Source organism: Zingiber officinale, chromosome 11A, assembly GCF_018446385.1.
Source record: "Zingiber officinale cultivar Zhangliang chromosome 11A, Zo_v1.1, whole genome shotgun sequence".
NCBI classification, from domain to species: domain Eukaryota; kingdom Viridiplantae; phylum Streptophyta; class Magnoliopsida; order Zingiberales; family Zingiberaceae; genus Zingiber; species Zingiber officinale.
In genome coordinates this window covers 5,876,903-5,948,991 of record NC_056006.1, presented here as the reverse complement: position 1 = coordinate 5,948,991, position 72,089 = coordinate 5,876,903, and the positions used below count along the sequence as shown (strand labels likewise).

The window sequence follows — 72,089 nt, the reverse complement described above, 5'->3', positions numbered from 1 at the left end:
ATAAATAATATTGTGCATATTCTCATTCATTCTCCTACAAAAATGGTTCAAAATAAAACTCACTAGTAAAATTTTGATGATAGACTTCACCACTGGTTAGTTCAACTATTATTAAGAACAAAATAATATATAGTGATCAACTTCAATTATAAAATTGATGTAATAAATATCATTTAAGACTTCATATGTTAAAAAAAAAAAGCGGGCTTCACTTTTAATTTTAAGTAGAAATTTACTTCATAATATTTCTTCGATGAAGTAATAAATCTTTAAATAAAATTTATAATTTAAATTGCTGAAGTAATAAATTTGAATTAGTTAAGACATAAATTGAACCGGTTAATATTTTTTTATTCGATAGCTACTTTGCTAAAATCCTAAGAAGACCCCTTTTTCTCCAACTCATTTCACCGATTGACTCTTCTTCTTCTCCTTTAGTGACCTCTTTTTCCCATCCTAATCAAGTACGAGTAAGATACCCTTTTTGGCAAGCTCCTTTCATGTGTTTTTTTCTTCTTCTTGTTTATTTCTCTCCTCCTCCTCCTCCTCCTCCTTTTCGTCGCCAGCGGCTGCTAGTATGACCATGCTAGAGTGCAACCACTCTCCCAAGTTGCCATCCACAAGGTCTATATCTCCCTCAAAGACCAAGCCTTCGTCGGGGCCTCTTCGCCGCTCCTTGGCCTTAAGGTGCTTGCTTTTTACCCTTTTCGTCGGGGTGTTAAATGATAATTAATTGATAATTATGTACTTTGTTTGGGATCAAAAATCATTTCATAGAATTAAAAAAAAATCAATTGCATTATCATCTGCAGAGGTTGAATATATTGCAACGAATGAATTTGTTCATGTAGCAGTTTGGTTAAGAAGAATTTTGGTTAATTTATAGCAAAAGGTACATATCCTACTATTATTTACTGTGATAATCAATCTATAATTTCAATTACCAAAATCCCAATCGTTCATAGAAGAACGAAATATAGAGTTGCAGCATACAAGATAAATTTTAAAAGAAGAAAATTTATTTGGACTTTATCAAGACCACAAATCAATCAGCAGATGTTTTTATCAAGATTATATCTATTTAAAAAAAAGGTAGATCCGTTATCTTAGCAGCCCCCCTAGTGGCACCCCCACGGATATAGAGGGAGGTTCATGCAGGTACACAAGCTATAGGTGCATGGTGGGATAAATCCTAGGTCGTTAGTTCCTAAGAATCGACTCATAGCCATTACGCCAGAGATACCATGCGCCTACCGTCTGCGCTACGCCTTGGGGACAAGATTATATCTATTTAAAAGCTTTAATGGTTCGAGGATATTTCGAATATTACAAATTAAGAGGGGTGTTAATTGATAATTAATTGATTAATATAAAGTATTAATTGTGTTTATGTTTCTTAGGAGTCAATTAGTTGTATTTTATATTTTCCATACAATCAATGTATTTATGAAGTATTTCTTTATAAATTAATGTAATGCATCTATGAAAATAACGACAAAAGATCAAAAGTTAGAGAAGCAAATTTAAATCTTCTCAGAATTTCCATTCCCTTGTCTTCTATCTCCAACACGAAGTGCTCGGGAGTGCAACTCATATGGCATTTGGCATTTAGGACTCGATAGCTGACAGACGAGTAGGCTTGGATTATCTCGGATCGGCTCAGATCAGCTAGCAACTCTAGTCCTAGCTTGGTGCTCTACAATCTATTGCTTGTCTTAATTAGTCTATCTTAGGTGACTTAGCATGGTGACTTAGCTGGCTCAAGATAGAGCTACATAGGTGAACTGAATAGATATCGATGGTAATAATTTAACTTGAGTACTGTAAAATTACATGATTTTGAATCGTTAATCTTGTAATGAATCGATGAATTGAATGAAATTCATATCATTTCCTTTTCCTTCAATTTCTCAGGGATTATAGGAAATGTTTTTGGATGTTTTGAACAAACAAATCTTGTTTAAGTGCTAATTGTGGAACAACATACAAAAGTCAATTACATGACCATTTCATTGGAGTTCAGGACAGCCCTTGGGGATGTAGGCACCGGGCTCGGTAGGGCATTTAGCGAGCTGGCAGCAGTCATCGGTGACGCCTCCCCACCAATTGACGGAGTTGATATTATAGTTCCCGAGGGTGAAGAAGGCGATGACGGCCATGAAGCTTGTGCCGGCATCGAGGGCGGCAGACAGCACATAGGCGTAGCGGCCCCACCACTGCTTGTGGTGCTTGAACACCCAATAGTTAAAGACAAAGCCGACAATGAACCAACAGTTGAAGTTAATGGTCTTGACTAAGGGAATGTAGCCAGCGGCCGCGAAGATGACGGGGAAGTTGATGAGCCGAATCCATTTCATCTCCAGGAAGAGGCGGTGGAAGAGGTAGACGGCGGCGGGGGCGAAGAGGCCAAGGAGGAAGAAGTAGTTAAGGCCGGAGTAGATGGAGTCGGGGCCGAACATCCGACGAGGCGCAACCACGCCCCATATAACAGAGGAGCTGAAGAACACAGTGTCGCTAGGGCACGTCCATGGGGAGTCCTTCGGCAGCAAGTTGGTCTCACAAATGTGGGGGATGTCGGAGAGCAACCACCACGCTGTGCCGAAGTAGCTCACGTTGGCGATCACCGAACCCGCTAACTGATCAAACACAAACAAATTAATATTCTTTCTTTCTTTCTTTATTATTATTATTATTATTATTAATCTAATTGTTTTGAGTAATTGATGGTCTTCCCTCTCTTAGTGATTCAAAATCTATATATGTAAACATACCTGATTAAGAACTCTTGCCCCTACACTATAAGAACATCTTCAACCCACAATATCTTACTCTACTCATACACTATGTGAATATTCTTGACCGAGAATATTTATTATTTAAATATCTGCTTACCAAGCACATCTCCACTCCATAGATACACTATGGAAACATGCTCGTTCTCATGGGTAGGCGCAGTTGGTACTTGTATGAGTGCTTGTTCTAATAGATTTTGAGATCAATTTTCAGAGACTGTAAAATGTTTTTTTAGATTTCTGATCTCCCTCATAAAAAGGGTTGCTGCACAAAAGAAAAATACCCCCCCCCCCCCCAATTACTTGTCAGTATCTTATCGTGGAGCCGACAATACTAGACCATTTGAGATGAGCGATATCAAATTTAATTTTCTCCACTATGGAACATGCCCAATTGGAAACATCCTTGCTTTACTTACAACCTCTCCTTAGGGATGGAACCTACATCCACCTTCACACAACCATGTGGGACTACACTTGCACATTTCAGCACGGTCAGTCGATAGTTCCATAATTATCGGCAATTGCCATTAGACACGACCAGATGGTAACTAGCAATTAATACTTAATGGTCACCTTTCCTTGTTGTCGGCCACAAGGGCCAAACCCTAACGACAAATGTATAAGTGGGGATCTAAAACCTAAAATCTAAAAACTCTAAACTCTCGTTTTTCTTATTCTTCCACTGCAGACAGCGTCTTCCATTCCTTAATAATGTTACAATAGATATAAGAACCGGAGCTGAAAAGGCACCGAAGCAGTCGACTCTATCGATCAGAACCCATGGAGAGAGCAGTGAGACATGGAGTAACATGAATCAACAAATTAATTACCTGTGCGATGAACATGGATCTAGGAGGAATCTTCATGTAGTAACCGAGCTTGAAATCGGACAGAAAGTTGATGGCTTGACCCATACTCGTGCAACCGTAGGTTTTGAACACCACACTCGCCAATGGATTCCCCGGCATTATGTAGCCAATCACTATCTCTGTTATTATGGTGATCCCAGGCATCTGCTCATGCACGAAATTAATTAACTAATTAATAAACGAATCATATGATTTTCAAAAAATAGACTACTGTGGTATTGATTATTGATTTTCAAAATACAATACTATGTTATTTTAAGATTTATGTAGCACGAGATTGAGTTTTAAAATACCCCACCACAATACTACTGTTTTTTGTTTTTTTTAATGAAGTATTAGTGGGCTGTAGAGATAAAATCAAAAAGCAAATGGAATTCTATCTGTAATTTAGAATGCACCCCTCTGCCTGGTTAATTGCAGTTATAATTTTGATTAAAATTATAATTATAATTATAATTATATACCGTATTGGTGGTGGCGGCGATGATCCCGATGGGCAGGGTGAAGAAGAAGGCCATGGCCATGGCCAGGAGGAGGCCCCAGTAAGGCAGCTGCAGGGCGCGGCCAAAGCCCTCGACGGTGTAGATGGAGAGCGCGGTGACGAGGAGGAGGAGGAGGTGGAACCACCACTGCGGCACGGCGGCGTAGTTGGCCTTCATCATCCGGCCGTGCACGTCGAGGAACTTCTCGTTGGCCTTGGACGTCGCCTGCCGCCACAGCTTGAGCATGTACTGGCCGTCGAAGAGGAGGACGTGGCAGAGGGTGGCGGTGAGGGTGGCGAAGCCGATGCCGTAGTTGATGGCGAAGGAGGTGCTGATGCGGATGTCGCTGTAGTTCTCGTACTCCTCGACGTTGAGGGTGAAGGTCTTGTTGTCGAGGACGCGGCTGAGGTCGTAGGGCTTGCCGGAGCGCTCGAAGAGTTGGGAGGAGAGGAAGGTGAAGCGGCGGGCGTCGTAGAGGTTGGACCAGTAGCAGAGGGGCAGGAGGATGTAGACGAGGATGACGTAGCCTGCGAGGACGTTGCAGAACACATAGGTGGGGGCCGCTATGGGGCTGCCGATCATGGAGGTGGTGGCCCAGTCGAAGCCGATGGCGCCGACGCCGAGGCCGCGCATGCCGGAGCCGATCTGGTGGATGGGGATGGAGTCCTTCCAAATGAGGCAGAGGATCGAGATGGAGCTGATGGCCGGGAAGAAGTAGTTGGGGACGATGTAGTAGGAGAAGCTGCAGATCATGCAAATGAGGAAGAACTGGAGCCGCGTCACGCCGCCCTTTACCCGCCGTTCTTCCTCGTTCAGTGCTCTGTAATATTGCACAAAGCTCGTTCAATGCAACTTACAGATTGCACAAAATATTATTCAGCAATATTAGTCACCGTTTACCATGTAATCATGTAATAATCGATTGATATTTTTCAAATTATTTAATCGATTTGTGAAATTTAAAATCAAAATTGAATTGAATAAATAAAAAAAATGACATTTTTTTAATCAAATGAAATTTTGAATTAACCCAAATGAACTTTCAGAATCCAAGAATACACATACCTGAACAAAGATGCTATTACTAAAGTGCCAGGCCACCACATGTAAGGGGAATCCACCAAGTATTTTCTGAACAATCCAGCCCATCCAAATCCTAACAACTGAAGCAAAAAAATTTTAATAAAAAAAATCAAAATTTATAATTCATTTTTTTATTTAATTTACAAATTTGGAGATGAGTTTTTGTTATGATTACTTGAGTGGTTTGTGTGAGAAGGATGGCGGCCATGACGTTGATGCCGCGGTGGTAGAAGGCCTTGAGGATGGTGATGATGTGGACGGCGTAAATGCCGCCGGTGCCGGAGTTGGCAATGATGATACTGAGGACGTGCTCCTTCATGTTGAAGGGGCCGGGGTTGAGGGAGAAGGACCAATCGAGGAGGGGAATCCTGATGATAGTCGGAGGGAGGACGCGGGCCATCCAGCGGCCCACGGGCAGCGCCAGGATCTGGACAAAGATGGAGTTGACGGAGATCTGGTTGGTCCGATAGTTGAAGAACTGGTTGACGAAGGAGAGGAGGACGCAGCTGACGGCACCAAGGATCCACGTTCGGATCGTCAAGCACGGCTGCGATGGGTCGTCGGTCGTCAGCATCGTCATCCGCACTTGCTCGATCGGGCAATCGTCGTCTTCTTTCTCTATTAGAGATTAGAGCTGCTAAGTAAGAACACGAGGTGACAAGAGGAAGAGAAAGAGATTTCAAGAACACAAACCATTGAATTGGGAAGGAGAAGGTTCAGGGGCAACTGAAGCCATTGACAATGATAATATTGTGATCGATTAATTGTATACCAATAAAATTTTATCCCACTAGGTCCCACTAGGTCAGATCAATAGATTGAAGGTTAATTATAATTTTAGAGGGATTGTGATTGAAGTTGAAGGAATGAGAGAGAGATTTTGCGAGGAGTTGAATTTATAAGGCAGTGTGTCAGTTAGGATTCTCATAATTAAGCTTAATTTCCTATATAAAGCAATAGAACTTTTGTTACTAATTATGGGTCCAGTCAACCTTGTTATTATTATATAGTAGTTGTTGTTGTTGTATTGTGGTAGATTTCGATCCAACTGTCTTTACTACTCTTCTTGTTATTGTTGCTTTATTTAGTTACGTTATTCAATCTGCTACCTGTCGCATGCTGTACAACTTCAAATTGTTAAAAGTTAACATATCGACGACACACACGCATCGCACATTGCAATTAAGTGCATTTGCAACTTACGATTGAGTGTTGTAAATGCTTTATTAGGTTCGTTGGAAATATTATTATCAACAACATGAACCATTTTTCTCTCTTTCCTTTTATTTCCTTTTGTTTCTTCTTTTCCTTACCCTTTTTACTTGGAAGGGTAAAAATAAAAATTGAAAAAAAAATGATTATCATAGAAAATTTTCTCTATTTATTTTTTTATTGACAAATGAATATGTTTATATATACAATATACATACCCTAGAAATTACTCGCATCTAGGACTAGGACTGATGTATATGTAGTTGCACCAATCCATTTAATTTTTCTAACTGATTCACCTTAAAGGTGATTAATTCGATCCTATAAAAAATTTTATTGATCATCAAAGTAAATCCGAAATTGCAAATATTTTTGTCATTCCACTAGAGGAAAATATCTTATAATATGTCGTAGTTGAGATTTGAATCATGGATACTTGAGAGCGACTAGAATATCGTTGATGCACCATCATAGTTTAGGATAATTTACTTGCTGTCATCGATGGCTTCCATCATGGCTGCAAGCGACGTCACTATCAAAACACAGGCAAATTGCGATCAAATTAGCGACAGAATATAAATTTGGTTGCTTCTTTAAGATGAGATAAATATCTCATCTCTAATTCAGTTTCTAAAATAGTGACCGAATTAAATTTTCACTATTAATTAACAATGAAATTAATATTTCATTGCTAAAATAGCAACTGAATTAATGTTTCATCATTAAAATAGCGACGAATCAAAGTCGTTAAACTATAAATGAAATTAAATGTTTGTCACTATTTTAACGATGGAATTAAATGTTCGTCTATTTTAGTGTAGACTTAAATGTCATAATTATTAGAGACGAAATTAAACACATTCCCCAAAATCCGTCCCCATTTCACTTTCCCAATCTCATGTGATTCTCATCTGTCAATCTCCTATTCTGTAATTTCCTCTTTCGACATCTTCTTCCTCTGACCATCTCCTTCCGTCGATCCTCACGTTATGCTTCTCTGCCCTCTCACCTCGTGTCACAGGGTCTTGCCTTTGTTGCATTCCTCTTCCTCTGACAGTCTCCTTTCATTGACCTCGGTCATGGTCGCAAGCAGCCTTGCTCATAGCTATGAGCGAGATTACGAGTTTGCTCATTAGGCAGGAGGGTACAAGGCACGGGAGCAGGAGGGCGAAGAAGGCAAAAGAAAAAAAAAACAAATAAAGCAAAGATACATAGCAGTACTATATGCTCGATCGTCGCTCACAATCATACAAACAATGATGCTTAGGATATCACTATTCTAACTTATATATACATAACTCACAATTTTACTTTTTATAGGCCTCAGCATTTTATATGTCTATCATTAAGTATTTCCATGAGATTTTATATATCTATCATGTATCTGGACTCGAATTTTACTCGAGCACTCAAGAGCGCAATCCACTATGGCATTCGAGGTTGTTAAATGGTAATGTGTAATTGATTAACATGAAGTATTAATTGTGTTTATGTTTCTTAGGAGTCAAACTTTAGTAGTTTAAGTTTGAGTATTAAGGAGGAAAGATCAAAAGTTAGAGAAGCAGCTTTGAATCTTCTCAACATGTCCTTTCCTTTTCCTTATGTCTCCAACAAATTTGGTATTAGAGCATTTTTTTTTTTTAATTGCTCTACCAAATTTAAACATTGTTTTCTCATACATAGCAAGTCAAATTCCAATTTTCAATGATTTTTCTAGATATTATTTAAAATTAGTGAGAATCAGTTTTCCCGCCTCCATCTTCACTCACAGCCGCAACCATTCTCCTCTCCTTTCCTTCCTCTTTATCTTCTTTTTCTACCCATTTTACTTGGAAGGGTAAAAATAAAATTTGAAAAAAAAAAAATAATTATCATGGAAATTTTTTCTATTTATTTTTTTATTAGTAAATGAACATGTTTATATATGCAATATGTAGGATCCTTAGTGATCGACCAGAGAGAGGTGAATAGCCCTGCTAAAAAATGAACACTCTTTCTCTATCTTTATAAGCTTTTATTACGAAACACTTGTATAAAAAGAATTAAAAAGCTAAAAAAAAAAGAGACACAGAAAGAGTTACTTGGTTTGTAATCAACGGATTGCTAATCCAAGGAAATTAAAACTCACTAAAGTCTCCTTCGGACAGAGAAGCATCTTACAGCAGTCAAAGCTCACAACTACAAAGATAAACTTAACTAGAATTGATTACAAGTGTTGATTTTAGTTTCTGGGATCATGGTTGTATTTATAGCCCTGATCGGGGGCGCCTAGAATGGTTCCAGGCGCCTGGATGTAGATAAAATTTTATCCTCGTCGAACAAGATAGCAACAACGCACATTTCGATAACATTTCTGGTGCAGGCGCCCAGAAGGGTTCTGAGCGCCCAGACCGAGTCGAGACAGCCCCCACTGGGCCTTCGCCCAGAGAGCGCCCGGACTCAAAAGTCAACCTCTTGTTGACTTTTTGGTCGGATCTTCCGCTCCGGTTCCGCTCGCTTGGGTCTGGGTTTTCCACTCCTGCTCTGCTCGCTTGAGTGATTTTGGCAATCCCAAACCCATTTTCCAGCCTTCTCGAGCAACATTCCACTCCGACTTCTCATCCCTCGAAAATGTCGTGTGTCTCCTTCTCGTCCGCTAGCGTACTCTTTCGCAACACCTTGTCCCTCGGACGTATCGAGTCCGTCGACTCTCTCTTGTGCCATCCTTATCACTAGCTACATCTTTTGCTCGACTTCCTGTGCTCCTAAGTTTCTGCACACTTAGACACAGGGATATCAAAACACAACAAGACCTAAATTGACTCGGTTGATCACATCAAAACTACCATGGGGTACTTACAATATCCCCTTTTTTATGCGAGTAATTCCAAGTTAAGTTAGGTTAAATCAAGAAATAAATGACAATAAGGTAATAAAATATCCCTCAGGTCAAGGCTGACCTGGTTGACCAAGCTTGAGTCTTGGTTTGGGTTTCGATGTTTGACAATGCAGTTGTTCATTTGGGGAGATTGTTTGGTGCAATTCCCCTCTGATCAAGGTCTGATCAGGTTAGTTGAAGAAAAGTCAAGTAGCTCAAGGTTGACCGGATACTTGACTGGGATGTTAGGCAATAAGGAAATCCTGGTGAGTGAAACTAAGTGAAAGACCTGGTGAGTGAAGCCAGACAGAAGGAAAGACCTAGTGAGTGAAGCTAGGTGAAAGTCCTGGTGAGTGAAGTCAGGCAGAGGAAAGTCCTAGTGAGTGAAGCTAGGCAGTTGGAAGTCCTGGTGAGTGAAGCCAGGCAGAGGAAAGTCCTAGTGAGTGAAGCTAGGCAGTTGGAAGTTCTAGTGAGTGAAGTCAGGCAGATGAGAAAATCCTGGTGAGTGAAGCCAAGTGAAAGTCCTAGTGAGTGAAGCTAGGCAGTTGGAAGTCCTGGTGAGTGAAGCCAGGAACGGGGAAAATCCAGATGGATCAAGGTTGATCGGACATTTGGTGTTGGGAAGTCCAAGTAGGTCAAAGGATTGACTGGATGCTTGGCACTGGGAAATCCAGATGGGTCAAGGTTGAACAGAAATCTGGTGAAAGTCCAAGTAGGTCAAAGGGATTGACCGGATACTTGGCACGATGAGGAAAAGTCCAAGTAGGTCAAGGGAGTGACCAGATACTTGGCAGGATGGAGAAAAGTCCAAGTGGGTCAATGTCACGCCCTAGAGGAGTCCCTGTCCGAGAAAATTTCGACAGCATTTCCCCTGTACGGTGGACAATCTGAAACTTTTCTACATCCTCATATACCTCAGCCACAGGCGGCTGGAATAATAAAAACAATAAAATACAACCACACATACATCCACACAGTTTATATATAAGTAAACAAATCAGTAATATCATGACTCGAAAACAACCCTACTCCACTACACTCGTAAAGCTCAAATCCGACAATAAAACCAACTTACCTCTTCTGTCATCTAAGCAGGCGTGTAGTAAAAGCAAATCCAAAACCAAATCCATCGACATCCCAAAATCCATACAATATCCAAGTATCATCAAACAAGAACAGAGTCTAAAACAAATTTAGCATAGTCTATGTAAGAAAAACCAAAAGTCCAATAATATCCTCGAGGTCTGCAGGGACCAGCAACTGGAACTCTCTCCTGACAGCATCAACCTGAAAATATCAACAATGGAGGCGGGGTGAGTCCAACACTCAGCAGGTACAACTGATATACAAAATAGGGAAAATAACACCTAGCACTAATCATGCGTACAGTCTCCTGATATAAGAAAGATAAAAATGCATCTGAAGTAAACAGGAGAGAAACTGTACTAACCAGGACCTGAGTATAAGGACAAACAGTTCGAGTGGTATAGGAATCTTGTATGCATGTCAAACATAGGTATCCAAACAATATGCAGCATATAAATGCAGCAAACACAAACACAAGCAATAAATGCATCATGCATATGATGCCAATGATGCATCCTGGTCACCCCTGATGCCAGTCAACCATCTCACACAAAAGTGAGGCCGAGTGGATAGGGCTGTGACAACCGTGCACTCTGTCGTCACTACTCCTGATGAGTGACCGAGTGGACGAGATGCTGTCGGAGTACACCTATCCTCCTACCCCAAATCATAAATGGGGGAGCACAATGCTCTCATCTCCCGGTATACGATGACGAGGAGGAATCCCTGTCGGATAACACGTTGTGTCACACTACCCATGAGCGGATCAACGGTGCCTAACAGAGTCCCTGCTGCAACACACTCTGCCTGAATCGACCATTAACCCATGAGTGGTGGTGTGTACAGATTCATGTAACTGGCGATGTGCTCAATAATAATAGAGCGAACTATCGCACAGCATGCAATCATGCAAATGGTGCATGGCACTAACCACAAAATATCCTGAGCTAAACCATGTATATATAGAAAGTGCACCATAAGTCAATGAATCAAAACAAATCCAAGGTATACAGAAGGTATAAAACCTAGGTCCTGAACATGGTGAAACATGATTATATCACTACCCCTATGAGCATGTGTAATCAGGTACATAACAACACGAAATGCAAAACAAACAATCAATCAAGCAGGTAACAGGTAATCGGGTAGTGATTAACCGAAACAAATGAGGAACATAATTAATGCAACTTGTTAATTTCATTACTATGCATATCAAAGACAATAAGTCAAAAGTACCCGCCTCCAATCGAAAAGCCCAATCTGGTCCGAATACGACGTCGAGATACTCGTCTCGCGTCAAAGTCCTGTGTCACCAATACAATTATATTTTATTTAGCTAACTTTATAAGAACAGCTAAATAAAATCCCTAAGACTAATTTAGGGTAAAACCCTAGTCATATACCCTCAACCTACCTTAATTAAATCCAACGGTTAATTAGGGTTAGTTATCTAATCCCTAATCAACCCATTAGATTAATTCAAACCTAAATCAATTATACGCGCAACAATGCATTTACCTAAATCCAAACTCACCCAAATTCGTACACTTCGTCGTTAATTTGTCGATGGAACACCTGCTACTGGAACCATGGTCGTAGCTAGAGTGAGCCACTGACTTACACATCAAACACCCAAAATTTATAGTCAATACATCCACCTCTGTGAATTAAACCCTAACCTTACCTCCATAGTTATAAACCAACAGCTTACCCTAAAGCCAAAGCTCGGTAGAATCCAGGGCAGCAACTCACGCCAATGAGAGGCTCGGCTAGGGCAGAAGAAAGGGTCGGTTCGGCATTGGGGCAAAGTGTGTAGCGGCAGTGGCAAAGGAGTGGCGTCGGGCTCGCTAGGGCACAGCGACGGCACTGGGGCTCGGGTGCCGACACAGATGTTAGGATCGACGGATGGCTAGAGAGGGGGGGTGTGAATAGCCGACCCCAAATTCGCGTTTCTTTCTACAAATCAAGTTAGCGCAGCGGAAAAATAACAAAAGAAACGTAAATGGAGAAATCAAACCTCAAGCACAGCGATGTAACGAGGTTCGGAGATGAAACTCCTACTCCTCGGCGTGTCCGTAAGGTGGACGAAGCCTATCAATCCGTCGGTGGATGAAACCCCGGATAACCGGCTAATATGAACTCCTTCTGGGTGGAGAAACCTCACCACAAAGTCTTTGCAACAGTAAAACAGAGGAGTACAACAATAGAGGAAACAAACAAGAACAATAGAAATTGTAAAAACACTTTGCTTGCCTTCTCTTCAACTGGAGTTCGATGAAGCAGCAACTTTACGATGTCAACAGCAGCTGATCACCCAGTCGAGGGAAGCTCACACGAAGCTTCAGGAATAGGGAGCTCAGCAAAGCTCAGATCGCAAGAGTGAGGAAGAGGCAAGCATGTTTCTGTAGAGGCCCTCGACCTTGATATATAACCTGCGAAGAAGAAGACACATAAACTAGCCGTTGTGTCGCAACGGCTAGGGCCCGGACCGATCAGGCACCACCCTGATCGGTCCAGACCTTCTCTGATCGGTCTTGGGACCGATCAGGACCTATGCTGATCGGTCCCCAGACCGATCAGCATGCTTCACAGAGAGTTGCCCAACTCTCTAATCGGTCTGTGGACCGATCAGGACTCAGGTGGATCGGTCCACAGACCGATCCCCCTCTTTCTTCTCCCAATCTTCTTCGCTTCTGTATGATTACTGATCGGTCACCAGACCGATCAGGTAATTCACAGAAACACACTGTTTGGTTACTGATCGGTCAGTCAACCAGCGTATCACTGAATCGGTCACCAGACCGATCCAAGTTTAGAGCTCCCAGCCCTAAACCCTACCTAGTCCGGAGAACGAGCTACCGAGCCCTCTCCGACTTCGTCCGGTCTAAAGAACGAGCTACCGAGCCCTCTCTGACCTAGTCCGGAGAACGAGCTACCGAGCCCTCTCCGACTCCATCCGGTCTAGAGAACGAGCTACCGAGCCCTCTCTGACCTAGTCCGGAGAACGAGCTACCGAGCCCTCTCCGACTTCCATGTCCGGTCCAGAGAACGAGCTACCGAGCCCTCTCTGACCTAGTCCGGAGAACGAGCTACCGAGCCCTCTCCAACTTCCTCATCCGGTCCAGAGAACGAGCTACTGAGCCCTCTCTAACCTAGTCCGGAGAACGAGCTGCCGAGCCCTCTCCGACTTCGTCTGGTCCAGAGAACGAGCTACCGAGCCCTCTCCGACCTAGTCCGGAGAACGAGCTACCAAGCCCTCTCTGACTTCCCATGCCAAGTTTCCATACTTGGACTTTTCCCGTGCCAAGTCTCCATACTTGGACTTTTCCGTGCCAAGTCTCCATACTTGGACTTTTCCCGTGCCAAGCTCCCTGCTTGGACTTTTCCGTGCCAAGTCTCCATACTTGGACTTTTCTCGTGCCAAGTCTCCATACTTGGACTTTTCCCGTGCCAAGCTCCCTGCTTGGACTTTTCCATGCCAAGTCTCTATACTTGGACTTTTCTCGTGCCAAGTCTTCATACTTGGACTTTTCCTGTGCCAAGCTCCCTGCTTGAACTTTTCACCAGATGTCTGGTCAACCTTGACCTATCTGGATTTCCCTTGCCTGGCTTCACTCACCAGAACTTTTCAAAATCAGGTCGATTCACCTTGGGTCAACTAGGTCAACCTTGACCAAAGATAGCACCCACGATCTCCCAAGTTTGTATTCTGTCAAACATCAGAATACAACTTTTCTACTCTCGTCAAACATCAGAATAGAGCTTTTCTATTCTCATCAAATATCAAAATACAACTTGAGTCAGGTCAACCAGGTCAACCTTGACCTAAGGTTGCACCAACAATCTCCCCCTTTTTGATGTTTGAAAAAACCATAAACAAGTTAGGTTAACCTGATAACCTAACTTAGGTTTCCCAATATTCTTCCTTGAACATTCTCCCCAAACTCTAATGTTCTTCCTTGAACATTCTTTGGATATTCTCCCATTCTCCCCCTTTTTGACACACATCAAAAAGAGTGAATCAAGGTCAACAGTTTATTCCTAATGAAAGTCTCATACCTTTCATTGAAACCCTTAATTTCTACCTTGATACTAAAGTCAACAATCAACTTAGTGATAATCTCATATCACTCAAGTCTTTAGAGTAAAAACTCCCCCTAAAAGTTAACTCCCCCTTGACTAATAGGTAAATCTCCCCCTAAATGTCAACTCCCCCTTGACCATTGCACCAACAATGTCTTGGAGAGTTTCAAACCTTTAGAAATCCAAAACACAAACTGTGTTTTAACTTTCAGCTGAAATTTCAGACAACACAGTTGAAAATTAGCATTTTGGCACGCCCGATCGGTCACCAGACCGATCAGGAGCTCCCTGGATCGGTCCAGTGACCGATCCAGCATCCCCTGGACCAATCAGGGAACCTCCTGATCGGTCACACATCTGATTTCTGAATTTCTTCCTCCCGAAATTCAGAAACCCCTACAAAATTACAGAAAATTCCAAAAATTATAAAATTTTGAGGATACATTCCTCATAACATATACTATCATGGAAAAATAGTATTCTATGAAAATAACTTCCATTTTCAAATCTTGATACAAAGTTCAAAAAGTTTTGAAATAGCTCAAAGTTTCAAAAACTTTGTATCAACTTGCTCAATGATGAATGCTATCACTAGAAAAGCTTCATCAAGGTTTTTCAAATCAATTTTGAAATGTTGTTAAACCATTTAATTTAGGACCACAATCTTATGGCTAAGTGTACATGACTTGTATACAAGCTTTCCCTATGATCCTCCATTTTGAATTAGGCTCATCTAGGTACAAGAACTATGCACCTTGATCCTAACTCATGATCCTAATATCTCACACACATCTAAGGTGTATCAAACACATCCAAGTCAATTTTGATGTGAGATATGGTTTAGGTCATCTTAATCTAAGTTCTCATGCATTTTCTAAACAACAATTTGATCTCCATATCAAATTGAGTTTTTATCCTTAAATCAATTTAATTGATCATTAATGCAAGAGATGATGACATGGCATACAATAATATCATAAGTGAAAACATGTGCCAATGTCATGATATCATGTCATAAAGTATGAAGCTTAATTAAAGCATGGTATATAGCTAATCTAAGTATTATCATGACATTTCAAATGATAATAAATTAAATATGATGTCATGACATGCCATATGGCAAACAATACATGGCAAATAATATATAAAAGTATAGAAAATACCTAATTCTAGCCTTAGTTGCTATTTTTGATAATTTTGATCATTTTGCCATAAATTCCATATTCCTAAGTGTAATAGACCTAAAATCATATACTAAAGATTTTTAGATCACTATGTGCCAATTAAATTGACCCTAGAGAATTCCTCAAATATGATTGGCACATCCTAATCACCTTAGGAATAACTTTTAATTTCATTTTCAAGGCTTGATTACACCTTGAAAATTCCTAAAGTGCCACCTTTTGTCATGAATAGATTAACTACCTATTTAATTAAGGTTGGCACACTCTAATCCATCTAGCGTGATGGAATCATGCTCTTAGGAACCCAATACCTATTTGAGCTCATTGGGTTCACTAAATATTCACTAGGGATGACTTCCCTAGCAACCCTCCTAATGACCCTCTTAGGCTTTAAAGCCTTGGCCATTTGAGACTCATCAAGATCAACTCTAGGGGTGACTCCCCTTGTGACCTTGGTGATGGTCTTCCTAACCCTAGGTCTTGTTCCATAATCGAATGGAACATTATGATAAGTGGGCTTGACCACTTGAGACTTAGGTTTGTGACTCAAACCTCTTATGTCCTTGGGCTTTTGCTTTTGACCCTTAGACCCTAGAGTTGACTTCTCCAAATTCTTAAGGGTCTTTTCTAAGGTGTCAAGTCTTGACCTCAAGACTTGATTTTCCTTTTCTAATACCTCAAGTTTTAATTTGTCATTTTTCTTTGAGGTATACCTAGGCATATGTCTAGTTGTTTTGGGATTCCTACCTAGGTTTTCCTTAACCTTAGATGAGTTAATTCTAGGGTTGGTTTTCCTAGTATTGTCCTTATCTAGGCTAACATGTTTGGCACCTAAGCACGTGTATCGGTTACTATCGTTATCATGTTTATTATTATTGACAATAGCAATAAGGCTACTAGCATGCATCCTACTAGAATTGCAAGAATGTACCTTAGAGGATACCTTAGGGTTTACCTTATCTCCCCCTATAGATGTGCTTGGTCTCTTGTCCTTGTGAGGTTGCCTCCCCCTCGTACATTGACTTCTATAATGTCCCCTTCGCTTGCATTGGAAGCACACCACGTGCTCCTTGCCCTTGCGTTTCGGGACTCCGGCTTCCTTGACCTTTAGTGCCGGTGGAGTCTTCCTAATCCTCTTTGGACATTTACTCTTGTAATGCCCATATTCCCTACACTCAAAGCACATTATATGTAATTTACTTGAAATTAAATCGCTTGAGTTACCTAGGGTTGAGGATGGATGTAATCTCTCTTCTTCATCCCTTCCGGAGGTAGAAGCTTCTTCTTGCACCAATCTTGAAGAAGAACTCTCCTCCTCTTCTTCCATAGATGTTGAGTAGCCCTCAACTTCTAATTCCTTACCTCCATGATGTGAGTTACTTGGCTCACTTGACTCCTCTTCATGACTTGAATTGGAGCTCTCCTCATGGAACTTAGCCAAGTTGTTCCACAACTCATTGGCATTGTTGTATCTACCTATCTTACACAAGATGTCACTAGGTAATGAAAATTCAAGGATTTTCGTTACCTCGTCGTTGATTGTGGATTGGTGAATTTGTTCTTTCGTCCACTTCTTTTCCTTGAGAAGTTCTCCCTTTCTATCCACCAGAGGAATAAAACCTACTTGTACACAATTCCAATTTGCTAGGTTAGTCATAAGAAAATACTTCATTCTTACCTTCCAATACGCGAAGTCACAGCACTCGTAGAAGGGTGGAATCGTGATGTCTTCTCCGAGTCGATCCATTCTCTAGCTTGTGCTCCCCTGGGTGTTAATCCGACGAAGAGCAACCTCGCTCTGATACCATTTGTTAGGATCGACGGATGGCTAGAGAGGGGGGGTGTGAATAGCCGACCCCAAATTCGCGTTTCTTTCTACAAATCAAGTTAGCGCAGCGAAAAAATAACAACAGAAACGTAAATGGAGAAATCAAACCTCAAGCACAGCGATGTAACGAGGTTCGGAGATGAAACTCCTACTCCTCAGCGTGTCCGTAAGGTGGACGAAGCCTATCAATCCGTCGGTGGATGAAACCCCGGATAACCGGCTAATATGAACTCCTTCTGGGTGGAGAAACCTCACCACAAAGTCTTTGCAACAGCAAAACAGAGGAGTACAACAATAGAGGAAACAAACAAGAACAATAGAAATTGTAAAAACACTTTGCTTGCCTTCTCTTCAACTGGAGTTCGATGAAGCAGCAACTTTACGATGTCAACAGCAGCTGATCACCCAGTCGAGGGAAGCTCACACGAAGCTTCAGGAATAGGGAGCTCAGCAAAGCTCAGATCGCAAGAGTGAGGAAGAGGCAAGCATGTTTCTGTAGAGGCCCTCGACCTTGATATATAACCTGCGAAGAAGAAGACACATAAACTAGCCGTTGTGTCGCAACGGCTAGGGCATGGACCGATCAGGCACCACCCTGATCGGTCCAGACCTTCTCTAATCGGTCTTGGGACCGATCAGGACCTATGCTGATCGGTCCCCAGACCGATCAACATGCTTCACAGAGAGTTGCCTAACTCTCTGATCGGTCTGTGGACCGATCAGGACTCAGGTGGATCGGTCCACAGACTGATCCCCCTCTTTCTTCTCCCGATCTTCTTCACTTCTGATCGGTCACCAGACCGATCAGGTAATTCACAGAAACACACTGTTTGGTTACTGATCGGTCACCAGACCGATCAGTCAACCAGCGTATCACTGGATCGGTCACCAGACCGATCCAGGTTTAGAGCTCCCAGCCATAAACCCTACCTAGTCCGGAGAACGAGCTACCGAGCCCTCTCCGACTTCGTCCGGTCCAGAGAACGAGCTACCAAGCCCTCTTTGACCTAGTCCAGAGAACGAGCTACCGAGCCCTCTCCGACTCCATCCGGTCCAGAGAACGAGCTACCAAGCCCTCTCTGACCTAGTCCGGAGAACGAGCTACCAAGCCCTCTCCGGCTTCCACGTCCGGTCCAGAGAACGAGCTACCGAGCCCTCTCTGACCTAGTCCGAAGAACGAGCTACCGAGCCCTCTCCAACTTCCTCATCCGGTCCAGAGAACGAGCAACCGAGCCCTCTCTGACCTAGTCCGGAGAACGAGCTGCCGAGCCCTCTCCGACTTCGTCTGGTCCAGAGAACGAGCTACCGAGCCCTCTCCGACCTAGTTCGGAGAACGAGCTACCAAGCCCTCTCCGACTTCCCATGCCAAGTTTCCATACTTGGACTTTTCCCGTGCCAAGTCTCCATACTTGGACTTTTCCGTGCCAAGTCTCCATACTTGGACTTTTCCGTGCCAAGTCTCCATACTTGGACTTTTCCCGTGCCAAGCTCCCTGCTTGGACTTTTCCGTGCCAAGTCTCCATACTTGGACTTTTCTCGTGCCAAATCTCCATACTTGGACTTTTCCCGTGCCAAGCTCCCTGCTTGGACTTTTCCGTGCCAAGTCTCCATACTTGGACTTTTCCCGTGCCAAGCTCCCTGCTTGGACTTTTCCGTGCCAAGTCTCCATACTTGGACTTTTCTCGTGCCAAGTCTCCATACTTGGACTTTTCCCGTGCCAAGCTCCCTGCTTGGACTTTTCCGTGCCAAGTCTCCATACTTGGACTTTTCTCGTGCCAAGTCTCCATACTTGGACTTTTCCCGTGCCAAGCTCCCTGCTTCGACTTTTCCGTGCCAAGTCTCCGACTTCCCGTGCCAAGCTCCTGCTTGGACTTTTCCGTGCCAAGTCTCCATACTTGGACTTTTCTCGTGCCAAGTCTCCATACTTGGACTTTTCCCGTGCCAAGCTCCCTGCTTGGACTTTTCCGTGCCAAGTCTCCATACTTGGACTTTTCTCGTGACAAGTCTTCATACTTGGACTTTTCCTGTGCCAAGCTCCCTGCTTGAACTTTTCACTAGATGTCTGGTCAACCTTGACCTATCTAGATTTCCCTTGCCTGGCTTCACTCACCAGAACTTTTCAAAATCAGGCCGATTCACCTTGGGTCAACTAGGTCAACCTTGACCAAAGATAGCACCCACAATCTCTCAAGTTTGTATTCTGTCAAACATCAGAATACAACTTTTCTACTCTCGTCAAACATCAAAATAGAGCTTTTCTATTCTCGTCAAACATCAAAATACAACTCGAGTCAGGTCAACTCGAGTCAGGTCAACCAGGTCAACCTTGACCTAAGGTTGCACCAACAACAGAGAGTTGGCCGGTGCTAGGGCTCGGATGCCGAAAGGAGAAGAGGAAGAGAGGTGCGGCGTCGGCACCTAGGGCACTCCTCGAAGGAGTAGCCAGCGACACTGCTGCTCGGCGCAAGACGGCGGCGTCGGGATCACTGCACAGGGCTTGACCAGCAGTGGCTCACGCTCGCCGGCGCTTGGGCAGGCTCCGGGGAGGAAGAAGAAAGGCAGCGTCGGCACGCAAGAGAAGAGAAGAAGAAGGTTGGGAGAGACTTGGCCGAAGGTTAAATCGTGAGGGGAAATGGTGGAACCACCGTCGGGTAGGGCTCGCGGCCACGCGGGAGAGAAAGAAACGTGAAAAAGAAAAATAAAAGAAATTAAAAAGGAAATATTTAAATTAACATTTCCTCGCTTAAATGGGTAGCTTAAACAGGCTTTCCTCGGGCCCCATTCTCATACCCGTTAACCCGTCCATACGAGCTCCGAAAAATTCCCGAAAAATTTCCAAAAATTCCAAAAAATTCCTTTATTCATATTCGCCTATTTTCGGTATTTTACAGTCAAAGGGATTGACCAGACACTTGGTGAGAGAGTCCTAGCTGGTCAAGGGTGACTGGATGCTAGGTTTTATGTACCAACAAGTCATGGTTGACTGGATGTTGGTTTAGGGGGTTTTGGACTTGCTTTTGGGCAAAAACCAAGATCTGGATTGATCAGCGGATTGATCCAGCAGATCTGGATAGATCAGCAGATCGATCCAGCAGATCTGGATAGATCAGCAGATCTGGATAGATCAGCAGATCGATCCAGCAGATCTGGATCGATCAGCCGATCGATTGGATCATGCCAAATCGATCAGCTGATCGATCGGGTGAGTCCCCACGAACAGAACCCCTTTGGATCGATCCGTGGATCGATTGGGAGCTGCTGTTTGTGCGCGATAAGCCCTGGATCGATCAGCCGATCGATCCAGGCTATTCAAGAAAGCACAGAGGCACTCTGGATCGATCAGTTGATCGATCCAAAGCCTCCCCGATCGATTGGGAGCAATCCAATCGATCGCGATCCGACCGTTGGCGTCGTATTTAGCTGCAGGCGAGCGTTTCCTTCAGTAGAACTTCACCGATTCGTCTCAGATCACTACAGTGCTCATACAGCTTCTCCACAAAGTTCATATCGCTAGTTTTTGAAGGTTCTTAGAGGTTTTCCAAGTCAAGAGGCGGATCTACAGCTGAAGAAGAAAGCTAGGGTTAGGGTTTTCTTGTAAGTTTATGTTGTATTTTGTTTCCCTCTCCTTTTCTTCTTGTAGTGTGAACTTGTAGGGCTTCTCCGTCTTTGGTAGTTACCATAAAGGAGGGTTTTCATAGTGGAGGGTGCGTGAGTGTGTGGATCCTTGGATTAGTCACCTCTTGTGAGGTGGATACCAAGTAAAATCCATTTGTTAGCATTGTATGTGTTTGTTTCTTGTATTTCCGCTGCACATCATCAAAGAAACAAGCAACGAAGAACACGAAGCGCACGACGAGCTATTCCCCCCCCCCCCCCCCTTAAGCTACTTTTCGGTCCCAACAAGTGGTATTAGAGCGAGGCCGCTCTTCACCGGAATCATGACGGAAGGGGCAAACAAAACAAGAAAAGCTAGAGGGTGAAGAAGTTGGAGCAATTCTACAAGTCGAAGACTTCATCACAAGAAGCTCAACTTCAAATGGAATTCCAAGATGGACTCGGATTCGACACGAGGGTGCCTCCACCATACACATCTACAAGCTTCGATCTTTAGAAATCAAGGATCGAAAACTTCTTAATGGTGGAGATAGAGTAATGGTTTGCTCTCATGGAAGGTTTTGAAGCTCCCACGAATTCTAAGGGCAAAGTACTCAAGAGGAGCAATTGGAGCCAAGAGCAAATCCAAAGATGTGAGGCCAATGATAAAGTGACCAAGCTTTTGGTCAATCTATTGCCTAGCCACATTCTTGGAAAAATTGGAGAGTTCAAGGATGCCAAGGAGCTTTGGAGCAAATTGGCATCAATCCATGAGATCCCCTCCACTGTACCGAATCAAGAGGAATCCAAAGAGAGTGACTCATTGGATCAAGACCAAGAGGAGGACTCCGAAGTTGAGAGATGCTCAACTTCCAAAGAAGAAGTCCAAGAAGGAGCTTCATCTTCAAAGGGATGCAATGAAGAGGGCAAGGAGGGAGCATACTCCTTGTTCCATGTACAAGATGAAGATGAAGAAATCTCCACCTCTAGGGTTGAGGGGGAGCAACTTTCGGTGACACTGGATCAAGTAGAAGGAGAAGCTTCTACATCAGGGTCAAAAGAAGAAAAGGATGATGAAGCTTCCACCTCCACAAGTCAAGAAAAATCAAACGGAGGAGTATCATCTTCGGATCAAGAGGAAGCTTCTACCTCCGAATCAAAAGGAGAAGATGCCACCCCTACAAGCAAAGGTATAACAATTTCAATTAATAATAAAAACCATATTATATGCTTTGAATGTAGGGAAAAAGGGTATTACAAAAGTAAATGCCCTAAATTGGCCAAGAAGAAGGGTCAAGTGGCACAAAAGAGCAAAGAGAAGCCCAAGGAAACCATCCCCAGAACAAAGAAGAGCAAGGAGCACATTATGTGCTTCTTGTGCAACCAAAAGGGGCATTACCGAAGTCAATGCCCTAAGGGGAAGAAGAATGTGGTCAAGGCTCTTGGAGGAAGCTCAGTTCAAGGGGGAGCCTCCAAGGTAAAAAGAAAGGTAACCTTTATTGAGTCTACTCCTTTAAATTATGGTAAAGAGCATGCTAGTTCTAATCTATATCATTTTAATACTATTTACCATGAAAATAGAAGGCATGATAAGATTAAAGAAAATCATGTAGCTTATCATGCTAAAACCTCTCAACCTAGGCCTAGAAACGTAGATAGGAATTTAGGCAAGAACCCTAAGAATTCTAGGTATTTGCCTAAGAAGAAGAAAAATCAAGGTTTTAGTGAAAAACCTAAGGGTGAAGAATTATAGAAGGAAAATCAAGTATTGAGGTCAAGACTTGACAAATTAGAGAGGACTCTTCGAAAAATAACAAATATGACACAAGGGTCCAAGAGTCAAAATCTAGGTTTAGGACAACAAGGGTCATCCAAGGGTCATAGAGGTTTGTGATACAAACCTAAAATCAAAAGGGATGTACCTACTTATCATAGAGTTCCATATAGTTATGGAACAAACCCTAGGTCTAGTAGTCAAGTAAAGAATACTAGGGAGGTCATCCCTAAAAGTATCTTTGCAACGACAAACGTGACTAAGACTTCTAAGAAGTCTAAGAAAGTCACAAACAAGGTCACTAGGAAGGTATCTAGGGAAGTTATCCCTACTGAATACCTAGAGCATCCAAGGAGCACCAATAGGTTTTGGGTTCCTAGGAGCATCTTCTCTACCCCATAGATGGGTTAGAGAGTGTCAACTCTAAGAAGAAGGGTAGTTAATCCAACTTTGAAGAAATTGACACTCAATGAGCATTTTCAAGGTTTTTATCAACCTTTGAAAAATGAAATGGATTTATGATTTACTCTTTGAAAGAGTAAAATGTGTCAAATTTGAGAAGTTGTGGTTTTATTTTAAAAGGGCACATATTGGAAAATCATAAAAACTACCAAGTTGGGATTTTGGTATGTTCTTAGGAAATTAAAGGCAATTTGAGCTTTAATTTAAAGTGCTACTCTTGTGGAAAAATGAAATATGCCAACACTTGAGGAATATGCTTAATTTCAATTGGCATTAATTAATCAAGAGAATTAGAAATGCTAATTTAGGTTTTGGCACTTTCTTGAAGCACTTTGGGCAATCTAGGGTTTAAGTTTTAGGATTAGCTAAGTTTAAGGATACTTAGATAGATAATCTAGGTATTTTATTTATGCTAATCTTGCCATGATTGTTTACTCATCATATGCCATGACATCATATTTAGTTTTGTATTTTGCATTCATGACTTCCTATGAAAAAAAAATTACAAAAATATCATGTCATGACATACATACATCATGTAGTTATAGGAATTTTTCTTTTGAAAGCTATTTCATTTTGATGTATGTCATAACATTATCATGCATTATGTTTATTTCCTTAAAATTAAGGACAAATGACATTTATAAACAAGTGGAATCAACAAGTAACATCCTTGGTGGATGTTTACCACTCAAAATGGCTAAATAGATATGCATGATCCCTAGATTAGGGCAAAACCAAAATTTACATCTCACAAAGACTTATAAGATGACTTGTATGTGTTTTGTGCACAATAGATATAAGTGAGATGTTAGGATGATGAACAAAACTCAACATATTGATTTAGTGCATTTCTTTGAGTTTTAAGTTCATCAAAACACATAGTTATGTGTTTTCCCATCATTGGGAAAGCTAATGTACAAGTCATGTGCATTAAGCCCAAGGAACATGGTGGGATATTGGTTTTGAAAATGTTTTTAAAATAATTTTGGAAAACCTTGGTGAAGGCTATCTTTTGATAGTAATCACCATTGAATAGTTAGACACAAACTTGAAGAAAACACTAAAGTTTTTGCAAGTTCTCAAGTTTGTGTAAATCTTTGAAAATATGATGTATTTTCATAGAAAACTATTTTTCCATGATAAATTATACCCTAAATAATGTCTACACAAATTTTTACGATTTTTGGAATTTTGTAGAATTTTCTAGGGGTTTCTGAAATTGGCTGAAATTGAATTTCAGTAATTTCAGGCCTTCAATCGATCAGTGGATCGATTGGAGTACCTCAATCGATCAGCCGATCGATTGAGAAGGCATTTCTCGTGAACAGAAGCTCGCTGGATCGATCAGCCGATCGATCCAAGAAGACTGAATCGATCAGTGGATCGATTCAGCAGGGTTCAATCGATTGGAACCCAACTCCAATCGATCGAAGATGTTGATTTTGGCTGGGAAAGCTTATTTTCAGCATTTTGAACCTATTTTAGTCTAGATAATCATTCCTAACCCCTCAAAATACATGTGTATACATAAAAAGGATGTTTTCATGTTGAAAACAAGGATGGACTGGTTAAGGGAGACTAAGTAGAAGTTTAGGTTGAGGTTTGCTTCAAATATTGAACATTTGAACCTCAAAACTTCTAAATTTGGGTTTCCTAAAGGTTTAGGGATTTCAAGTCATTGTTGGTGCAATGACAGAAGTTACCACCATGTCTTTAGGGAGAGGGACTCTTTAAAGACATGAAAACTATTTTTCATGAACCTTGGAAGGTTGGTTAACCTTCTTTTCAGAACATGCTCAAGGTTGAGCGTTTGAACTTTAATGGGGAGTGGATATTCTCATTGTTCAAGTGGTTTAAGGTAAAAATGCTCACGGATAGGCATTTGACTACATTAATGGGAGAATGTAGAGTTAAGGATAATGGAGGGTATGGGACTTTCATTATCGTGTTGATCACAACGAGTGAAGTTGTGAACAACGATGAGCAACTCTTCAGGGGGAGAGTTTTTAACAAGTGAATTTGTTGATGTGTGCCCAAAGATGGGGCATTTGTTGATGTGTGTCAATAGGGGGAGAATGAAGGATTTAAGTTAGGACTTCATTACCTAGAGGGAGTTTGCCCTCTTAGGAGGAGAATGAAGGGTTTAACTTATGTCTTCATTACCTAGTGGCATGAAGGAGGTTGAGGCTATGAGATTAGCCTAACTTAAATGTGTTATTATCAAATATCAAAAAGGGGGAGATTGTTGGTGCAATATCCCTCATGTCAAGGCTGACCTGGTTGACCAAGCTTGAGTCTTGGTTTGGGTTTCGATGTTTGACAATGCAGTTGTTCATTTGGGGAGATTGTTTGGTGCAATTCCCCTCTGATCAAGGTCTGATCAGGTTGGTTGAAGAAGAGTCAAGTAGCTCAAGGTTGACCGGATACTTGAATGGGATGTTAGGCAGTAAGTAAATCCTGGTGAGTGAAGCTAGGTGAAAGACCTGGTGAGTGAAGTCAAGCAAAAGGAAAGACCTAGTGAGTGAAGCTAGGTGAAAGTCCTGGTGAGTGAAGCCAGGCAGAGGAAAGTCCTAGTGAGTGAAGCTAGGCAGTTGGAAGTCCTGGTGAGTGAAGCCAGGCAGAGGAAAGTCCTAGTGAGTGAAGCTAGGCAGTTGGAAGTCCTGGTGAGTGAAGCCAGGCAGATGAGAAAATCCTGGTGAGTGAAGCCAGGTGAAAGTCCTAGTGAGTGAAGCTAGGCAGTTGGAAGTCCTGGTGAGTGAAGCGGGGCACAGGAAAAATCCAGATGGATCAAGGCTGATCGGACATTTGGTGTTGGGAAGTCCAAGTAGGTCAAAGGATTGACTGGATGCTTGGCACTGGGAAATCCAGATGGGTCAAGGTTGAACAGACATCTGGTGAAAGTCCAAGTAGGTCAAAGGAATTGACCGGATACTTGACACGATGAGGAAAAGTCCAAGTAGGTCAAGGGAGTGACCAGATACTTAGCACGATGGAGAAAAGTCCAAGTGGGTCAAAGGGATTGATCAGACACTTGGTGAGAGAGTCCTAGCTGGTAAAGGGTGACCGGATGCTAGGTTTTATGTACCAACAAGTCATGGTTGACTGGATGTTGGTTTAGGGGGCTTTGGACTTGCTTTTGGGCAAAAACCAAGATCTGGATTGATCCAGCAGATCTAGATTGATCAGCGGATTGATCCAGCAGATCTGGATCGATCAGCCGATCGATTGGATCATGCCAAATCGATCAGCTGATCGATCGGGTGAGTCCCCACGAACAGAACCCCTTTGGATCGATCCGTGGATCGATCCAGAGGTCCCAATCGATCAGTGGATCGATTGGGAGCTACTGTTTGTGCGCGATAAGCCCTGGATCGATCAGCCGATCGATCCAGGCTATTCAAGAAAGCACAGAGGCACTCTGGATCGATCGGTTGATCGATCCAAAGCCTCCCCGATCGATTGGGAGCAATTCAATCGATCGGGATCCGACCGTTGGCGTCGTATTTAGCTGCAGGCGAGTGTTTCCTTCAGTAGAACTTCACCGATTCGTCTCAGATCACCACAGTGCTCATACAGCTTCTCCACAAAGTTCAGATCGCCAGTTCTTGAAGGTTCTTGGAGGTTTTCCAAGTCAAGAGGCGGATCTACAGCTGAAAAAGAAAGCTAGGGTTAGGGTTTTCTTGTAAGTTTATGCTGTATTTTGTTTCCCTCTCCTTTTCTTCTTGTAGTGTGAACTTGTAGGGCTTCTCCGCCTTTGGTAGTTACCATAAAGGAGGGTTTTCATAGTGGATGGTGCGTGAGTGTGTGGATCCTTGGATTAGTCATCTCTTGTGAGGTGGATATCAAGTAAAATCCATTTGTTAGCATTGTATGTGTTTGTTTCTTGTATTTCCACTGCACGCCATCAAAGAAATAAGCAACGAAGAACACGAAGCGCACGACGAGCTATTCACCCCCCCCCCCCCTCTAGCTACTTTTCGGTCCCAACACTTACAATATCCCCTTTTTGATGCGAGTAATTCCAAGTTAAGTTAGGTTAAATCAAGAAATAAATGACAATAAGGTAATAAATTTTGCAAGTACAAAATATGCAAAAATTAGATAATTAGATAAATTACTCTTTCCCTAGACTTAATCTCCACTTTTCCACCTTTGATCATATTAAAAATAGAGGTTTTTTAAGAAAAATAGCTTGAAAGAAAATAAGTCTAAGAGTTAAAAGACATGGTTTTTTAAGAAAAATAGCTTGAAAGAAAATAAAGTCTAAGAGTTAAAAGACAGACTACTATCCAAAAAAGAACAGGATGTTTATGTTTCGCTAATCTAGATTTTTTAATTGATAAACTATATTTGGAAAAAATAGAAAATTTTAGACTTAGAAAAATTTTGAAAATTTTTTATAATAGTTGAATAGTCATATATAAAGAAAATATAATTTTTTAAAAAAAATTATATTATTTTAAGTAGAAATAAATTCTTTTCTACATTAAAAACATATTTTCTAAAAAAATAATTAAAAATAGTTATTAACCTTGAAAAATATTGAAATATTTTCTAAAAATGTAATAGAGTATGCATTTTTGTAAAACAAATACATTTTTAAGAATTACAATTTTAAAAAATTTTAAAATTAAAAATTTATATTTAGATAAATAATTTATAGAAAATTCACCAATGGTAAAAAAAAATTCAGAAATTTTTTTTAAATAGATAAAAGGATAATGTTTCATAACAAATAAAGTTTACAAAAAATAGCACTATAAAATATTTTTAAATTGTAGAATACTAACTTTTTTAAAAAATTCATAGAAAAATAATACAACGGTAAAAAAATTTGAAAATTTTCTATAGATGAGTAACAAAATATTCTTTCTAAAAAAAATTTAATTTTAATTAATTTCTAATAGAAATTATGAAGAATAATTTATTTGATAATTCTAAGGAAGAATATGAAAATAAAACATGCATAATGATTTTTAAATTTAAGCATGATTTTGTAATCTAATATAGGTTACTTCTAATTGGGTTAATCAAAAATAAGGGTTAAAAGATAAAGTATTATCCAGAAAAGATCAAGATGTTTATGTTTAGCTAATCTAGATTTTTTAATTGATAAACTATATTTGGAAAAAATAGAAAATTTTATACTTAGAAAAATTCTAAAAAAATTTTATAATAGTTGAACAGTCATATATAAAGCAGATATAAAATTAAAAATAAATTATATTATTTTAAGTAGAAATAAATTCTTTTCTATATAAAAACATATTTTCTAAAAAAAATACTTAAAATAGTTATTAACCTTGAAAAATCTTGAAATATTTTCTGAAAAATGTAATAGAGCATGCATTTTTTAAAAAAAAAATTAAGAATTACAATTTTTAAAATTTAAAATTTGTAATTAGATAAATAATTCACAGAAAATTCACTAATGGTCAAAAAAAAATATTCAGGAAAAATGTCGTAAATAGATAAAAGGATAAAGTTTTACAAAAAAAAATAAATTTTACAAACAAAATACTTTAAAATATTTTTGAATTGTAGAACACTAACTTTGTTAAAAAAATTCATAGAAAAATAATACAACGGTAAAAAAATTTTAAATTTTTTCTATAGAAGAGTAACAAAATTTTCTTTGTCAAAAAATTTAATTTTAATTAATTTCTAATAGAAATTATGTAGAATAGTTTATTTGAAAATTCTAAACAAGAATATGAAAATAAAACATCATAGTGAATTTTCAATTTAAGCATGATTTTGAAATGCAATATAAGTTCCTTCCAACTGGATTAATCAAAAATTTCTTTGAAAACACTAAAGTTTTTACAAGTTTTCAAGTTTGTGTCAATTTTTGAAAATATGATGTATTTTCTTAGAAAACTATTTTTCCTTGATAGTATATACCCTAAGAAATGTCTACACGAATTTTTATGATTTTTAGAATTTTATAGAATTTTCTAGGGGTTTCTAAAGTTGACTGAAATGAAATTTCAGCAACTATCAAACCTCAATCGATCACCCGATCGATTGAGAGCAAGCTTCTCACGAATAGAAGCTTCCTGGATCGATCCACTGATCGATCCAGCCCTCCTGAATCGATCAGTGGGTCGATTCAGCATGGTCCGATCGATTGGGACCCAACTCCAATCGATCGAAGCTGCTGATTTTGGCTGGGAAAGCTGATTTCAATATTTTTGAACCATGGTTAGTCTAGGTAACCATTCCAAACCCATCAAAATACATTTGTATACATATAAAGGGTGTTTTCATGTTGAAAACAAGGATAGATTGGTTGAGGAAGACTAAATTGAAGTTTAGGTTGAGGTTTGGTTTCAATATTGAATTTTTGAACCTCAAAACTTCTAAATTTGGATTTCCTAAAGGTTTAGGGATTCCAAGTCATTGTTGGTGCAATGACAGAAGGTATGACCATGTCTTTAGGAGGAGTTACTCTTTGAGGACATGAAAATTATTTTTCATACACCGTGGAAGGTGGTTAACCTTCTGTCGTAGAAATGCTCAAGGTTGAGCATTTTTTTACAATGGAGAGGGGATATCTCCATTGTTTAAGTTAAAAATGTTCAAGGTTGGACATTTGCCTACATTGGGGGAATAATGTAGGGTTAAAAGAAAATGAAAGGTATGAGACTTTTATTATCAAGTTGATCACAACGAGTGAAGTTGTGAACAACGGTGAGTAACTCTTCAGGGAGAGAGTTTATTTTTATATGTGCCCAAAGATGGGGAATGTTTGTGATGTGTGCCAATAGGGGGAGAATGTGTGGTTTAAGTTAGGCCTTCATTTCTTGAAGAGGAAGGTTACCCTCTAGGAAAGGAGGAGAATGAAGGGAACCATCATTCATACTTTGGCATGAAGAGAGTTAAGACTATGGGATTAGCTTAACTCAAAGGTGTCCTAACTTAAAGGTATTGTCAAACATAAAAAAGGGGGAGATTGTTGGTGCAATATCCCTTAGGTCAAGGTTGACCTGGTTTGACCAAGCTTGAGTTTTGGTTTGGGTTTCGATGTTTGACAATATATTGGGTTTAGATGATATGGACGATGCAGTGTAGTTGTTCATTTAGGGAGATTGTTGATACAATTTTTGTTTGGTCAAGGTTGACCAGTTGAGATATGAAGGAGAGTCAAGTAGGTCAAGGTTGACCGGATACTTGACTGGAAAGTCCTGGTGAGTGAAGCCAGACAGAAGTAAAGTCCTAATGAGTGAAGCTAGGCAAAAGGAAAGTCTTAGTGAGTGAAGCTAGGTGAAAGTCCTGGTGAGTGAAGCCAGGCAAGGGAAATCCAGATGGGTCAAGGTTGACCAGACATCTGGTGGAAGTCCAAGTAAGTCAAAGGGATTGACTGGATACTTGGCACAAGGAAATTCAGATGGGTCAAGGTTGACCAGACATCTGATGGAAGTCCAAGTAGGTCAAAGGGATTGATCGGATACTTGGCACGAGGAGAAAAGTCCGAGTGGGTCAAAAGGATTGACTGGACACTTGGTGAGAGAGTCCTAGCTGGTCAAGGGTGACCGGATGCTAGGTTTTATGTACCAACAAGTCATGGTTGACTGGATGTTGGTTTAGGAGGCTTTAGACTTGATTTTAGGGAGAAATCATGAGCTGGATCGATCAGCCGATCGATTGGCTCATGCCCAATCGATCGGCCGATCGATTGGGCGAGTCTTCGCGACAAGCCTCCTCTTAATTGATCAGTGGATCGATTGGGACAAGTGCGCGATCGCACAGAACGGCGCTGGATCGATCAGTGGATCGATCCAGATCCCCCAATCGATCAGTGGATCGATTGAGAGCTGTGATTTCGCGCAACAAGCCCTGGATCGATCAGTCGATCGATCCAGGCTATTCCAGAGAGCACAGAGGTACTCTGGATCGATCAGTCGATCGATCCAAATCCTCCCCGATCGATTGGGAGCAATCCAATCGATCAGGATCCGACCGTTGGCGCAGATAAAGGCTGCAGGCGTGCAATTCTTTCGGAAGAACTCTCGGCTACTTCTCCCGATCTTCACCAACGATCACAGAGCCTCTCCACAGGGTTCTCACCGCCAGTTCTTGAAGCTCTTGGAGGTTTTTCCAAGTCAAGAGGCGGACCTACAGAAAGAGGAAGAAAGCTAGGGTTAGGGTTTTATATACTCATTGTAAGCTTTTGCTTGTATTTGTGTATCCTTTCCCTTTCTTCTTGTAGTGTGGACTTGTAGGGCTTCTCCGCCTTCGGTAGTTACCGAAAAGGAGTGTTTATTAGTGGAGGTGTGTGTGAGTGTGTGGATCCTTGGACTAGTCACCTCCTTTGGAGGTGGATACCAAGTAAATCTACTTGTTAGCGTTGTGTGTGTTGTTTCTTGTATATTTCTGCTGCACATCTTTGAAGAAACAAGCAACGCCGACCACGAGTACGCGACTAGCTATTCCCCCCCCCCCCCCCCCCCTCTAGCTACATTTCGGTCCCAACAGCTTCGTCATCTACTTCTTGGTGACTTGGTACTAATGTAAGTCAGGCGAGGGCTTTGATCTCCGACTCGGATGAAGTTTCGTCCCATGTTGCCTTTAGATTTCGACGCTTTGTCTAGACTGCTTCTTGTTCTTCAACTTTGGGTAGTTATTTTTAGTGTGCCCTTCTTCATCGCAGTGGTAGCATTTTATCTTTCTTTTCTTTCTTTTACCCTACACTTGATTAAATTTATTAGTTTTAAAGAACTTTTTTAAATTTCCTTACCATGAACATTGTTTCGTCATCGTTGAGGGATGTTTCAGAATTTGGTTCATCCACTTTTGCCTTTAGGGCAATGTTGTGCTTGGGCTCCTTCTTCAGATCTGCATATCTAGTTTCATGAACTTCAAATATAGAAAATAACTCATCTAAAGTACTTATCTCTAAATCCTTAGAGATGTAATACGCATCTACTTAGGATACTCATCCAGAAGTTCTAGAGAATGTGTTAATCGTGTACCTTAGCGAATCATAGTTAGTTACCTTTTCTCCGAGATTCGTAAGTCTAGTGATGAGTTCCTTGCTCCTTAAGTGAAGGTGTGCAATGGATTTGCCTTCTTCTAATCGGAGGTTGCTGATCTGGTACGCGAGTAGATACCATCTCACTAGTTTTGCCTCTGAGGTCCTTTCGTATAGTTCCAGAAATTTCTCCCAGATCTCTTTGGCTGACTCGTAGGCTCCGATTCAATCAACTTCTTAAGGTGGTAGGATGCTAAGCAGATGAAACTCTGCTTTGCCATTTGCCACGAAGTTGACTTGCTCCTTTTTCGTCCATTGGTATTCTTCTTTATCTTCTAGTGCTATAAAACTAAATTTCATAATTAATAATAAATCAAAATCTGTCTTAAAGAATACTTTTATTTTTTTTCTTCAATATTGTGAATTCCCTCTGGAACTTTGGTGGGTAGATGTCATTCTTGTGCTTCGATCGACGGTTAGTTCTCTTGAAGCGTCCTGACTCTAATACCATTTGTAGGACCCTTAGCGATCGATTAGAGGGGGATGAATACTTTGCAAAAAATTGAACACCCTTTCTCAATTGTTATAAGCTTATATTAAGAAATACTTTATTAGGCGTGCGATCGAGCATTGCAAATACTACAGTTAAGTGCATTTTTAGCGTGCGATCGAGCGTTGCAAATACTTTATTAGGCGCATTGTAAATATTGTTATTAACACATGTTATAATTGTGCGTTGTTGATGACACGCTAGGAAAAGTCAAATTTATTATAGTGCCTACTCCATGTCGATACATGTCATGCTCAATAAAAAAATGTGGAACCGCCACATCAGCAACCCCCTAGAGCCGGTCCCACGGATATGAAGGAAGGTACATGCAGATACACAGGTAGAAAGTACATGGCGGAGACGTTAACCACAGGCAGTGACACCCCGAGGATCGATCCCTAGATCTTTCGGCCACAGAACCATGCACTCCCCATCTATGATACGCCCTGGGGACTACATGTCATGCTCAATAGATTGTGCCTAGAGTGACCTATAGATGGAGAACCCTGTTTATTTGGAGAAAAGATAGATGATGTATTTTTATTCTCTATTTATTTATTATAAAATGATGAACGAATGAATTATAAAATAAATTATATATATATATATATCAATTTTTTAGATATTATTTTATCGCTCCGAAATCGGATTGAATGAGTTTTCGCTCCTCTATATATATCAATTTTTAGATATTATTTTATCAGTCCGAAATCGGATTGAATGAGTTTGCCCTCCTCCTTTCATCGTCAACCTCCCAAGGCATCATCACCCGCGACTGCAATCATTTCCCTCTCCTTTCCTTTTTTTTTTCTTCATTTTTCTTTACCCTGTTTACTTGGAAGGGTAGAAATAAAAATTGTCTCTATTTATATAAACAATATACAGACCCTGGAAATTACTCACATCTAATAAAATATTAAATCAACATGTAGGGACTGATATACGTGTAGTTACACGAATTAAACTATTCTCTAATTATTTATTATTTTTTTAATCTAGATATTTAATTTTTCGAACTGAAAATTTTGAAAGTAACTGATCGTGTTTTATAAAAAAATTTCATTAGTTATCAAGATAAATTATAAGTGTAAACGCCTTATTACCTAACAATCAACGTTTGTCATCCCACTAAAAAAATAACTTACAATGTATCACAATTAGAAATTGAATCGTAGATATTTGGGAACAACTAAAACATTCATGTTGAATCTCACCCAAATATGCCTGACTTTGTGGCCATGGGCGACTTTGCTCACGGTCATGAGTAACTTTGCAACCGTGAGCCTCAGTCACACCCATGAGCAAGATCTCGAGTTAGCTCTCGATCACGGATATTGGCTTTGCGTGGCCGCAAGCGAACTCGGTCATCGCCGCAAGCTGACTTGCTCACAGCTATGAATGAGATTGCGAGTTCACTTATCGGGCAAGCTGATACATGTTCAAAAGATTTATAATTAATGTATATTGAAATTTTAATAAATTGAACTTTTCTCAATATATATATACAAATTAAAAAATTATTCTGAAAAAAATAATAATAAAATGGTTTCAAATTTATTATCGATGAAATTAAAACCATTAATTTAAATTAAAAATAAAGCCCAAATATAGAAAGCATGTCTATTTATAGAAAACTAAACCGACAGTTGCAGACATTAACGGCCAACTTGACCAGAGCAACCGTTTTCACTGGATTTGAGGGCAGCCGTCGGGGATGTAGGCGCCGGCCTCGGTGGGGCATTTAGCGAGGGGGCAGTAGTCGTCCAAGACTCCGCCCCACCAGTTGACGGCGTAGATGTCATAGTTTCCGAGGGCGAAGAAGGAGACGACGGCCATGAAGCTCGTGCCGGCGTCGAGGGCCGCCGACAGCACGTAGGCGTAGCGCCCCCACCACTGCTTGTGCCGCTTGAACACCCAGTAGTTGACGGCGAATCCGACGACGAACCAGCAGTTGTAGTTGATGGCCTTCGCCGGCGGCATCATTCCGGTGGCGCCGAAGATGACCGGGAAGCTGATCAAGCGGATCCATTTCTTCTCCGGGAAGAGGCGGTGGAAGACGTAGACGGGGACAGGGGCGAGGAGCCCAATGAGGAAGAAGTAGTTGAGGCCGGCATAGATGGAGCCAGGCCCGAACATCCGGTAAGGACCGACGACGCCCCAAATGATCGAGGCGCTGAAGAAGACGGAGTCGCCGGGGCAAGTCCACGGGGTGTCCGGCGGAAGCAGGTCGGTCTCGCAGATGTTCGGAACAGAGGTGAGCAGCCACCACGCCGTACAGAAGTAGCAGGCGTTGGCGATCACCGCGCCGACGAGTTGAGCAACGAACATCGATTTGGGAGGAATCTTCATGTAGTGGCCGAGCTTGAAGTCACTGAGGAAGGTGATCGCCTGAGTCATGCTGATGTAGCCGTAGGTCTTGAACACCACGTTCGCCATCGGCTGCCCCGGCAGGATGTAGCCGATCACCATCTCCGTGATGATATTGAGTCCGGGAAACTGCAGAAACCGAATGAATTGATAGAATTTTCTCGGCGGCGTTAGAATGATGATGTGGCGGCATCGGCGTTACCGTGTTGGTGGTGGCGACGATGATGCCGATGGGGAGGGTGAAGAAGAGGGCCATGGCGATGGCGAGGAGGATGCCCCAGTAAGGCAGCTGCAGGCCACCGCCGAAGCCCTCGCAGGTGTAAATGGAGAGGGCGGTCATGGAGACGAGGATGACGTGGAACCACCACTGCGGCACGGCGGCGTAGTTGGCCTTCATCATCCGCCCGTGCACGTCTAGGATCTTCTCGTTCGCCTTGGACGTCGCCTGCCGCCACAGCTTGAGCATGTACTGGCCGTCGAAGAGGAAGACGTGGGAGAGGGTGGCGGTGAGGGTGGCGAATCCGATGCCGTAGGAAATGGCGAAGAAGGTGCTCATGTAGATGTCGCTGTAGCTCTCGTACTGGCGGACGTCGAGGGAGAAGGACTCGGCCTCGAGGATGCGGTCGAGGTCGTAGGGGGCGCCGCCGCGATCGAAGAGGCGGGAGGTGAGGAAGGGGAAGCGGCGGGCGTCGTAGATGTTGGTCCAGTAGCAGAGCGGCATGAGGATGTAGATGAGGATGACGTAGCCGGCGAGAACGTTGACGAGGACGAAGGGCGGCGCCGCCATGGGGCTTCCGAGCCAGGCGGTGGCAGTGGCCCAGTCGATCGCGAAGGCGCCGACGCCGAGGCCTTTGTTGGCGGAGCCGATCTGTTGGGTGGGGATCGAGTTCTTCCAGATGAGGCAGAGGACTGACACAGACCCGATCGCCGGAAAAAGGTAGTTGGGGACGATGTAGTAGGCGAAGCTGCACCCCAAGCTGATCAGGAAGAACTGCAGCCTCGACAAGCCGCCCTTCGGCCGCCGTTCTTCTTCATTCAATGCTCTGCATTGAATCGAATCGCACTCAATCAAGCAAGTAAATGGATCGATTTTTTTACAGAGAATCTATTTTAAAAAACGCACCTAAAAAGGGAAACTTGAATGAGATTCGACGGCCACCACATGAACGGAGAATCCACCAAGTATTTTCTGAACAATCCTGCCCAACCGAATCCCAGCAACTGGAGATCGGTGAAAGAAAAAAACAGATTAAAAATTGTTTTTTGGGGGGGATTTAAAGGAGTAAAAATCGTAACTTGAGTGGTTTGAGCGAGGAGCATGGCGGCCATGGCGTTGATGCTGCGGCGGTAGAAGGCCTTGACGATGGTGATGACGTTGACGGAGTAATTGCCGCCGGAGCCGGAGCTGGCGATGATGGTGATGAGGACGTGCTCCTTCATGGTGAAGGGACCGGGGTTGAGGGAGAAGGACCGGTTGAGGAGGGGGATCGGGATGCGCCTCGTCGGGAGGACGCGGGCCATCCACCGGCCGATCGGCAGGGCGAGGATCTGGATGCAGACGGAGGAGATGGAGATCCTGTTGGTGCGGTAGTCGAAGAACTGGTTGACGAAAGCGAGGAGGACGCAGCTGATGATGCCGAGGATCCACGTGCGGATCGTCAGGCACGGTTGCGACGGGTCGTCGGTCGTCGGCACCGTCAGCCGGACCTCTTCTATAGGACAGTCATTTTCGTCGTCTTCATCTGAACACAATCACCAATCGATCAATAACTATTTAGAAACAAAAATACTATTTTTTTTAAAAAAAAAGAGAAAATTACCGAGATGTTTGGGAGGAGGATCATGATCGAGAACAGCTGAAGCCATGAAAAAATTTCAGTTAATGGAGAATAATTACAGCGAACTAAATTTATAAGGTAGTGTGGCAGTGAAATTCTCAAATTTAATTTGAAAAGAATGAAATTGAATCTCGAGATCAGTGAATCATGAATATTTTTTTTTAAAAGTGGAAGTTTGGTTAATTAAGGTTAGTGTGAATAATTGTGGGATTAATTAAAGTACAGCTCGTAGTTAACTGTGAGAATTTAAGAATATAGATTTAATTTGGCATTCAATCAAATGCAAATATATTTATTTTGTAAATATTTTTAGAAGGAGAATTATGAAAAGTAAATGGAAAGAAAATTCATTGTTATTTTTATTTTTAAATTTGTTTTAACTTTTGAAAAGGAACTTCATTTAAAATGCTTTTAAAAAATGAAGGATTATTCAGGAATTAATAACAATGAAAAAAAATATTATGAGCATTTTTTATAATGAAATTTATTTTAAATAGATGATTATATTTGAGAACAAAGATAAAGATAGTGAGTTCGCAGTCATTAGAATTAGGACGAAGTAAAATATGGTCAAATCGAATTAACTAATCAAGTCGATTGAAATCATAATTTAAGTTTAGTTAATTCAATATATATATATATATATATATATATATATATATATGATCCCGTCCGAAAGTCGAGTCGGATAAAGGTGGACCTCGATGTACCGGAAGTTGACGGAAAGTCGTTGTGACATCCGATCTATCTGGCACTCTCCGAAAAGGTTCACACGGGCGGATGACGAAGGGTGATGACCAGGATGATGACGCTAGGGCTCTGCACACACTCAGACGAGCCCACGAGTCGTTAGAGACCAAAAATCAGGGAAAAAGTCCCCAGGTCAGGCCCTCCGATGCTCAAGTCACGTACTTTTTCCCCATAAGTACAGAGAAAAGACGAAAAGTAAAGACGAGTAAGAAATGACGAGTGAGCGTACCTGCGTAAGGGACAAAGCAACCCTTTTTATACTGCAATGACTGTTTCTGGGGTCTGGTGGGTGTTAGGGAATGTCGGCTGTCAGGTTTTGTCTGGCGGTGAATGACACGCGACATCTTCTCATAGGCTGGCTGTAACGACCCAACTCCTGGGTACTAATCTGTGAGCCGGATCGCTACATTAACTACTGAAACTACACTGTGCTGAAAGCTGGGCTAATTAAAATTTTGCTAACTAATTACTGTACCCGTGCTAGGAAAGACAATCTATGCCTCCCGGATATTCTACTAACTGTAATCAGACATTTCAATCGACCCGTGGGTCGATTGGGCTATCGAAACGATCCAAAGATCATTCCAGCTTATTACTGGTACGGAAGAAGGGTTCTGGAACGGTCGGCTGACCGATCCACAAAGCTCAACTTCTGTTCAGGGCTGGATCGTTCCATCGACCGATCCCCAAACCATACTGCGACTCTGTACGCTACTGGATTGGTCGGCAGACCGATCCAGGAGTGGCTGGATCGGTCGGCAGACCGATCCAGGTATGCCTGGATCGGTCGGCTGACCGATCCAGGAACCTGTAGAATCCTGGGTTCGCTACTGTCCCGTGCTGGATCGGTCGGCAGACCGATCCAGGAATGGCTGGATCGGTCGGCTGACCGATCCAGTGGAACAGCTCAGACTCTAATCGGTCTGGAGACTGATCAGTGTCTGATTTCACTCGGAAAATCCTGATTTCAGCACTTTGGTGTGCCAAAATTCTACGTAACACCTAACTAATGCATCATAAACTATTCTAACAACATGTAATAACATTCTAGCATGAAAGTACTAATGTTCTAAGCATGTTAAGCTAAACAAGACATAGTTACTCAGCTAGAACAATTTGTAACAAGTCTAAAAGTAAAACTAGACATATTAAGTGCTAAAACTGAACAAAAGTGTTTAGATCCCAAGGATCTTTATTCCAGTTCCACACACACACACCCTCATCTGCATTGACCTCCAGCCTCCACTGCTAATCCACTTTTCTTTTACCTGTATCTGCAGTATAAGAAAAGTAGTATCTGTAAGCTAACGCTTAGTAAGAAGCCATCTACCTCACAAAATCATGCATACGATGCAGTTATGATTTGAAAACATGCTATTCGAAAACATACTGGACAGGCTAGCATGGCATGGCATACAATCATATAAACATGGCATACTGAACTAGTCATGGCATAGCATACAACCAATTATAAAGCTAACATAGAGAACTGAACTGAAATATAATACTGAGCTAAACTAACTAAACTGAAGCTGCAATCAAACTCAACTAGCATAACTGTTTTTGAGTTTTGAAAACTAATACATAATAAGTGAAAATAATAAACATGCTGTTGGGCCCGGCAACTGTACTTGCTGTGCGCGCATCCCTACTAGACCCGGGGTTGCAAGTCCCGAATTTAGCAGGGTTTACTAGGTTGTCTGAACCTAGGGACGACTGTGGGAGTCCAACCCAATGGATATCTAATCCAGTACAGTGCCACTGAAAATCAAAATACTAATATCTATAGCTATCTGATATAACATGCTGTTTCTAGGTTATCTGAACCTAGAGCTAGGTTATCTGAACCTAGAGGCGACTGTGGGAGCCTACCCATTGGACCATAGTCCCATATAAGCTATAGTGAGCAAAGTTACTAATTTAAATGCTACTAATGCATTTAACTGGACTAATAAACATAACTGAAGGGTAATTAGCTAAACTAACCCCTTTTTCGAACACTTGGTGTGCTTCAACCCCTCTCTGCATCAGGAAAGACACCTCTAGGCACCCAACCGCGTCTATGATCTCCAACTGAAGGAGAATAAACGTGTCCGGCCCATCTAAAGGTGCTAACTAAATTCCTAATCTTCGAGAAGGGTTAAAACACATCCTAGGTGCCGGAAACTACACATATAGCTAATAACTAATGCATATAAACAAACGGAGCTATTATACCGCAGGTGAGGGGTTTCTTACCTTCTATTCGTAATTTCTTACGATTCTTACCGCTAGGAATTCCGGTGGAGACGACTTCTCGACGATTCGCTCGCGTCTTCGCGTTCCCCTCGCGGAGATGAACCTTTTTCGTGTTGGAGTCGTCGCCGGAAGGTGATCCGAGAGCCCTTGGGCTTGGGCGCCGAGAGAGAAAGAGGAAGAGGAGGGTGGCGTCGGCGTTGAGGGTTTGGAGAGGGAGGAGAGGTGCCAAACCAATTCTAAAATAAACCAACCTAACTTAAGTTCCTCTATTTATATTAAGTGGTTTATTTAACCAACTCGAATATAAATTTAACTAATTCTCTTTTCTTTCAGCACGGCCCTGCTGGGTTCAACCGGTTACTAACATTATCCTTTACACCATAGGTCCCGGGTTCGATTCCCGCCTAAGCTATCCTATGGTTCTAATTATTTTTGCTACTTCCGATACTCGAAAAATTTTTGGAAAAATATCTAAAAATTCCAGAAAAATCATAGAATAATTCTAAAATAAATTCGGGAATTTTTTTCGGGCTTTACAATCCCCCATACCTTATAAAAAGTTCGTCCCTGAACTTAAAACAATCCTGGGTACTTCTGTCTCATGCTGGTCTCTGTCTCCCAAGTCGCCTCTGCTGCTGTGCCAACTAACTTTGACTAATGGTACTTCCTTGTTCCGCACTTTCTTATTATCCGAATAGGCCGATCGTCATAGCTGAGATCATCACGAACTGTACTAACCGGGGCTCAATCACCGGTGGCGTCTGGAATATGCTTCTTCAAAGGAGACATGAAATACATTGTGGACATGACATCTCCCGAGGTAGCTCTAGCTCATATGCTACCTTGCCCACTCTTCGTGATAAGGTATGGTCCCACATATCTGGGAGCTAGCTTGCCTTCTTCCCAAACGCATGACTCCCTTCATGGGAGCTACTCGAGGAAATGTATCCCCAACCGAAAACTCTAAGGGTCTGGCTGTATTGGCATAGCTCTTCCGACGGCCTGCGGCCTCTATCCTCCGCGAATCCGATGGTCACTGTGGTATATGCCACTAGATCTGTCAAGCTCTAGTTCCTTCTGCTCACCGCCTCATACCAGCAGATTGGTGATCTGCACCTCCGCCCATAGAGTGCCTCATAAGGTGCCATGCCGATAGTGGCTCGATAACTGTTGTTGTATGCAAATTCCGCTAGACTCGTATATTTGCACCAACTTCCTTGAAATCTAGGGCACAAGCTCGAGCATATCTTCGAGTACCGATTTACTCGCCTCCACCATCCGTCTGGGATGGAAGGTCAGGCTGAATTTTAACCGGGTGCCCATAGTGACCGTATACACTTCCGTAAGTGTGATGTAAACCTTGCCTCTGTCGATATAATGGTTCGTGGGACTCCATGCACCTAACAATCTCCTTGAGATACAATTGAGCTAGCTGCTGGAATAGGATATCTTGATAGCTAAAAGTGGGCTGATTTAGTCAACCCGTCGACTATTACCCGGATGGCGTCAAAACCATTCGTGGTTCTCGGTAATCCCACTATGAAGTCCATGGAGATATCTTCCCACTTCCATTCGAATCAGATAGGTCGCAACTCCCCGGTCAGCCGGTGTTCCGCCTGACCCTCCGACGTGAGGCAGATGCTAACATATCTGGCGATGTCTCGCTCATCCCGCCACCAAAACGCTTTCTTCGTGTCTTGATACATTTTGGTGGAGCCTGGATGCATCGCAGGGAGTCCTGTGAGCCTCATCTAAAACTGTCTCCGTAGCTCCTCCCGATCCGGAACACAAATCTGTCGCCACAATACAACACCCCGCTATCGGACACTCAATTCTCTACTTTCGATTACGCTAGCCCTTGCTTGATTTTCTGTATTTCAGGTCCCGATCCCGAGCTGATGAATATCACCAAGCAAGGTAGACTCTAAGGTCATAGTAGAGAGTCGTCCCCACGATGAGCTCGAGACCGAACTCCACGATCTCCTTCAGTAGGGGCGGTGACATGGTCAGTAAGAGATAATAAGGTAGCACCGGATTTCCCGCTAAGTGCATCTGCTACCTTATTGGCTTTCCCGGTGGTAGAGGATGTCTATGTCGTAATCTTTGACCAATCTACCTGCGCTGTCGCATATTCAGATCCTTCCGAGTGAAGAAGTACTTCAAACTCGATGATCCATATACACTCTGCAGAGCTCCATATAAGTAGTGTCTCCAAATTTTGAGAGAGAAGACGATCGCAAGCTCAAGGTCATGAGTAGGGTAGTTCTTCTCATAATCCTTGAGTTGTCTCGGAGGCATAGGCGATCACCTTGCCATTTTGCATCAATACGGCTCCTAGTCCCAACTTAGAGGCATCACTATAAATGTCAAAGCCGGTGTCGTCTGGTAGAGCCAAACGGAGCACCGTTAGTCTCCTTTAGCTCACAAGCTGCTCACACCCCTCGCCCACCGAAACTTCCTGCTCTTTCCGGTAAGAGTCTGGGAGGCTATCCCGAGAAGTCCTCTACAAACTTTCAGAATATCCTCGCTAATCCTGAAGCTCCCGATTTACTGGGCGTTTTAGGTCTCTTCCAGTTATTTATCGCTTCTATCTTGTCGGATCTACCATAATATCATCCTTTGAGATGATGTGACCCAGGAAGGACACTGATCTAGCCAAAATTCACATTTCGTGAACTTGGCGTATAGTGGTTCTCTTGAAGTGTCTGCAATACTAGTTTCAGGTGCTCTGATGTTCTTCCTGAGTTCCCGAGTAGATAAGAATGTCATCGATAAACACAATAACAAACTTATCTAAATACTCCCCGAATACTGTTCATGAGATCCATGAATGTAGCTGGAGATTGGTCACGCCAAAGGGCATGACCACGAACTCGTAGTGTCCGATCCGGTTCTCAATGCCGCCTTGGGTATATCTCCTTCTTTGACCTTTACCGATGATAACCTGATCCGAGATCTACCTTAGAGAACACTGCTCCCTTCAGCTGATCGAATAGGTCATCTATTCCGGGAAGAGGATACATGTTCTTGATTGTGACTGGTTCAGTGATCCGTAGTCTATGCACAGCCGCATGCTTCCATCCTTCTTCTTCACGAACAACACAAGCGCTCCCCATGGTGACTCGGGCAGATGAAACCCTTGTCAAGAAGCTCCTGCAAATAGTTCCTTCAGTTCTGCTGGAGCCATGCAATATGGTGCCTTGGAGATAGGATTGGTGCAGGGATGAGCTCTATCTCAAATTCAATCTCCCCGTCTGGTGCTAAGCCCGGTAGCTCTTCAGGGAAGACTGCTGGTAGTCACAAACGACTCGGACCTCTGATTGCTGGTCCCTGTCCTGACTGGTGCCGACTACGTGTGCTAAGAATCCCGTACATCCCGAATCCAATAACTTCGGGCCTTCATAGCTGAGAGAAACCTCTTGGCCCTTCTCTTTGGTTCCCGACGACCGAATCAGGCTCGCTTCAGTTGGAACGTGATTTCTGCTTACTGACTCGATAGAGGCACCGGATTTGATCAAAAGTCCATTCCGAAGATGAGGTCATAGTCGGTCATTTCTAGCACTATCGGATCACAAAAGAGCTCTCTGTCTGCTATAATGACCGCCATTGCTCTGAGCCAGTGCGTGGATGATCTCTCGAAGGTAGTGTCGTCAAAAGGCACTGAGTATCTCGGAGGTACCTCTAATTTTTCGGAGAACGTCCCGGCTATATATGAATGGGTTGCCCAAGTATCAAATAGAACAGTAGCACTATCTTGAAAAATGCTAATCGACCTGTGACCACTGCCGAGGCATTGGCTACGTCCTCTCCGTGAGTGCGTAGATCCTCGATTCGCTAAAGCCGGAGGGGCTTCTAATCGCCCGGCCGATAAGTGGACCTTCTAGAGCGGCCTCGATCCGATGTAATCGAGCCGGGCCCGTGATACCGAATCTGCTGTGGGTCGAGGAAGACCGGTCTTGTTCGGCACCTTGGCCATGTGCCCTTCTTGTCCACATTCAAAGCATCTCGTGTGCCCTTGCGACAAACCCCAGGTGGAATTTCCCACAAGTAGCACACTTTGATAACTGGGTCGCTTGCTAGATGGTCCTCCTTTTGAGTCACTCCCCGATTTGCGCTGCTGGAGTTCTTCACTTGGAGCCGTGGCCTTGCTGCTTCGAGTGTGAGAGCCTTGGCCTTTGGACTCGAGGAGACTTGCTTCGCTGCTTCATGCTGCTCGTAATGCTCGTGGTCAAGGCACCGCCACTAGCTCCTCCGTGGTTTGTGGCCTATGAATGCCACCACCACGTTCACCGCAATCCGAGTGCTCTAGCATCTGCGGACGTTCCTTCTCCGGCCGACTAACTCCGTTCGGAGCCACATCAAATTTCTACGTGCTTCTCTAAAGGTTGCCCTGACGAAACTCCGTGAACTCGTCGTAGTGGCGGTTTGTAACCCGCATGTGAAAGAACTCCTCGAAGAATTCCTTCTCAAGTCCCCCATGACATCTGATTCAATGGGCGCCGTTCGATCCTTTCCCACCACATGCGTGCATCTTCCGTCGCAGAAGGAGGCACACTTCACCTTCTCGTGTTCCGGCCAGTCCAGAAGCTCCATCGTGCTCTCCAGTGTTTTGAACCAGGCTTGAGCATCCCATGGTTCACTAGTGCCCGAGAAGTTCTCTGGCTTGACTCTCTGCCACTGGATCGGATAGGCTTCCTTCCTTAGCTCAGCTGCTGAGACTGCTGAGTCGGGTGGAACCTCTAAGACTACCGAGTCGTCGATTGGTTCCGAGGTGACGGTGGGGGTATTCTGCTGGTTAGCCTTAAGGTGGCTATTTCTGTCGCTCAGCCTAGTCAGAATCGAGCCACTACTTCAGAGGTCCGGAGGAGGCACCGAACCGCCTGCCTTGCCGGGCTCGGTGGCTAGTGCCCTTCTAGTCAAGGCCCCGTGCCATTTCTAATGACATAGAGAACATATGTATAACTAATACTATCACAGTTATATAATTTCTGATATCATGTTTAAACTATCATGTACTAGCCGGCAATAAGCATATAACATGAACTGTAACTATAAGCAAGAAGCATATAACATGAACTGTAACTATAAACAAGAACAATAAAGAGAGTAGAGGTATTCTTACTTGGAAGCTGCAGGTACAATGTTGATGTGTGTGTAGGAAGTATGGAACACTGCTCTGATACCACTCTGTAACGACCCAACTCCTGGGTACTAATCTGTGAGCCGGATCGCTACATTAACTACTGAAACTACACTGTGCTGAAAGCTGGGCTAATTAAAATTTTGCTAACTAATTACTATACCCGTGCTAGGAAAGACAATCTATGCCTCCCGGATATTCTACTAACTGTAATCAGACATTTCAATCGACCCGTGGGTCGATTGGGCTATCGAAACGATCCAAAGATCATTCCAGCTTATTACTGGTACGGAAGAAGGGTTCTGGAACGGTCGGCTGACCGATCCACAAAGCTCAACTTCTGTTCAGGGCTGGATCGTTCCATCGACCGATCCCCAAACCATACTGCGACTCTGTACGCTACTGGATCGGTCGGCAGACCGATCCAGGAGTGGCTGGATCGGCCATTTCCGCCGGGGTCAGCGTCGCGACGTGCGCGGCGATTGCATCCACGGCCTCGACCGCCATGTTCCGGCCGGCCGCCTTCAAATCGCTGCGGGTTCGGAGCGGCACCGGCATGAGACGCCTCGAGGAAGAGAGGATGCCCGGACTGATCAGTGTCTGATTTCACTCGGAAAATCCTGATTTCAGCACTTTGGTGTGCCAAAATTCTACGTAACACCTAACTAATGCATCATAAACTATTCTAACAACATGTAATAACATTCTAGCAAGAAAGTACTAATGTTCTAAGCATGTTAAGCTAAACAAGACATAGTTACTCAGCTAGAACAATTTGTAACAAGTCTAAAAGTAAAACTAGACATATTAAGTGCTAAAACTGAACAAAAGTGTTTAGATCCCAAGGATCTTTATTCCAGTTCCACACACACACACCCTCATCTGCATTGACCTCCAGCCTCCACTGCTAATCCACTTTTCTTTTACCTGTATCTGCAGTATAAGAAAAGTAGTATCTGTAAGCTAACGCTTAGTAAGAAACCATCTACCTCACAAAATCATGCATACGATGCAGTTATGATTTGAAAACATGCTATTCGAAAACATACTGGACAGGCTAGCATGGCATGGCATACAATCATATAAACATGGCATACTGAACTAGTCATGGCATAGCATACAACCAATTATAAAGCTAACATAGAGAACTGAACTGAAATATAATACCGAGCTAAACTAACTAAACTGAAGCTGCAATCAAACTCAACTAGCATAACTGTTTTTGAGTTTTGAAAACTAATACATAATAAGTGAAAATAATAAACATGCTGTTGGGCCCGGCAACTGTACTTGCTGTGCGCGCATCCCTACTAGACCCGGGTTTGCAAGTCCCGAATTTAGGACGGTTTGGGAGTCCAAGCCAATGGATATCTAATCCAGTACAGTGCCACTGAAAATAAAATACTAATATCTATAGCTATCTGATATAACATGCTGTTTCTAGGTTATCTGAACCTAGAGCTAGGTTATCTGAACCTAGAGGCGACTGTGGGAGCCTACCCATTGGACCATAGTCCCATATAAGCTGTAGTGAGCAAAGTTACTAATTTAAATGCTACTAATGCATTTAACTGGGCTAATAAACATAACTGAAGGGTAATTAGCTAAACTAACCCCTTTTTCGAACACTTGGTGTGCTTCAACCCCTCTCTGCATCAGGAAAGACACCTCTAGGCACCCAACCGCGTCTATGATCTCCAACTGAAGGAGAATAAACGTGTCCGGCCCATCTAAAGGTGCTAACTAAATTCCTAATCTTCGAGAAGGGTTAAAACACATCCTAGGTGCCGGAAACTACACATATAGCTAATAACTAATGCATATAAACAAACGGAGCTATTATACCGCAGGTGAGGGGTTTCTTACCTTCTATTCGTAATTTCTTACGATTCTTACCACTAGGAATTCCGGTGGAGACGACTTCTCGACGATTCGCTCGTGTCTTCGCGTTCCCCTCGCGGAGATGAACCTTTTTCGTGTTGGAGTCGTCGCCGGAAGGTGATCCGAGAGCCCTTGGGCTTGGGCGCCGAGAGAGAAAGAGGAAGAGGGTGGCGTCGGCGTTGAGGGTTTGGAGAGGGAGGAGAGGTGTCAAACCAATTCTAAAATAAACCAACCCAACTTAAGTTCCTCTATTTATATTAAGTGGTTTATTTAACCAACTCGAATATAAATTTAACTAATTCTCTTTTCTTTCAGCACGGCCCTGCTGGGTTCAACCGGTTACTAACATTATCCTTTACACCATAGGTCCCGGGTTCGATTCCCGCCTAAGCTATCCTATGGTTCTAATTATTTTTGCTACTTCCGATACTCGAAAAATTCCGGAAAAATATCTAAAAATTCCAGAAAAATCATAGAATAATTCTAAAATAAATTCAGGAATTTTTTTCGGGCTTTACACTGGCGGCATAACCAAAGGGGTAATGAGCCCCGACTATTGGCATATTCCCTGACACTCTGATTATTCTCTGACAAGTAGTTACGATTTCCTTGCTGGCTTGTCATGTAGTGCCTGATATCCTCTGTTCGTGATCGTTAAGCTGGGTCTTGGCACTCGCTAACCCTGACTGATATCTTGCTAACCTCGATCTGATATCGCCTCCCGACCTTAGTTCAGTTCTGTTTATTCCGATTCCAAAGCTGTACGTCTGACTTTATCTAACCCGACATATATACCTGCATCCAATTCTGCTTACCTTGGACCAGGAGGCTATGAATCCTGACCTGCATCTTTAGCTGGCTCATCCCGACCTGCACGTTTCATTGATCCAAGTATCCTGAGCCATAAGGCTAGAAGTCTCGACCTGTATCCTCGGCAAGCACACTCCCGACCTGCTTCTGTCCTCTATAATCCATGGTTCGTATGTCTTGACCTGTATGCCCGGTCAGCATGTCGACCTGCTTCTGTCCTCTATAATCTATGGTTTGTACGTCCCGACCTGCACGCTCGGTCTGCATACCGACCTGCTTCTGTCCTCTATAATTCATGGTTCGTACGTCCTGTCCTGCACGCCCGGTCTGTATTCTGACCCGCTTCTGTCTGCTATTATCCATGGCTTGTACGTTCCGACCTGTACATCAGGTCTGTATTCCGACCTGCTTCTGTCCTCTGTAATCCCTGGTTCGTATGTCCCGACTTGCAAGCCCGGTCTGTATTCCGACCCGCTTCTGTCTGCTGTTATCCATGACTTGTACATTCCGACCTGTACGCCTGGTCTGTATTCCGACCCACTTCTGTCTGTTGTTATCCATGGCATGTACGTTCTGACCTGTACACCCAGTCTGTATTTCGACCCGCTTCTATCTGCTGTTATCCATGGCTTGTACATCCCGACTTGTACGTCAGATCTGTTCTGCGCCAGAGGCCTTCCTTTCCTCGCCTTTACATGGCCTGTGGGCTCAGTCCTTAGTTGTACCTGGCCTGTGGGCCCAGTTCTCAGCTGTACCTGGCATGTGAGCCTAGTTCTCCACTGTACCTGGCCTGTGAGCCCAGTTTTTTATTGCTATTGAGGCTGGATCTTGTCCAACTTGTAATCCTATCCTTTGACTGCCCTGTCAGCTGAGACTGACCATGGCCACGTAAGTTTGACTTCTGACCATGGCCATGCAAGCTGAGACTCTAACCATGGCCACGCAAGCTTGACTTCTGACCTCCACCGGGGCTAGACTTCTAATCGTTCCATGGGTTTGACCTTTGACCACGTCATCCGCCTGACCCCCTTCTCATGCACCGTATCACAAGCCTCCCCCTCAAGTCTAGTCGAAGGAGGCTCTAGTCCGACTGACTAGACCCAAGTCCCTTTGTTACCTGACTTGGTTCTCGCATCTTCTGCTGGCCTGTTTTCCGTCTATCTTCTTCAGAATTTCTTACCATCCTACAAGATAAACGGGATTATTCTGTGTGTATATTGATTCTTCAATTTCTGAGTATACTCTTCTCCTATAAATGTTACACTATTTTCCAAGTGTCAACTCAAGTTCTGAGGAAATCCCTTCACCTTCTCCTTCCTTATAAAAGGTCCGAGTATATCTTTCTCATCTTTTCCTCAAGTTATCCTCTTGTTAATAGAGCATCAAGCATCCATGGAACTTGCAACGGAATCCAGCGAACTTGCTTCTTTGCTTTAGCAAATTGCTCATCTGATGGAGTTATTGGCTCAGAAAGAGGAAGCCTTGCTGGAGATGACTGCGAGTAGAAATCTTCAAGCATCACTTACTCATGAAATGGAAAACCTTTGGCTGAGCGCCAAATCCAGAACCCGGGCCGAAATTGCTCTTAAGCTTAAAGTTCAATCGGACTTCTAGAGCCAGGTTCACTATATTATCTATTTGAAGATGAAACATGAGGACGAGGTGACCCTCCTGAAAGAGGAAGGATGGATCAAAGATGAGACTATTGGGCAACTAAAGCGCGCCATCGATCTTATTAAGGAAGATCTAACTAGAGCTCAAGCTCATCTGGCTAGGAAGGATCAAGCCAATGGATCTGGTAGCAATGTAAACCCTTAAAAAATGTTCACCTTGTTAACGAAATAAAACTTGTTTCTTGGGTTCCACTCATGGTGTAGCCCCACGCCCTCTTGCTCTGGTATCATTATGTTTCTATAAAACACTTGCGTTCCTCTAACATTTCTAGCAAAAATAATAAGGATAACCTGCTTACCCCACCTTCCTCTTACCTCTCACCAGAAGATCCCAAGACTCGAGGAGCTAAGATGCTTGAGAATATGTCTGTCAATTTTCATATTTAGCAGAAAAAATGGAAATATGGCTTACTGACCGGTTAGGCACACGAACATGCCTTGTTGTATTTTGCCTCGGCGAATATGAAGGGTACCGGCCGGGAGAGTCATTGCACCGACCGGGAAGATCGTTGGGCGTGAGAGCACAGCTCACTTATAACTCACACTGATGTGAGAGTCTGGAACCTGACCTGGATGGTCGTTGGGCGTGAGAGCATAGCTCACTTATAACTCGCACTGGGACAAGAGTCTGGGACGACCGACCTGGAAGGTCGTTGGGCGTGAGAGCCATGCTCACTTATAACTCGCACTAGGGCGAGAGTCTGGGACAACCGACCGGGAAGGTCGTTGGGCGTGAGAGTCATGCTCACTTATAACTCGCACTGGGGTGAGAGTTTGGGACAACCGACCGTGAAGGTCATTGGGCATGAGAGTCATGCTCACTTATAACACACACTGGGGCGAGAGTCTGGGACAATAGACCGGGAAGGTCGTTGGGCGTGAGAGTCATGTTCACTTATAACTCGCACTGGGGCAAGAGTCTGGGACAACCGACCGGGAAGGTCGTTGGGCGTGAGAGTCATGCTCACTTATAACTCGCACTGGGGCGAGAGTCTAGGACAACCGACCGGGAAGGTCGTTGGGCGTGAGAGTCATGCTCACGTATAACTCGCACTGGGGCGAGAGCTTGGGACAACCGACCGGGAAGGTCGTTGGGCGTGAGAGTCATGCTCACTTATAACTCGCACTGGGGCGAGAGTATGGGACAACCAACCGGGAAGGTCATTGGGCGTGAGAGTCATGCTCACTTATAACTCGCACTGGGGGCGAGAGTCTGGGACAGCCTGTAACACCCATGAATTTTTGTTATATAAATACATAGGTATTATTCTCATTAAGAGCATGGAAATAAATAAAAAGAATATGAGAAAAAGAAGAGTAAGAAACAAAATAAAAAAGAGGTAAGAGGTGGAGGCCAAGGATTGAACCTTGAACCTCCCACCAATAATGGAGAAAGATTAATGGCATGATCACCACTAGGATAGAAAGTAACATATGCATAGAAAGGAATAAAAATATTAGTTAAAGGAGAGAAGAAAAATAAAACAAAGAGCAAGAGAAAACCAAATTGCTCACCTCTTCTCCCTCTTGATTAAGAGAAGGAATAAGAAGAAGGCAAGTTGTTTTCCTCACCCTTCCCTCTCCTCATTTTCGTGGGAATCAAGAGAAGAATAATGGATGGATTTAAGGGAAGATTAATGAGGGCATAAATTTCTCTCATGATGAATAAATAGAAAAAATGAGAAGTAAATCTCTCATTTTCCTCATTCTTCCTCCTCCTTCCTTCTTTTTCTTTTCTTCACCGAGACTAGGAGATCCACCCACTCCTTGATCCGAGCACTAAGTCAAGTTCTTCTCCAAGGAAGCCAATTTTCAAGGAGAAACCTTCAAGTTCTAGCCTCCCCAAGCAAAGGAAATCAAAGGAGGCACAAGAGGAAGAAACTTCTCCCTTCCTTAACAACTAGAACACTTTCCTCCTTAAGAAAAAAAAACCACAAGCGAAAGGATGTAAGTTCCCCTCATCTGTGGTACAATAGCTATATGTTTGTTATGAAAAATATTGCTTAAAAACCTATGGTTATTTCATAAGGGTTTCGGCCAAACAAAGAAAAAAAAAAGAGAGAGTTTAAAGAACCTTGAAAACCAACTAAAATATATTCATGATTTTTGCTTATGTTATGTACCTTATGGTAGGAGAGATAAACTAATATTTTCATGCTAGAATGTTTGGCTAGAACATAAATTTATGAACTTGGATTTTCGGCATAGAAGGAACAAAAGAGCTAGAAGAGCTCTAAACCTAAACCAAGCATGCTACCTTGTTTTTATGATATGTACCTAATGATAAGTGGTGTTGTTGATATTTTTCCCCACTTGTAAGGCGATTTAAACTTGATTCCATATTCATGTATATTCGGCCAAGATAGAGTTGAGAGCCTAGTAGGGCTTTAAACCTAAAAATTTAAGCATGCTATGATTCTTATAAGACAAGATATGAAGCTAATGTGACATGCCATGATCTTAGGTTAAGTTGAACAATATTTCTTATATATGATGGTTCGGCCATTTCAAGACTTGAACCCTAGGAAGGTTTAAATCAAGCCTAAGATACTTATGCTCTACTTGATGAAGAGATATGAAATAAATTAATGTTCACATGTTGCTTGAAACTTGAATTCTTGTTCTTTAGTATTCGGCCACAATTGTTTTTAAGACCTAGGATGCTTAAATTTCTAAACTAAGTGGTCCATGTTAATCTTTGAAATGAATGCTAGGAAAGTTCTTATGGTCTTCATGCTAATATGCCACTAGGAACTTAATACCCATGCTTACAAGATTCGGCCACATTAGATTAAAAGGCTTGAGAAGCTTGGAACTTAGACTAAATGTACTTATGGTGATTCTCATGATATGTATTGATATGTTAGTATGAAGTTTAACCTTTTCATGTTGCTTGTAACCTAGAAACATGTTGCTAGGGTTTCGGCCATGTTAGGGTTAAAGGCTTAGAGAACTTGGAACCTAAATCAAATGTGTTCAAATGGTTTCTTATGGAATATGATATGAAAATTGTTAAGGTTATTCATGCTTATATGTTGTTAATAACCCAAAAGGAGGCTTAATAAGTTTCGGCCAGGTTATGAAAAGGGACCTAGAAAGCTTGGAACCTATACCCAACATGCTTAAGATGCCTCTTATGTCATAAGAAATGATAGATGTTTAGGGTTCACATGTTCTTTTGTTGCTTGATAACCTAAACCACCTCTATATGTTTCGGCCACCACTTGTCACTAGGGATAGAGACCTAATTTTGTGTTCTTCCATGAACTTCACATGCAATGCTTTATGATATGTGGAGAGTATGACATGTTGTGAGGTTCATTTATATATGTTAGGTCCTATTCATGATATGCTGTGTGCTAAGTTTCATGATATGCTATGTGTTTATTTTTTTTATGATATGCTGTGTGCTAAATTTCATGAAATGCTATGTGCTCAAGTCTATGATATGCTGTGTGCTAAATTTCATGATATGCTATGTGCTCAAGTTCATGATATGCTGTGTGCTTAAACTCATGATATGCTAAGTACTCAAACTCATGATATGATATGTGCCTAAACTCATGATATGCTGTGTGCTCAAGTTCATGATATGCTGTGTGCTTAAGATCATGATATGTTGTATGCTTAATTATGCATGTGTTCATGATATGCTGTGTGCTCCATTATACATGCTTTAAGCTATGCCTAAAAGAGTTGCTTCCCTGTAAGTGGGATCAAGAGCACTCTTCATGACATGAATATGACATGAGTGATATGGACTATGTAAATATGACATGCTATTTTACTTTTAAGGCTTGTACCAAGGGTGGGCTCCATAAGCGCCCCGGGGTCGATGGACTAAGAAACGGGCCTCGTTAGGGATGGGCTCCTAAGTGCCCCTAGGTCGATAGACTAAGAAACGGGCCTAGTATATGCCTTGTAGGGTTCAAGACTTGCTACCTTGGACCTACTAGGACGCGCGCATTTATGTATGTGGTACAAGCCGGGATCCCCCCCTTATGTTGAGATTATGTTTAACTATCTATGCTATACGTTTTAAAAAGTCATGATGCATGTTTTAAAAGTTCACCTTGCATATGCTTTATGAATATGTCATGATATATATGATGATCATGTTATGATATGCCATGCTACCTTGTGTTTATGCCATGATTATGCCATGATATCTATGATTGTACTCATGATATATATGATGATCATGTTATGATATGCCATGCTACCTTGTGTTTATACCATGATTATGCCATGATATCTATGATTGTGCTCATGATATATATGATGATCATGTATGATATGCTATGATACTTTATGCTTTGATATATGCTTTGTGATCGTTAACATGATATACGGATTTTATGAGTAGGAAAGGAACTTACTGAGTCATGAGTGCTCACAGCTTACTTTCTTGTACCACAGATAAGGGCAAAGGTTGGATGGACTAGGGGAGCAGCAGGAGGGGCTAGCAGGATGTGTGTGGTAGTGACTGGCTAAAGAAGAAAAGACCCACTTTCATTAAATATGAGTTGTGCTTGTTTGATAATTTTATGATTGTAACTCCATGACATTTATCATGTTAGTTCCTATATGTCTTGAAATAATGTAAGGTATGACATATGGATTCTATGTTTCAAAAATTTACAAGTAAGACTTCTGCTGTAATAAGTTAATAAGTTGTTAAGTAGGGAAAAGTAACCCCCGTGGCCTTAGCAGGAGGGGCAGGGCGTTACACAGCCGACTTGGAAGGTCGTTGGGCGTGAGAGCATAGCTCACTTATAACTCGCACTGGGACGAGAGTCTGGGACAACCGACTGGGAAGGTCGTTGGGCATGAGAGTCATGCTCACTTATAACTCGCACTGGGGCGAGAGTCTGGGACAACCGACCGGGAAGGTCGTTGGGCGTGAGAGTCGTGCTCACTTATAACTCGCACTGGGGCGAGAGTCTGGGACAACTGACCGGGAAGGTCGTTGGGCGTGAGAGTCATGCTCACTTATAACTCGGACTGGGGCGAGAGTCTAGGACAACTGACCGAGAAGGTCGTTGGGCGTGAGAGCATAGCTCACTTATAACTTGCACTGGGGCGAGAGTCTGGAACAACCGACCGGGACTTCTCAGGAAAGCCCATTCGGGGACAGATGTTGCCGATCTGGGGGTAAGTTCCCGACCAGGGATTGCTTGAAGAGACCACTCTGACCCCGTCTGCTGTCAAGAAATATACAGTATTAGACGTACTGTGATGATAAAAAATATTAAAATCTTACTCGGCCCTCGGGAAAATGACGCCGTGTAGTCTTGCAACATTTGAATTTATTTCCCGCCAATTTTCTTCGCCGCTTCCCAAGAAGATCGCATCGCAGACGCTTCCGTACGCCCACTTCCTCTCATGATTTCCTTATCACGTCTATCATTAATACACTTCCTAGGGGGGTGACACCTGTCCCACGCCTTTATTGCTTACGTCATATGACGCCGCCGACTCAACTCCTTTTTGTACACAACTTCCCATAAGAGTATGTCGTTCTATGATCGAATGACATTGGGCGCTTTACCCAAAAATATACTCGACTCATCTTTCGATATTCCCCAGGAAAGCCCACTTTATAAGCCTTAAAGGCAGTCCATCGTCGTCGTCTTGAGCGTTTCGACTACCTTCGCTGCCTCGTTGTTTTGCTGTCCCCGATGCCTTAGCCCTTCCCCTTCTCGATTCCTCACGCCTGGTGCCCTTCCTCCTTTCGTCTGATTTCTCCTTCAAACTTCCTCATTTTGATAATGGCGGATGGTAAGGCATCCTTCTGGTATTCTTATTACATTTCTGACATAGACGACCATGACCTGTCCATGATTCGGTCTAGCCTAGAACTTAACGAAGATTATGAACTTCGAGTCCCCACACCCAGCGAACATCCCTCACCCCCTCCTGAAGGCTTCATGACTGTTTTCAAGGACCAGCTTCTAGGAGGCCTTCGTTTTCCCCTACCTCCATTCATCTCCTCCCTGAGCCAATACTTTGGTATCTGTCCTTCCCAATTTACTCCCAATTTCTTTAGGGCTATATGTGGCATCGTCATTCTGTGTCGCGTATACCAAATCCCTTTGACCACCCAACTGTTTCATCATTTTTATTCCTTCAAACGATCTGAACCAGGGGTATCCATGGTACAAGCTAGACCTGGTTATAAATTCTTTTCTGACATGCCCTCTTCCAACAAGGGTTGTAAGTCTCGTTTCTTCTTTATAAGATTACCTGAACCGCTGATCGGACCAACCCAATGGCGTTCTGATCTTCCTACTAATCTTCCTGTGCACCACCACCAACCCTCCTGCCACGTCGCTTCAGAAAAACTCCAAGGCGTGAGCGTTTGCTTGTCTATAATACTATTGGAAGGCTTTTTGTATTCTTTCGGGTGCAACCCAGTTCATGCAGAGATAGGGGCTCCGTTAGGTAAAACCCTGCTTTCCTTCTTGCTATTCTTTGCTAACTGAGGTATCTCTCTTTCACTTTGCAGAGGCTATGCTCCGGGCCTATTCTTCGAATATAAATCAACAATCTCTCGCCATTTTGAAAGCCCTGAGCGTGGAGCTTAAACAGGGCTTGACAGCTTCCTCACAATCTGCCCCTCCTGCTCCAGCCCAGGCGGAAGCCCCCCTGCTCTTCCCCTGGATGCTGACCTTATCGTATTAGAATAGGCCGAGGAAGAACGAGCCACTTCTCCCCCTCTCGCTAAACGACTACGTCTTCAACGCAAAAGGAAGAGGGTTATTCCCGCGGTCCAGACGTCTCCTCCGCCTCTTCCTTCCGGCCAGCATTCATCCGCAACCTCCCAATCTTCCGAGGCTAAGGCTGTTACTCCCGACTGGGAGATTGCTCTTGGACCAGAGGTTCCCACCTTGTCACCCAAAATATCAGCCTCAACACCCGATCGGGCTCTGTCTCCCGAGCAAGCCCCTCTTCGACACCCGATCGGGCCTTATCTCCCGGGCAGATCCCTTTTCCCGTAATGGACCAACCCGAGAGCTCTGCAACTTTATCCGCCTCGTTTCCTGTGGCCGCTCCGGCCTCCACTTCTCGAGCCCATGGGAGAATCCCAAAAAAAGTTTGCCTTCACCACTTCCTGGCGCTTGCCCTCCTCCACCGAGCCTGATGCCACCGAAGAAGCTGCGGAAGATGCCCCTCCTGCTGCTGGCTTAGTTCAATTGCAGGGTGAGCTAGCCACATCCTGGCGGTTCGACAATCGACAATTTTGGAACAATTTGCCAATGGAAGGGCTGGACTAAGCCTCTCGCCAAATAATTTTCATGAGTTTTCTTTTATCAGGGCTCCTCCTCTGGAATTCCTTATAATCCTTCCTTCTGTGTCTTATGCAGGCCTGCTCCACCAGCCTGAGTGCGATCCAATATGCAACCAATTTGCAGAGGGAGCATGAGGTGTTGAAGGCTTGCCTTCAAGAATTGGAGTTACCGCTTACACCTCGCGATCCACTCAACCCTACACCTGGGGACTTAGCGGGGTATCTTCGATTGATTGGGGAGTTTGCCGAGTCTGCCCAAAGCATCTCCCATGCAGCTTTTGACAAAATAAAGACCTTGGAGGCGGCTCTGAAGAATAGCGAGTCCAAGTTGGCTTCGGAGGGGGAGCAGCGTTGCTCGCTCGTGGCTGAATTGGATGAGAAGGATGCAAAGTTGACCACTCTATCCTCCGATCTGAAGAGTTTACAAGAAACTCAAGAGACTCTTCAGAAAAACTTAACAGATGTTCAGGGTTAACTAGCTTCTAGTGTTGACCGGGAGAAAGCCATCCAAAATCGTTGGGAGGCCAGCCAAGCAACACTTAAATCACTGCAGGTCGATCTTCTGAAGGCCTAGGAGACTGCTTCCCAGGGTCAAAAAGAGTTGGTTTCGGCCCGAGCCGATGTTGAGAAGACCCAGGCTGAGCTGGCGGATTACCAGGCAGGTGAGGCCGATCGTCTGAGAGCTTATAGGATATCCTACGTCACATATCCTTTCTTCTTGAGGAAGATGGGAGGTTTGATGAACCTTATACTATGTTGCGGAGCGGTCGACGGGGCTCGTCAACTATTTGAGCAGGGTCTGCTTCACTCTGCACCTTCGGAGAATTTCCTGGACACTGCTCGCTTGATGAACGAGCTTCCTACAGGGTCATATCCTACCTTCAAGGACGACGACGACCTCTTTCTCCTCCCAGCGCCTCCTACTGATTCTGAACTTTGATGTAAAAATGAAACTGTCAAACCTTTGTCAATATTATTTGCTTGTAATTTCAAATTGGTTGTTGTCTCGGATACTTAACCTTTTTATAATATGTTATGATATGCTAATTGTTTTCAATCTTCCCTTAGCTCGTTAATTTCCTAACAATACCTTGTATGTTTCCAGGCCTGTATGAACTGTGGCAACATGGATGTATACTTTGACCTTCTGGCTCAGGCTTTAACTGGTCAGGGTCAGGGCTCACTTCCTTACCCCGACCTGGTTTCATTCTCCTTTTCCTGCTTTCCTTTCCCTGCTTACCGCCCTGGCTCAGCAAAACACCCTGGTCTGCTTTTTCCATCTTAATCCAGTACAAAATAATACCCGAGCGGGAAAGTGAAGGTTAAGAGTTCATAGGACACTTATAACTGTTGCATCTTTTCCCAAAGTCTATCTCCTCGTACTTCGCGTCGACACTTTTCCAGATATACCCTTGGGCGTTATTTTCTAAGAAGATCCATTGGCCCTCTTTGCTCCCGCCAATTGTTGTGGACCGGTGGATGATAACTTACTAAATTGCCCCTCTGCCCAACGGCTATAAATACTTCCCCCTCATTTCTACCTCCCACCTTTTCCCCGCCTTCTTCTCCCTTCCTCCTGAATCCATTGCTGCGCTTAAATCTCTATTTTTGCGTCGGTAGCTTCCTGCTTGATTTCTTCTCCTTCTGTTTCTTTTCACATGGTATCCTCATCTCATCTATCTTCTCTGGCGGCAATGTACTTTCCTAGCTCATCCACCTTCGATGAATTAGACCTGGATGATCTGCAATATACCTACGGAGTTGCTGCTAACACACATGTGATCATCCCAACTGGAGTGCACCAATTTTTCGCCCCTCCCAACGGCTATAACACCTTCTTAAAAGAGCAGTTTATGGTCGGCCTTCGTCTCCCTCTTCACCCCTTCTTTGCGGATGTGTGCCGCTACTTCAAAATTCCCCTAGGCCAACTGACGCCGAATTCTATAAGGCTCCTCTGTGGATTTGTAGTACTCTGCGAAGTATGCGAGCTATCCTGATCTGCCCCTTTGTTCCACTGCTTCTTCACACTTCGACGGCAAGAAGAAGGCTCATTCCGCTTCCAACCGCGCCTTCGAACTGCTTTTTTCTCACCCCTACAGCTCCCTGAAACAAACTGGAGGAGAAAGTTCTTCTTCATTCAATTCCCTCATGAAGTAGAATGGCCCCTGCAATGGCAATCGCTACTTCCCCCGACCCCGCCACGAGGGGAGTTTCATCTTAATACATTCTATATAGAGGCTTCATCTCGCTTAGCAGGATGACAGCTGAACTTAACGCGCTTATTATCTGAGGAATTGTTATCCTATTTCCATCTGAGCTACCTTACTCCTAAAACACCTCACTCCCTGGGTAATCTTCTCTTTTGGTTCTTTTGTGACTTCCTGCATGTTGTTTTACCTACTGTAACTGACCTCATACTCTGTCCCGTACAGCTGATGCTATGACCCGTGCCTCAGAGGTTCAACCCCTTCCTTTGAGTGATGTGGAAATAATGCGTCGAGGTCGGGTCATTCTGGAGAGGAGGTCACTCCCCTACTCGACTTCAACCCAGGTCGGTATGACTGCCTCTGTCAACCCCCGACCCAGTCTTCCTCGCAGAGCCTCGTCTACTGCCTGATCTACCTCCTCTGTTCGTCCCAGGACTTCGCCTACATCTCAGCCTGCTGCTTCTGTTCATCCCCCGGCCTTGCCTACAGCCCGGCCATCCGCCCCTATGCCTCTTCAATCAACTAATCCTTCCCGACCGACTTCTATCCCTCATCGCGGTCGTGGTCGAAGATCAGCCAACGCAACTTATGCCAGCCCTGCCTTCAGAGAAGCCTCTCAGGCGACTCGTCAGGCACGTTCTGTAAATGACCGCTCGAGTCGTGATACCCCTCTTCTTCTCAGTGCAGGGTTCGACTGCCCTCTGAAGATTCTGATTGACGATCGACCGTTGGCTCACAGATTGCACCGCAGAACTACTAATCCTAGCTAAGACTCGGGCCCTTCCCCTATTCCTCATCCTTTGCCTCCTGTTGCAACCACTACTCCTATCCCGAGCCAGGCAGGTGCTCCTCCTGATCCACCCGAGGTTCTGACTAAACCTCCACTGGCTCGACTTTCCACCTCGCAACAGCACCCGAGCACTGAAGCTGGCCCCTCACATCGCCCTTCACCAACTACCTCACCTCCAGAGCCTTCTCATGTGCCCCCTTCAGCTCCTTCTGGCTCAGCTGCTGGGCCTTCACAGCCACCACCACCTGCTCATCACCATTACCGTACCACTGCCCCTTCTGAGGCTGGGTTAAGGTCACGGCAAGACGTTCCCACCAGCTCCTTCACAATGAAAGGTCGTTTGGCCACTTTATGGGAAGAAAGTATGCAGCAGATGGAACTCTTGCCGCCACCTACCCAAATGGATAGATTCTCAGAGCTGTATATCAAGGTAATCTTCAATGATCCCAGCAACTACTATCCTCCCCGCTCTTATTAGATATTTCATTTATATCCCAGGCTTGTGCAGAGTCCCTGATAATAAATCAATCCTTCCATGCCGCTCATTACTAGAATAAGGTGTTGCGGGACATGGTAACAGAATTGGAGCTTCAGTTAAATGACCCCACGCAAGCTAGTTATGCCCTGAGAGTTGAAATAAAAGACCTGGCCAGAAGGAATACCTATCTGGAAGTATCCCTAGCACAGGCTAACCATAAGCTTAAAGGCCTTCAAGCAGAAAAAAGTCAGGTTGATGTTGTGCACCAGCAACACGTGGATCAACAAGCTTTGGTGCATCAACAAGCCATTGACCAGTTAACCTAGAAACTACATTCCGCAGAAACTCTAGCACAGGAGCAGAGTAAAAGATTAGAGTCCCAGACGGCCCAACTGGCGTCTCAGGCAGCAGGACTTCTAGTCATCTTGGCTGAACTATCGCAAGCTCGTGCTATTGTAGAGGGGTATCCACAGCCCTGGCCGTCTATAAGGGGAGACACTACAAGAAAAACCCTTATAGACATCGGTGGAACAACAGCGGTTTTAAGTAAAAATCGATGTCTTTGAGTATTTTACACCTATTTTTTCAAAAATCGGTGTCTATGAGCGCAGATTTTCGCTTATATACATCGATTTTTTAGCCGATGTCTATGAGCGCCTTTTTTCGTTAATAGACATCGGTTTTAACAGCGGTTTTTAAAACCCGGTGTTAATGAACCAAAATAAAATAATTTAATTTTCCCACCAATACTTAGCCAAAATTTGCAGCACTTCACTCTTCCCTCCAAACCTAAACCTATATCGCGTCGTCCACCGTATACCGTCGCGACACCACCACGACTTTCCTCCTAGCCGCTGGTCATCCGACCATCTCTCTCAGCCTCATCTCCCTCTTCCCCTTCCTAGATCGACGCCCCTTCCTCTCTCAATCAAGATCAAGACACGACGCCCTTGCTTCTCCGTCCAACCACACCGCATCTCCTCCAACTCCTCCCTTTGGGTGAGAAGAGGAGGCCTTCTTCGCATTCCGATCATTTTTAAGCCAAAGCAGAGATTTCCTCCATGAGCGATGACCTTTCTGTAAACAGAACCTTTCCTTTTTTGTACTTTCTCAGATCTTCTCTGTGAGCCCTACTGGTTTCTTTGATCTCATGGAAGAAGCGGTGTAAAAGAAAGCATTTTCGCCCAAATGTCGATCTTGAGCGGAGGAAGAGTAGTGTGCGTGTTGAGATCCAGGATGTTCCCTAGCCCAATCCAAGGGATTTTTTTAGGTCATCTCGTGGATCATATTTCTGACGTTCGCCACACAACCGTGATGCTTGAGTCTTTTACATTCTGGGTTTTGCCCTTTTCTGGTTCATACAAGGGAGAAATCGCATGCATGCCTGTGTTTACCTTTTTAATCCGATCTTTTCTCGATTGATGTCTTATAATGATCTGATCTTGACTTCATCAGCACTTTTTCAAGCACAGTGGAGGAGAAGGCTAAATGGCTCTTTGAGAAGCTGAAAGGTGAGGGATTCTATACCATTGCTTTGCCACCAATTTTCAACTTCCCTTGTTGCTGTAAGGCACCAAGATCTTTCTTCTTATTATTTTTTTGTAATTCTGATTCAGTACGAGATATGCTACAGATGCTCAATCCTTCACCTCTCACGTAACTTTCCTTGGCAACTTTTTTAGTGATTATCTAATACAAGGTAGAGTGCAGCTTTCGTTGGTTGAAATGTCCTTTTGCTTTAAGAACCCCAACTACTGATTGCTTGATTTCCATGCTAGCTTGCCCTTTCTGCTAAAGTTAGTTTTGTTTTTGTTAATCTATCATTTTTATTTCTCTGGACTCTGAAGTATCTCTGTTTTCATATCTGAGAGTTTCTTCACTTGGAGTTTTGAGATGTTTCTTATAGAGATATTATTGATTAAACAAATTTTACCATACGACATTGTAAATTTACAGCAGAAATTGAGTTGTTTGTTAACTCAATATGATCTTTGGGAATAAACCAGAAATTGAGATGTTTGTTATAATCCAAATAGAGATGACTAACCAGAAATTGATCTGTTGGTTAAAAACTATGTTAGATGGAGAAGAATGTTATTTGATAGGTAAAAAAAGAGAAGTTAAACCTTATTGACTTTGGTGTTAGATTTTGTCGATAACTACAAAAATTATAATGATGATTATGTCTCTTGAAAAGGAACATCAATTAAACATAATTGTACTTTTCAATTAAACATAATTGAAAAGGAAATCTCCGCTTTGGCATTCTTCGTGATGGAAAAGCTCGCGACTTTCATCAACACTTCGTGAAGATATTCTCACGAAGGCCTTGAATTCTAACGAACATGGTGGGCGTGTGAGAGGCATAGGAGCAAATGCCACTCCATCATCCTTCTTCAAGGTTGCTAGAGGGAAGGTGCAAATTGAAGGAATTCAAAGTGATACTACACCGGTTGCATATATTACATCTAAAAGATGTGATTCGAAGGAATTCATTGGGGCTCGATGTAGAGGTATAGTTCATCTTATTCTTACAATATGCATTGTCATCTTTTGTAATTGTTGGATGCTTTTGTAAAGCATAAATTTTTTATCAACATGTACTAAATCCTTGTTACAAGTGTTGTGGTTGTTCAGGCTTGTACATATAAGCGATAGTTCTTGAATTCCTTTAATTGGTGAAGCATCTTAGGATTGAGCTCTGCAAATTCAAAGTGTCCCAGATGATAATGTGCAGCTTTTTTTGACCTGTAGACTGTAGTATTTTGGTTTGCACTTATACTCTATGACTTCAGTTATTCAGATCCTAGGTTTAAGTTTGCTTTGGCTTATTTGCATATATTGCAGCATGAAAATAGATGCTGATACACAGTTTTGGCTACACACTTGGGTGCATCTTTTTTTTTTTAATTTGTAGTGTTAATTTTAGTTCATATTTTTCTTTATCCGCTTGTGACACTGTCTTATGTTTTTACCACTTTCAGTTATATTGATTATCTCTTTTTGGGTGATTACGTTGATCGTGGCCAACATAGCCTGGAAACTATTACTCTTCTCCTTGCATTGAAGGTATTACTTTCCCCTCAAGCTTGTCAATGTGATCAGTCTTATCCAAGCAAATATTTAGCATCAAAGAATTCTTGAAGGTATTACTTTGCACTCTTCGTGTACAGGTTTATGCTTACAAATATGTTGTATCTTTAAACTTTTCAAAATTTTCTGAATCAATGTTACAAATTGAATATCCACATAATATACATTTAATTCGTGGAAACCATGAGGCAACAGACATTAATGCTTTATTTGGGTTTCGTACCGAGTGCATCGAGAGAATGGTACCACTAATTTCTATTTGCTGTCATTATTTAGTTTATCAAGAAAAAATTATGTTCCGTATCATTGTTTATTGTTTGGAAACAGGGAGAACAAGACGGAATCTGGGCATGGCACCGTATTAACAGATTGTTTAATTGGTTGCCTTTAGCTGCTTTAATGGAGAAGAAAGTTATCTGCATGCATGGTGGTATTGGTCATTCCATAAATCATGTAGAGCAGATCGAAAACCTTCAACTACCTATCACAATGGAAACTGGCGCAATAGTTCTTATGGATATGCTATGGTCATACAAATAAATAACTAAAAAGAAATACCTTATTTCTGTGAATAACTATTTCTTATTTCTTATTCATGCATGTCTGATCCAACAGAGAACGACAGTGTTGAGGGGTTAAGACCAAATGCCAGGGGGCCTGGCTTGGTTACTTTTGGGGTGAGTGATTATATGTTTGGCTCGGACCATTTTCTACTCAATTCCTATACAATGGTTTCAAATTTTTGATCTTTTGATGTGACAACCTGACCGAGTTAGTTATTGAGTTCTGCAATAATAATGACCTCCAGTTGATAGTAAGGGCACATGAGTGTGTCATGGATGGTTTTGAACGATTTGCTCAAGGTCATTTAATCACTCTTTTCTCTGCAACTAACTATTGTGGTGAGGATCCATAGCATTGCTCAGTCTATTGTTTGTCTATTAATTCTCCTAATTTTCTTTCAATCCATATATCCAGGAATAACAAATAACGCGGGGGCAATTTTAGTTTTGGGACGAGATCTTGTGGTTGTCCCAAAGCTAATTCATCCCTTACCTCCTACCTTCCATTCTCCTGAAACATCACCGGAACATTATATTGAGGATACATGGATGCAAGTATTGCTGCGTTAACTCTTTTGATGTTTGCACTTTATTGTTGCATCTATCTGCATTCTTTATGACTTGGAAATAAAATTGTTGTTGCGTTAACTCTTTTAATTTTTTGTGCTACAGAGACAAATTAATTCTTAGCGATGGATTTGGGTTCAATTCCATCAATAAGAAAAATGAAAAACAGTACTAGACATGATTTTTGTTTAAAAATTCATGCGGGCTATGAAGAATGCTCCTAAATAAGGAGACAACAACGATAAACAAACATGTTAACAACATTTAACATCAAAATAGTGTTGTAAATACAGAAATTGATTTTCCTCATTATTATTCTTCTTCTCTGAACTTAGAGAACTTGGGATAAAAGCTACTGAGGTTCCTACACAATTGGGAGACTTTGCAAAACCAAAGTAACTAATTTATTAGGTTGAAATGATAGATAGATGAGTGATCTCAGTCTTGGCATGACTAACATTTTTTTTTATGTTCGAAACCTTTCATTTTGTTTTGTATGGTTCTCTCTAAGAGCATGGACCAAGTTATCTTTTGACAGCTGAATATGATTCTTTTACTTCATTTGTAACTGCAAATTCAACTTTCTGATACCTTGTGAACCACTGAAGATCCTTATTGCAAGCATTGAAGTAAGCATGCCTTGTTTACTTGTGCTACTTGAAAAACTATCAACATGATCACTAACTGAAGGTAACAAATTGTTTGATTCTTTTCAATTATCAGGTGATTGAAGAGTTTGCTAAGAGTCCATGTTTGGAGCACTACAAGAACCTTGGAGCAACTTAACATTTCGAATAAGATGTAGTAGAAGCATATAGAGCCTGCGTTGTGTTCTCTCTATAGAAAAACGTTCTACTCTTAATTTCTCTTAATACTGGATATATGATGTAGTAAACTAAATTCTTGAGTAAATAAAAAAATATTTAAGTACTAATGAAGTGCAGTTGGTTTGATATATTCTGAAGAAGGCATTTACACGAATGTTCCTATGATATAACATGGGAAAATACGACTGCGATATTGGAATTAACATGATATGGGAATCCATCAATGTAAGTAACATGATACTTTCTTATGTGATGCATTTTTTTCTTTTCTTTTATTTATTTACTTATATATATGGTTGCATCTATATATGGTTGAAATTCATGCTGACTAGTTAGCATTTTAGCTATTTTCCCCTTGAAATAAAAACTTGTTTTGATGTTATTGTATCATTGGAAATCATATAAATGAATTGATGTTACTCATCTTTATTGCTGCTGAGGAATTTATTTACTTTTCATGTACTCTTAGTGATAAACAGTTATGTCATTTGGGTCGACTACTAATGAATTGAATTTCCATGTACTCTTAGTTCTCAGGAATGATAGATATATCACTATATGATGTGGTTGAGATAAATAATGAATGTGTCTCTTTTTAAGCATTCAAATTAGTCATCTTGTTACCTGGTGCTCTTACTATTTTTTCAACTATGATTTTTGGTCTTGGTTTACTAATATACTATTTATGTTTTTTTATAGTTTACAAATCTCAAGTGCTCCAGAGTTGAAATTGATGAAGTGCGGTTCGAGTGGGCTGAATGCATGCTAGATTACATTTGAGTAGGAAAGGTATTTGATTTTTGAAAACTTTGGATGATGCATGCATTTGCATGGAATGTAAATTGCGTATATTGTCCCATGTCAATTTCTTTATGATGGTGATATTCTAGGACTTCTGCAGCATATATAATTCTTCTGTTTTTGTTCTTTGCTGTAGTTAAGTAGACCAAATGATACTTTTGTTTGATAGATTAGAACAGTGGATGTTTTAACTCAGAAAACTAGGCATTTGAAGGTGAAAAGCGGTGAGATTAGGGAAATGAAAGGCGCAAGAAGAATGGAGCAGTATAGCAAGTTGAACAGATTCTGATTCTCATAATTTAATATAGCCTCAGCTTGATTTTTGACTCACGATGTTCTACCTTGATGTGTTGTTAAAAGAATGTTCTACCTTGATTCTGATATCTATTAGCTTTAGATGTAAAAAGAATGTTTGTGTATTTTATGGATACTGTTGTAAGAAGAATATTTATGTAATTTGTGAATATTTGTGTATTTTATGGATACTGTTGAATGAAGAATATTTGTGTAATTTATGAATATTTGTGTATTTTTTTCGTTACTGTCGGTTTTTCACTATTTCGGAAATCAAATTTGTGTTGTTAAAAAAATACTGATATTACATCGGTTTTCCACCGCTACAAAATCGGTGTCATTAACTAATATTACATCGGTCGTATACCGCTGCCAAAACTGGTATTATTAACATATAATATTACATCGGTTTTACACCGTTGATGAAACGGTGTCGTTAAGTAATACTACATCGGTTAATAATCGATTCGAACACCGGTGTCGTTAAGTGATACTACACCGATTTTAACCCGATGTCTAAAATGGTAGACTTTTTACATCGCCTTCATAGACATCGGTCGAAAATGTAATAGACACCGGTGGAAAACCGATGTCTATGAGGGTTTTTGTTGTAGTGAGAATGACCGCTGCAAGCAGAGCCGCGACTTGTACCTGCGCTCTCCAGAGTTTTGTACACAAGCGGGACAATGTTTCTCCACAACTGTTATTTATGGTGCAGCTGGGGCTTTGTGACAACTCTATGAACAGGGCCACTTGAAATCAGCTCCTCCTACCGAGTTTCTGGATCATGACCGGATCCTTAAAGAGATTCCGGATGATATCTTTGCTCCTTTCAAATGATTGTTACTGACTGCCTGTGCATAATGTGACTTCATGATGTCCTGTGGAATACTTTATTACTTTTCTTCCTACACAACCACTTGCACTTTAAGGTTTACTTTGCTAAAATATCTTAGTCTGTTGAAAGAAATATTAAGATATACAATTCCCGCTCTAACATATCCTCTTACTGCACTATTTGGTCCATTTTTAGCCCCAGTCTGTCAAACATTTGACAGCCCGACCTCTTCTTCTTTATACGATTCTTTAAACTCGGTAAGGTCGCAGGTAGTTAGCACTCTAAGGTCGATCTAACTTCTTGCCCTAGTTATCCTGTAAATAATAAGCTCCTGATGATAATTTCTTGATGACTTTGTAAGGTCCATCCCACTGTGGTGCTAACTTGGCCACGTCTCCCACGGGCTTAACTTGCTTCCAGACCAACTCTCCCTCTCCAAAGAATCGAGGAATTACTCTTCTGTTATAATTTTGCCTCATTCTTTGTCTGTAGGCCTCCAGTCGGGCTGCTATCCTCTCACGGATTTCACTAATGAGATCTAGCTCAGCCAGTCGTCGCTCTGCATTTCCTTCATCGTATAACGTCCTCCTGACTGACGGCACTCCAATCTCTATAGGTACTACCACTTCGTTCCCATAAACTAGATGGAATGATGTCAGCCCTGTGCTTTCTCGGGATGTTGTACGATAGGCCCATAGGATGCTCGATAGCTCTTCCACCCAGTTACCTCCTACATGATCCAGCTTAACCTTCAGACCTCGTACTATTTCTCGATTGACCACCTCGGTCTGGTTGTTGCTTTGCGGGTATGCCACTGAAGTGAAGGCTTGTGTTATGTCAAACCCCTTACACCAGGCCTGGATTTTTTGCCCTTAAAATTGCCTCCCATTGTCTGATACCAATTTGTGCGGAATGCCAAACCTGCAAAGAATATTCTTCTATAGAAACTGAATGACAACATCTTCTGTGATCCTGGCCAGGGCCTCTGCTTCCACCCACTTAGAGAAATAATCTACCGCTACCAGTAAGAAGCGTTTCTGGCCCGGGGCCATTAGAAATGGTCCTACAATATCCATGCCCCATTGATCAAAGGGACACAAGACTATAGATGTTCTTAGCAAAGCCGTTGGTCGGTGTGTCAAATTCTGATGTTTTTGGCAGGACAAGCAGGTATTTACCAGCTTTTGAGCATCCCTTTATAGAGTAGGTCAGAAATACCCGGCCAGGAGTACCTTACGAGATAATGTCCGATCTCCCACATGACTGCCACAACATCCCAGATATATTTCTCTTAAAGCTTGATCTGCTTCCTCTATACCCAGACATTTGAGTAAGGGCCTAGAGAAGGACCTCTTGTATAGTTGATCCTCGATCATGACATAGGCATGGGCTTGTTTCCTGACTAGCCGTGATTCCTCTGGGTCAGCCGGTAAGATACCCTGCCGAAGATAGCTGATCATGGATGCCCGCTAATCAATGGGTGTCTCCCTATTATTCTACAGATCAATCCGAGCTATAAGGAAAATTTGCATTATGGATATGTCCAACACCCATGTAGTTAGGGAACTAGCCATCTTTGCTAGCTCATCAGCTTTCTCATTCTCTTCCCTGGGGATTTTAGTCACGGTAACTTCCGCAAATTCTTCTTTCATATTCTCATACGCTTCCCGGTATACTTGTAACTTATCACAATTTACCACAAAGTTGTCGGCCACTTGCTGAGTTACTAGCTGGGAATCTGAGTAAATGATTACTCGGGCAACCCCTACGTATCAAGCTGCCTGCAACCCTGCCAACAAAGCCTCATATTCTGCTTCATTGTTAGTGGCTCGAAAATTTAATGGGACAGCCAACTGAAGTATATCCCCTTGGGGAGATATCAATAGAACCCCGACCCCGCTTCCTTGGTGAGTTGCTGACTCATCTACGCAGATCTTCCAAGTTTCCTCAAGGTTAGTCTGATGGATTTCTATTAAAAAGTCTGCCAAGGCCTGTGCTTTGATGGTTGTCCGTGGCTGGTACTATATGTCGTATTCTCCTAGCTCAGTTGCCCACTTGATAAGCCGGCCTGCCACCTCCACGTTGGTCAGAGCTTTGCCCATGATGCTATTAGTCAGTATTGTGATAGGGTGTGCCAGGAAGTATGGTCTTAACTGCTGAGCCATGAGAACCAATCCATAAACCAATTTTTCCAGGGATGTATATCGAGACTCAGCCCCTTTCAATAGGTGGCTGAAGAAATACACTGGCCATTGTATATTATCTTGTTCTTTAACAAGTACCACCCCTACAACCTCAGGGGTGGCAGACAAGTAAACCCACAATGGTTCTCCGACGACCGGCTTGAATAAGGACGGCAAAGCCTCTAGATACTTCTTTAGCTCTTCAAAAGCTCGAGTACATTCTTCGTCCCACTGGAACTTGGAGGCCTTTCTAAGTACTTTGAAGAAAGGAGCAACCGGTCTGCAGATTTGGAAATGAACCTTGACAGGGTTGTTATTCTGCTGACCAGCTTCTATGTTTCCTTCAAATTCTGGGGAACTTGCATATCGCGTAGTGCCCAAACTTTTTCTGGATTAGCTTCTATCCCTCGCTCGATCACTAGGTAGCCCAATAACTTTCCTCCTTTAGCTCCAAACAAGCATTTCAACGGGTTTAGCTTCAGCCCGTATTGCCGGAGAGTCCTGCAGGTTTCTTCTACATCCATGATCAGATTCACCACTAGAGGGGATTCAATGAGTATGTCATCCACATAAACCTCCACGTTGCGACCGATCTTCTCTCGGAAGATCTTATCCATCATCCTTTGGTACATGGCTCCTGCATTCCTGAGACCGAAGGGCATGACAGTATAACAGAAGGTACCATCAGCCGTAATGAAGCTAACCTTTTCTTGGTCCTCACCGCTACGGGGATCTGATGATACCCCTGGTAGGCATCCAGCATGCAGATCCTCTCGCAACCGGTAGTTGAGTCCACCATCTGATCGATCTGGGGCAGAGGATAGCAATCCTTGGGACTAGCTCGATTGAGATCTCAGAAGTCTATGCATACTCTCCACTTATTGTTGGGCTTCTTTACTAAGACCACATTAGAGAGCCAGGATGAGAACTGCACTTCTCGAACGTGGCCTGCCTTCCTGAGCTGATCGACCTCAGCTCTGATTATTTTGTTCTGGTCAGCCGAGAAGTTCCTTTTCTTTTGCTTGACCGGTCGGGAGTCCGGTAGTAGATGTAACTTGTGTTCTGCTACTTCAGGCTTAACTTCAGGTAACTCCTCTGTAGACCATACGAAGACATCCCGGTTGCGGATTAAGCATTGGACTAATTCTTTCTTGAGAGGAGGCAGGTCGCTCGCCATGCGAGTTAGACTTTCAGGGCGTTCAGCGTATAGTTGCACCTCCTCCCAGGGGATGGGTTCTTCAACCATAGGCAAAGGCTCTTCTTGGACAGCATGGACACCACCATTTTTCATCCTTTGATTCTTCCAAGCCTCCACCCGGACCATATCGATATAGCATCTGCGAGAGACCTTCTGCTCCCCTTTAACCTCCCCGACCTGCTCACCTACAGGAAATTTGATCTTTTGATGGAAGGTAGAAACAACAGCCCTAAATTCATGCAGGGCAGACCTTCCCAGGATAACATTATAAGAGGAGGGGTAATCAACCACTATAAAAGTGCTCCTCCTAGTGCACACCAATGGCTCGGTGCCCAAAAATATGACCAACTTGATATGACCCATTGGCTTCACTTCATTGCCTGTAAAGCCATATAGAGAGGTGGCCACGGGCTAGAGTTCAGTGGCATCAATCTACATCTCCGCAAATGCGGTTCTGGACAAAATATTAACCGAGCTCCCGGTGTCAATGAAAACCCGGGCCACTCGGCTGTTGGCAATAATGGCCTTGATGATAAGGGCGTCATCATGAGGCAGCTCCAGACCTTCCAGGTCTGCTAGTCCAAAGCTGATGACAAGGCCCGAAGCCTGCTCCTGGCTGCATCCAACAGTGTGGACCTCCAAGCAACGCACATGGGACTTGCGCGCTCTCCCCGAATCTCCATCGGTTGGCCCTCCAGAGATCATGCCAATCTCTCAAACGACGGTGTTGCCTCTATTCTCGGCCTCCCGTACTACCTCCGGCTCTCCCCCCCCCCCCCCTGACCGGGTTGATGAGTACTGGGTCCAGCTAGGTCGGGGCGGGGTTGCCCGGCCTGTCCAGCTGCAGCTCGCTGCTCTTCTATCATCTTGAGAACTTGAGGGGCTAACTCAGGCGGGGGTAAGCCTAACTTGGCAGCCTGCTTAGAGTCCTGAGCGAATTGAAAATAATGATTAGTGTCATGAGTACGAGATCGATGATAGGTGCAATACCGAGTGTTCCATGGTCCAAATCGGGGAACGTGCACAGCTGCGACTCGGGGGGCCGGTCTAACCTCCGGACCGGGCTAGAAGGTAGGCCTGGCTTCTCTAGCGCGTGGAAGGGGTTGAGGGGGTGGTTGAGGTATCCTTCTTTCCGGCTTGTTGATAGATGGAGGTGGTCTCTCGACTTTCCTTTGGGCCGCCTGTGCTTCTTCCACCTTGATATAACAAGCGACTTTTTCCACCATCTCATCAAAATTCCGAGCAGGATTCTTGATAAGATCTCTAAAGAATTCTCCCTCTCCTAATCCATGGGAGAAAGCGCTCATCAGTATATCTAAAGTGGCTGTGGGGACGTCCTGGGCCACTTGGTTGAAGCGGTTGATGTAACTTCTTAAAGGCTCGATCGACCCTTGCTTAAGAGCGAAAAGGCAATGATCCGTCTTCT

At 42.9% G+C, this 72,089-nt stretch overlaps 3 protein-coding genes across 3 annotated transcripts; 1 reads left to right on the top strand and 2 right to left on the bottom strand.

Moving 5' to 3' along the window:
* Positions 1–2,009: 2,009 nt before the first annotated feature.
* On the bottom strand, positions 2,010–5,809 carry LOC122032870 (oligopeptide transporter 5-like). Its single transcript, XM_042592184.1, has 5 exons — positions 5,405–5,809; positions 5,212–5,309; positions 4,129–4,966; positions 3,626–3,808; positions 2,010–2,636 (listed from the first exon to the last, which is right to left on the bottom strand). Exons 1-5 carry the CDS (start codon positions 5,807–5,809, stop codon positions 2,010–2,012), a joined length of 2,151 nt encoding a protein of 716 aa, XP_042448118.1.
* A 28,713-nt stretch (positions 5,810–34,522) lies between these two features.
* LOC122032869 (oligopeptide transporter 5-like) lies at positions 34,523–45,727 on the bottom strand. Its single transcript, XM_042592183.1, has 6 exons — positions 45,590–45,727; positions 37,024–37,059; positions 36,500–36,949; positions 36,327–36,424; positions 35,406–36,246; positions 34,523–35,332 (listed from the first exon to the last, which is right to left on the bottom strand). The coding sequence occupies exons 1-6, from the start codon at positions 45,725–45,727 to the stop codon at positions 34,523–34,525; spliced, it is 2,373 nt and encodes a 790-aa protein (XP_042448117.1).
* Positions 45,728–63,130: 17,403 nt separating this feature from the next.
* Positions 63,131–64,645, top strand: LOC122032867 (serine/threonine-protein phosphatase BSL2 homolog). Its single transcript, XM_042592179.1, has 8 exons — positions 63,131–63,189; positions 63,284–63,368; positions 63,536–63,634; positions 63,720–63,919; positions 63,994–64,069; positions 64,165–64,294; positions 64,371–64,510; positions 64,628–64,645. Exons 1-8 carry the CDS (start codon positions 63,158–63,160, stop codon positions 64,643–64,645), a joined length of 780 nt encoding a protein of 259 aa, XP_042448113.1. The 5' UTR covers positions 63,131–63,157.
* Positions 64,646–72,089: the final 7,444 nt, after the last annotated feature.

Excerpts from the sequence above, each read along its gene's own strand:
- LOC122032870 (XM_042592184.1), bottom strand. The coding sequence starts at position 5,809 with ATGACGATGCTGACGACCGACGACCCATCGCAGCCGTGCTTGACGATC. Across the intron at positions 3,809-4,128 it reads TCGCCGCCACCACCAATACG|ATGCCTGGGATCACCATAAT; the intron begins GTATATAATTAT and ends GTGCATGAGCAG. Across the intron at positions 2,637-3,625 it reads GATCCATGTTCATCGCACAG|TTAGCGGGTTCGGTGATCGC; the intron begins GTAATTAATTTG and ends GTGTTTGATCAG.
- LOC122032869 (XM_042592183.1), bottom strand. The coding sequence starts at position 45,727 with ATGCCGGTGCCGCTCCGAACCCGCAGCGATTTGAAGGCGGCCGGCCGG. Across the intron at positions 37,060-45,589 it reads ATCCAGCCACTCCTGGATCG|CTGTTCTCGATCATGATCCT; the intron begins GTCTGCCGACCG and ends TCATGGCTTCAG. Across the intron at positions 36,247-36,326 it reads ATTCAAGTTTCCCTTTTTAG|AGCATTGAATGAAGAAGAAC; the intron begins GTGCGTTTTTTA and ends GATTCAATGCAG.
- LOC122032867 (XM_042592179.1), top strand. The coding sequence starts at position 63,158 with ATGCTGATACACAGTTTTGGCTACACACTTGG. Across the intron at positions 63,190-63,283 it reads AGTTTTGGCTACACACTTGG|TTATATTGATTATCTCTTTT; the intron begins GTGCATCTTTTT and ends TACCACTTTCAG. Across the intron at positions 63,920-63,993 it reads GTTCTTATGGATATGCTATG|GTCTGATCCAACAGAGAACG; the intron begins GTCATACAAATA and ends TTATTCATGCAT.